Source organism: Mesoplodon densirostris, chromosome 2 (assembly GCF_025265405.1).
Source record: "Mesoplodon densirostris isolate mMesDen1 chromosome 2, mMesDen1 primary haplotype, whole genome shotgun sequence".
Classification (NCBI taxonomy): domain Eukaryota; kingdom Metazoa; phylum Chordata; class Mammalia; order Artiodactyla; family Ziphiidae; genus Mesoplodon; species Mesoplodon densirostris.
In genome coordinates, this window is record NC_082662.1 from 24905538 (window position 1) to 24977626 (window position 72089).

The window sequence follows — 72089 nt, forward strand, 5'->3', positions numbered from 1 at the left end:
CCCCAGCCCCGTCCATGGCTCCTCAGGCTGCCCTGGCCACCTCCACCTAAAGTACGACCACACCCCAACCCCTGCAGTATCACTGGTGGGGGAGCACGTGGGAATGCAGCTCTGTGTTCATGATGCTGCAACACTGATGAAGCCAGCGCTGGAGCCAGGCCAGCAGCCTTTAATGAGCAAACTGCAGTGGCCTGGGTGGGCCCCTCGCTGATCCACGGAGGCCCTGCGCCTCCCCCAGACCCGCAGCTTGTTTCAGCCCTGGTAGGTCTTGTAGGATTCTTGCAAATTCTCCAAATTTGCCATTGGCTCCAGGGCAGAGACAGTGGAGAGAGTGGAACCTCTCCTTGGGCAGCCCGTGTTGGTCCCTTCATTGGAAACAGAGTTTATTCAGCTCTGGTCATGGGTGGGACACTGTGCTGAGTGGCTTCTTCACATTATCCCATTAAAAGTCACAACAGCCTAGAAGGCAGTGACATTACTGCTGCCTTTTTTGCAGAGGAGGAAACCAAGCCTCATACATGGTTGCTGGTCACCCAAAGCAGAGTCAAGTTTCAATGACATTTTATTCCACTGGCCCAGTCTACAGCTGCTTTCTGGAAATGTGGCCCACGTGCAATATAAATGCTGCCATGTGCACCAGGTTCTTACCCTGGAAGTGGCTTTTAAAGGTCACCTGGTCCTACCCTCTTATTTTCTAGGCCAAGAAGCAGAGGCCCAAGGGGTTTACACTCACATCAGTTCCTGCAGCAGTTAGAGCTGGGCCGGGTCTGGGAGCTGGTCTGCTCGGCCCAGGCAGCCTCTGTGCTCTGTGCTCCTGTGACGTCAGCTCCTGCCAGGCAGTAAGGCTACCTCCACGGCCCAGGTGGCTGCCATCCAGCAGTTTGGCTAATGGGAGGGCACCGAGGGTCGGGGAGGTGCAGATGCCACAGTTACAGGAGGGCTGAGTTAGTGCCCAGAGAGGTGGCAGAGTAACAAAACCAGTAAATTATAACCGCAGCCACGGTTTGCTGACAAGTACTTACAGCACAGGCCGAGCACTTTACCTGTGTAATCTCATTGAATCTTCCCAAAAACCTGTGAGGTCATTTACCCAAGGTCACTTGAGGGAGAAGAGAATTAAACCAAAGCCCCAGTCACTCCAGAGCTCATGCTCACAACCACTGTGCTATGCAAGTAAACAAACAAGAGAACCCCACACGGCTCCACCTCTGCCATCAATGAAAACCAGCCCATCTGGTGCCATCAGAGCTGGGGGACCTTTGCAGAGCCACTAGCCCTAGGCTGTCCAGTGCATTAGCCCCTGGCCAGGTGCCACCACTGAGCACTTGAAGTGTGGCTGCTCTGAACTAAGCTGTGCTATTAGTGTCAAAGACACCCAGATTTTAGGATTTAGTATAGAAAAAAATGTATAATATCTCACTGTTAATATTTTAATGTTGATTACAGGTTGAAATGATATATTGGGCTAAACAAAATACATTCTTAAAGCAAAGTTCACTTGTTTCTTAACTTTTTTAACACGACTACTACAAACTTTAAAACTACATGCATGACTGCCATTATATTTCTATTGGACGGTGCTGATCTAGACCCAAGTTCAACTAGGCTGTTGATGTACCAGCTAGAGGGGAGGAAATGTTCCCTGGCCCTCTCTCAAGCCCTGTTGAAGCCCAGGACTGCGCTCCAGAGCAGAGACCACTGCCAGCATCCTGGGTGCAGGCCCTCACCCTCACGTCCACATTGCCCCTATAGCAACCAAGATATGGAACAGGCTTCTCATGAATGCTGTTGGTGGAAACACAGACACCTGCTGTCACCAACCTCATCACACAGAGGAAGAAAACGAGGTTCAGAGCACTGATGTTCACACAACTGCAGAGTGCTGGGGTCAGCTTCAAACCCATTCAGTATCCCAGGCTGCCAGGATTCAGACCTGGTGCCAAGTCAGTGCCAGGGGCATCTGATGGCACCTTGGTCCCCAACAATGCCTCTTACGATGTCAGACTCACCAAAGCATACACTTTAGAAACAGAGAGTAGACTGTAGCATCCAGAGTCCCACCCTCTCAGACTTCCTGAGTCACAGAACTAGAACAGCTTAGACTCCCAAATTCCCACAATCAGAGCATCAGGGGGTCTGCAAACCACAGGAGGCGTGCGTTTTAGACCCACAGACCCTGAGAAGCACAGACTCCAGGTATTACAGATGCCGGACCCCGGGCATGTGTTACACCCATGGGGGCTCATGTGAGGCCTGCTGGGAGCTCAGGGTATGGCAGGGGAGCAGGGGAGGGGTGAGGAGTAGGCACTGAGCCTGCCCAGGACTGGGCCAGCAGGTTGGACTTGGAGCTACAGCCCTGAGCTGTGTCCAAAAGGAGGTAGGGACCTCCCTCTCTATTTGGATGATAGAAGTCAAGCCCATAACTGTCTAAGAAAAAGATAGTTGCCTAAAGACAGGGGATGTCTAAGCTGGGGACACAGGCTTTACAGGAAGAAGATCTCTTGGCTGGGGCATCCTGGAAGGCTTCCTGGAGGGGGTGTGATTGGAGCTGGGCCCAGAGAGAAAGTGGGATCAGGTCCTGAGCTCATGGTCAGAGTGTAGGTCAGGGGTCAGCGAGGGAGATAACTCCATACAGAGGAGATGGCTTGAGTGCAGTGTGAGGCATGTCTGAGGAACAGTGCGTGTCTGCAGACCCTGCAGCTCAGAGAGTGGGGCAGGGAGTTGGGATTAAGAATGTGAAGCTGTAAAGACCTCTCTAGATGGATTAGCATGCTGGGCTCAAGTTTGGACTTTTGATGCTACCAAATAGTATCAAATACTGGAGTATCAGTAACCTCTGGGGGAAAGAGAAATGACACAAACTCAAGTCACCATTTATTGAGCATATACTATACATCAGGCACCAACCAAGCACTTTACATACATTTCTCATTTATTTTTGTAACAGCCCCTGTGAAGTGAGGTAGGTGTTAGGACCCCCGTTTGAGAGACAAGGAAACTGAAGCTTAAAAGGATTTAAAAAAAAAAAAAGAAAACCTCACTCTAGTTCACATGGCTGCTGAGAGGCAAGGTCAGTAAAGGCACTGGATCTCTCTGCCCCCAAAGCCTCCGCTCCCCAAGATAGCCCTGTGAGAGGTGTAGACTGGAAGGGGTGATCCTGGAGGCAGGGGTTCCCTGGGGAGCTACTAAGTGTCTTGGGAAAAGACCAAGAGCAAACAGGTGGAAGCTGGGGGAAGGGAGGTGGGGAAAGAGGTGGAGGGTAAATGGGGGTCTGGGAGCCTGAGGGCCTAGGGTATTCACAGGCACAGAGCTGAGGACCTAACAGACATCGGGGAAGGGTCGGTGGGGGGGGGGGGACATGGGGACGGCTGGGTCACATTGGTCGCCAGACTGAGCCTCTGATGGACAGGCTGGGAGTCCTGGTCTCCTTCTGCTGAGGCCCTGCCAGGTCCCAGAGAAAAGCCAAGGAGGAAACCTGAGCTGCGGTTGGCAAACTCTGCTCCTGATCAATGGCTGACCCTCAGGAGGGCTAATTAGCTGTTGCATAAGCTATCGCTACAGGTAATGACCGTCTGGATAAACACTCAGGGATGCTGAGAGGGCCCAGCGGGTCACAGGAGGAAACTGGAACCATCCCCAGACCCAAGGAGGACAGGGACTTCGGAGTCAGGCAGACCCGGGTCCCTGTCTTGGTTGCAGCCAGTCACCAGCTCTGGGACTTTGCGCTGAACCTGGCTGAGCTCAGCATCCACGTGTGTCAATCAGGACTAATAACAGTATCAGCCTGAAAAAATTAATAGGATGAAATGAGAGCGTTTATAGACAGTGCCTGCTTCCCGACACGGGGAGGGTTTAGAATGCCAGCCCCTCTTCTTCTCCCTCCCAGGCTCCCTCCTGCCCCCCACCCCTCTTCCCAGCACAGCACAGATGTCACACTCACCCCACACCCACTGGGCATCATTTCTGGGACCAGCACTCAGCTCACCATGAGCGCTCTCATACAAGCCTGTGAAGTGAGATTTTATTATTAGTCTCATTTCATAAATGAGAAAACAGACTCAGAGCAGTGACATCAAACCACACAGCTGGTGAGGGACAGTGTGGGACTGAAACCCAGGCCTGTGGGACTCCAGTGCCCTGCGACATTTTCTTTACCAGCTCAGGTGTGGCCCAGGCTGGCCCCTTCTCTCCCAGCAGGGCTGCCTGGGGCCTGGCAGAGCCGCCTGGCCGTCCTCAAGCAGGAGGCTGACGGCAGGGCTGGACAGCAAACTCCTCCCGCCTCCAGCTGTTCTGGACCAACCCCCCACTTTCCCAAGTAGACATGGCTTCAGGGTCTCCCCAGGTGCAGATGGCACCACGTGGGGTCACAGGCCCTTCAAACAGGCAATTTACAAGCCTGTCACATAGACCTGTACGAGCTACACCAGGATCAATGTCAATGCCTCCCTGACTAAGATTATGCTCTTGAGCAGCTCCTTCCCCTTGGAGAGACCTGGGGCTCTGTCCTGTCAGTTACCCAGAGGTGGTGTCAGCTCGCACGGGGGTCTGGGGGAGGCAGGACAGGACTGTGGGCTCTGCCAGGCTGGCCATGGACTCGCGTCTCCTTTAAGAGCCGGGTTCTAAAGTTCCGACTCTGCCACTTAACTTCTCTGCACCTCAGTTTCCTCATTTGAAAAATGGAAATAATAACAGCACTGGCTCATGTGGTTGTCGCGCGGACCAAGTTAACACATGTAAAGAGCTTAGGACAAGGCCCCCAGCACGTGCCTTAAACAATCAGTGTGTGGTAGTTACAGTTAGTACCTTAAATGCCCCTTCCCTCCCCCCCAGCCCAGCCCCCCTGCTCTCATCCCATCCCACCTCCACCACCCACACTTGCTCCTGGAACCCTGCCCCCAGTCCTCTCGGGACACTGGCTCAGAGGCCTCGGGGTGAGACCCCAGGGATGGTTGCATTTCTCAGGGGCCTCTGGAAATCTGAGCAGTTTTTGAGGCCCACAGGGACGCTTAGAGAAGCTAAGTTACTCACCAGCTACTGAAGATCAGGACCCCAGGATGCATTAACTGTTAGGTGACTGAATCCTTCTCCCAGGGGCCACAGGATCTCAGCTAGAGCCTACCACTGGGATTGCAGGCTATGGAAGGGAAGCCCTCCTCTGCTGCAAGTAGACCCCCAACCTATGGGTCTGCCCACCATCTACCTGCCTGACCACCTCCTGCCAGCCTGCAGAGAGACTGTGCATTCATTCATTCAGCAATTCTTAAGGGAGATACAAGATGAAAATAAATAAAGCACTCCTTGTCTTCTAGAATTTTATAGACTGTTTCTTCCACTAATGCATCCTGGGGTCATGATTTTCACTAGCTGGTCTGAAGGTCAGGGAGGAGAAACTAGGTTGGACCTCAAGAAACACTTCTTGTGGGGAAGGGCAGTGCGGTGCAGTGGTTACAGGCACAGACTCTGAGGGTGACAGACCTGGACTGCATCCCAGTTCCACGGCTCACCAGCTGTGTGTCCTCAGGCAAGTAACTTAACCTCCCTGAGCATCATGCTCCTCACCTGGAAAGTGAAGGTAACAGTATCTGCCTTGCAGGCCCTCGGGGTTGACTGAGATGTGGCGAGGGAGGGGCCTGGCACAAGGTGAGCGCTCACTTCAGAGCAGCCTTTATTCTCTTGGAGGGAGTCGCGCTTTGGGGAAGGAACCAGGCAAATCCCAGCTCCACTCCTTCTTCCTCATTTGACCTCTCTGAGCCTCGGTTTCCTCATCAGTGAAATGAGGAAAACACAGCGTGACCCTTGGGAGGGGATCGGGGGAGGAGCTGGAGGAGGGGGAGGCGAATCGATCTGGACCCTGAAGGTCCAAACCCAACACTACCCTCCGCCACGGGAGCTGTCAGCCCCTCCTCCCGCCTTCTTCGTCTCCACCTTGGTGCTGGGGTCGCATGAAGGGCGGGTGGGGGAGATGTGCAGAGATGAAGTCCCAGTCATGCCCTGATCCAGCGTTTGATGCCTCAGTTCCCTGCCAAGTGTTGCCCCAGCTCTGGGGACCCCTCCAGTGATGGGGAGCTCACCACCCCCTGGACTGGGCGGCAAGAATCCCAGGGCACCAGGGGGGATGCGACAAGGAGCCCTGAGCTGCTGCAGCCTCCAGGCACCAGCCCTCTGCAGGGCGCAGCCGGCCCAGGGCCACATCCTGAGAGGTGCCCCCAGCGTCACAGGAGCAGTTTTCCCCAGTAACTCCAGGTACTATGGGAGAGAGGGAATCTGTGTGTTAGAGAGACAGTCAAAAAAAAATTTTTTTTAGTGATAAGAAAAGGGAAATCTAAAGTCTCCTGGGAAAAAACAGGACCCATTTTTCAACCTCTCTTTGAATCATCTGAAAAAAATTACACCTTAACCACAGTGGCTCTTTATTGATTCAGGGAGTAACAGAGCTATTAGCCCAAGACCCGCAAGGCAGGACCTGCAGAGCAGAGACCTCGGGCCCCCGCTGTGATGTCCAGGGGGCAGCTGACACCACATGCAGGGGACACTCTGCTCTGGAAGCCACCTCCAAGCTCTGCCTGAACTCACTGTGTGGCCTTGGGAAACCCCACTCCCTCTCTGGGCCTCTTCTCCTCCTTGTTCCTGAAGGGTGGGACCAAGGGGTCTCTGTAATTTATCCAGATCTGAGCTGATGTTCAGGATCTAGAATGGCCAAGGGGGCGAGAAGGGGCAGACCAGAGATGGGACAGAAGGTTGTAGACAGGAAAGACCAGAGGAACAGCCTGGGTGACCATGAGCCTCCCCCAAACCTGGCTCCCAGGTCCTGACTGCACTGGAGGCTTCACCTTCCACCAGGAACCGTGGGGGCATCCTCGAGCCCTCCCGCTCCCTCCCTGCTGCCCACGTCAAATCCACCTCCATTTCCATCTCCCCAGACCGCTGCCATCACCCTCTCTCTCCACCTCCATGGCCTCTTGCCACCCCAACACCTGCCATCATCTCCCATCTAGACCTTTTCTCAGCCTCCTCCCAGCCTCCTGCCCACCGTCCTCTCCTGACCAGAGGCTGCAAAGAGCAATTCACCGCAGAAATCCACTCAGGCCTCCTGAGTTCTGGCCTTTCCCCCGTGCGCTCAGGAGGAGGACAGAGCTGCTCCCTGTGGCCGACCTGGTCCAGTGGGGCCCAGCCCAGCCCCCCACCTCCAGCCTCACTTGCTTCCTCCTTTCCCATCACACCTCCACTCAGGCCCCGAATTCACCCCCCTCCCACTGCAGGTTTTTTGCACGCACTGGAGCACATCTCCTCCCCATCTCTCCAGAGTTTCCTCTCCTTGCCCCTCAGAACTCCTCAGGGAAGTCCTCCTCGACCTTCCTGCCAAGGTCAAACCCCGGCACAGGCCCCTGAGCCCTGGGAACCTCGTCCTGGGCACACTGGTCACAGGGCAGGTTCCAGGTCATTTGGGGACTGTCTGTGCCCCCACTGGGCTGTGAGCTCAGGGCTGGGAAGTGTCATTGTTTCGTTCACTGCCGTAGCCCCCAGAACAGGGCCTGGCACATCATAGGTGCTCAGTAAATACTGGTGGGAGGAAGGCATGGAGGGAGAAGAATCGGTGGAGTTTGCTCTGTTCAGAGAAGGTGCCTGGAAAACAGAAGAGACACAGGACTAAAGGATGGAGGACTAGGGGCTCCCGAGCCACAGCCAGGGACTCAGGGGACATCGTCTCCAGCCAGGAGCCCCTGAGGCCGAGTCAGGGGACAGAGGATGAGAGTTACTCTGGGAAGCCCCAGATGGAGGCCCGAGAGGCAGGAGGGCCAGGAGGGACACGGTCTCCCCAGAGGAACATGGTCTCTGCCCAAGTCTCCCATCTGCAGGAGGACCCGCCACTCTGACCACTTCCCTTCCCTGCTCCCGAACCATCCATGGCTCCCAGCACTGCCTGCTCAACCCACCTTCCCCGCCTCACCTCCCTCCATTAATCTACCACTTTCTTCAGCTCAAGTGTCACCTCTTCCAAGAAGCCTTCTCTGATTCCCTGTGCTGCTTGTCCCTCCTCCATTCCCAGAAAACCCAGCTGATGTTCCTCCTACAGAGCTCGTGTCAGTCTCACCACTAGATCGTGAGCTATTGGAGGTGACAGGAGGTTTTATTCTTCTCTCCCTCACCCTGGCACACAGCCCAGCACGCAGTGGCTCTCAAACTGGGCAGGACAAATGAATGAATGAATGAATGAATGAATATTACTAGCCTCCATTTATTCAGGACCTGCTGTGTACCAGGCACTGTGCTAACATTTTACAAGCATCATTTCATTTAATCCTCCCTACAACCCCTTGTAGAGTGTACTGATATATGCCCATAGTACAGACGGGGAAACTGAGGCTCGGGGGGTTGGGTCACTCACCAAGGTCACACAGCGAGTAAGCTGAGGCAGTAGAACCTCCCTGCTCAGCTCCATCCAATGCCTCTCGCTCTCCTCCTGAGCTGAGCCCACAGTTCATGGTCACATCCGGGGCTTCCCTGCCAATCCCTCCACTTACTGGGACCCACGATGGCTGCTTTGGCTGAAAGTCATGATCACAAACACCCAGCCTCAGTTCAACAAAGAAGGACCTGCCTTTTCCCAGTGCGTGTGCAGGCATGAGTGTGTCGCTTAGGGACCCCTGCATAAGTGACAGGTATGTTCATAAGAGACCCCTCAGTCCTACCTACGGACTCTCTCCATGCTTACCCAGGTCCATGTGGGTGCTGGCACCTCCCTCTCCATTGTTCCGGGAACATCACCTATAGATCATGAAGTCTGAGGCTGTAATGTCAGGGTCATTTGTATATCTCCAACAAGCCAGAGGCCACAGGGCTGTTCAGATCCCAGAGATTCTGGAGAGGGGAGGAAAATGCGCAGATGAAAACAGAGGGAGCACAGAGGAAATAGGATGTGCCAGGGAGATTAATCCACTGCTCAGACATGAAAGAAATATGTTTACTTATATTTTATTGCATCTCATTGGAATGTACACGTCATACTTAGCTGCTTGCAAGTCTCGGATTACTCAGAGAGAAAGCGAAATGAAAGACAAGAGAATAAAAACATGGACAAAAAAGCTCCTGAAATTGAAATCATTAAGAGAGAGAGTAATAAAAGCCAGACTTGAGACAAAAGCAGTCACTTGGCGCCAGGGCCCTCTCAGCACTGACACCAGGTCCCCAAGGCCACAGAGCCCAGTGCAAGCTGCCCAACAGCCCTGCAGTCCTGATCACTGGCATCAGGGAAAGTCCCAGGCCAGATCAGGAAGCTCTGCTGTCCTAGAGCTGCTCCCTACTTGCTATGTGACCAGGGCAGGTCACTGCCCCTCTCTGAGCCTCATTCTCCAAGGATGAAATGAGAGGCCTGAACCAGACACCTTCAGAGGCAATGGGAGGAGGGGGGGAGTGGTTAAAATAAGAGCCCTTCCTGAGGCTCAGGGAACCCCATAGACAGCCCCTGTTATGAGCTGAATTATGTGACCCCCCCATTCATATATTGAAGCCCTATCTAATCCCCAATTTGACTATACTTGGAGATGGCCCTTTAAGGAGGTAATTAAGGTTAAATGAGGTCATAACGGTGGGGCCCTAATCCAATAAGATGAGTGTCCTTCTAAAAAGAAGAAGAGACACTGGGGTGCACACACAGAGAAAAGGCCACGTGAGGACCCAGAGAGAAGGCGGCCGTCTGTGACCCAGAGAGAGAGGCCTCAGGAGAAATGACCCTGCCAGCATCTTGATCTTGGACTTCCAACCTCCAGAACTATAAGAAAATAAAATTCTGTTGTCTAAGCCACCCAGTCTGGTAGCCTGTTATGGCAGCCCTAGCTGACTAATACACCCCAATAAGACCCACTGATAGATCTGAACCAACGGTACCCAGCAATCAGGATGACATGCTGAGGACAGGTGGAGAGAGGTGGATGTTAGTACATTTGCCCGACCCTTATGCACCTTCTGTCTCCACCAGCGTCCCAGCCCCTGTGCCATCTGTGCCTCCCCCGCCAAAATTGCACCCAGGAAAGGCCCTGAAATCCCCTCTCACTGCAGAGTGATTGGCTGAGGAGGAGGAAGGAGGAGGGGCCTGGTCCCCCAGGGCAACAACTTCCATTTTCTAACAAATGGGCACTAAGAATCTCAGGCATCAGAGAGGGAAGACCTTGGTGGAAGGGAACCCTCCAGCTTCCTGGCCACTGATTCTGTCCACCCTCAAGGCCAGAAAATCATGGGGGATGCAAGGAGCTCAAGAGGGCCTGTTAGTGGAATGTCCAGGTGCTGCTGCTGGTGTACGTGTATGTGTGTTTTGAGAGAGACAGAGACAGAGACAGGGGGAGGGACAAGTACCGCAGTAATAGCACAGAGTGGGAGGCGACTCAGACACCTTTTTATCCCTGGTACCAATGATGAAGCCTCCTTAGCTGCCCAGAGCAAGAATGAGGCTCCCAGGCAGGCTGTGGAGACACAGTCAAGAACCAGACACAGCCCTGGCCTAGAAGAGCCAACAGCCTGGCTGAGGCCCCACTATGTCAGAACATGGTGACCACTGGGGACACAGGAATACAGACATGAACAAAACACAAAGATCTCTGCCTTCATGGCAAACCGTAGCCAACGTTTATTGAACAATTACTGCATTCTGAGCACCATACTAAGCCCTTTGCAGGACTGATCTACAAATTAGGTACTATCACTGTCCTCATTTTACAGATGAGGAAATTAAAGTTAAGTATCTTGTCCCATGTCCCACTCTATAAGTAAGTGCTGGCATCAGGATTCAGATCCAGGTTGGTCTGATCCAGTTGGGTTTCTAAACACAACATTATTAGTACTAATAGAAGCACCATTATTATCTCATTAGCACTATGAAGACAGACATCCCCATTAGCCTGGAATCACCAGATCATGATGAGAGTTGCTGGTGCTAACTGAGCTGGGTCAACCAGGTGCCCCTTTTGCTTGCTCAGCCTTTTACATCAGCAGCACGTAGAGAGCCTGGGAGGTGGGACCTTCCTTACTCCTGTCGCGTAGATGAGGAAACTGAGACCCAGAGACACTAAGGTATGTGAATATCCCAGCAACTAGTGAGTGGTTGAGCAGGGATTTGCATCTAAGAGTAGCTCCAAAGCCCTTAATTGAGGTCGAGAGAGGTTAAGCAACTAAAGTAATTAAACCCACGCTATCGACACTTGCACAGCCAGATGTCTTACGGTGGCCAATTAGACAATGTTCTGATGTCAGCATGTACAATCCTTGCTTCTTGCTGCCAAGTACCATGCCCTTGACACCCTTGTATCAGTTCCTCCCTGGGAGTTAGCACGTGCTGATACGTTCTCAAAAATGGAGCGAGGGTGTCTGTTGCAAACATCACTGAGTTATTTGAAATGGCTAGAAGTGTAAAGCTTTATTTTTGAAAGTCATGTCAAAACATTCCTAGGGTTGGGGTGGGCGAGCAGAATCAGAAAAAGGGACTCGGTCACAAGCATGCCGGTTCAGGAAGCCTCTGTGTGCCCACGAGCCTGAGACTCCACTCTCCTAGCAGAGACACCAGGGCAGCCAGAAAGCACCAGCACAAGGACCTGCCAAAGTCCAGCTCCCCACAGCAGGCACTGGGAAGCCCCTGACACCCTATCAGGCAGCCACAGAAGGAACTAGTGGGAACCATGGCAGCACCAGATAAACCAAGCAGACCACAATGACTCTGATAACTAAACTGCCACGGGACCACAGCCCACAGTTGTAGGTCAAGAACCCATGTGCCAAACCCAGACAGGGTGTTTGCCTGCTCAAATAAAAGATTTAGATAGGGAGGGCCTAGACTCCTCTGGATGATATAGCCACTGCAATAAGGCAACAAAAATAAATATAAGGCACATGGATTTGAAAGAAAGAAAGAAAACTGTCTCTATTCGGAGATGGTATGAGTCTCTTCGTAGAAAATCACAAGGAATCCACTAAAACCAACAAAATAACAACAACAAAAAACCTTCCCAGAACTGAGTTCAGCAAGCTCACAGTATAAAAGATCAACACACAAAAGTTAACTGTCTTTATTAGCAATGTATTTACTAACTGTATATACTAACAATGAACATGTGGAAACGGAAATTTAAAACACAATGACATTTACAGTCTCCAAAGGAAATAACATATTTAGCTTACACTTAACAAAGCATGTATGAGATCTGCATGCTGCAAATTACTGGAAAGAGCTTGGAAGTTATCATTCCCATCCTCACAATAAGAAAAAAAAGCCGGGCAAACTGAAAATCATCAATCATCTTCTGAGATCCATCAGAGAATTGAGGTCACAGACACACTGGTGCCCTGAAACCTGGAAAGGCAAGAGGATACCTAGAATCACAGCTTACCAAGGACGGAAGCCCTTAACTGGAGCCAGCAACTGTAGGAACACTTTAAAGTCAACATGATGAATTGCTGAGGTCTCATAGTCGACTAGCTGGGGAGCTAAAAACTCCAAGAAGGCAAGTCGTAAGGGGGACTCCCACACTTCTGTGAGTTTAACCTCCAGGAATCCCATAAGGTTTTCAATGTGAAGACAGGAGAATTCAGATGCACTGAAAGACTGAGACATAATTCTAGGACTGTAGAATGTTCCCCCTCCCCACACAACGCCACTTCAATAAGCCTTCTGTATAATAACGTAGCTAAAAGAATTGCAAGCCCCAGACGCTATTTAAGGAGACTCTAGGAAAAGTCAAGACAACAAGGACACAGGAGGAAATTTTAGCCTCTGATACTGGGACTACAGCAAATGTAAACACAGCCTAACTCCTAGCCAGATAAACATAAAACCTCCCATTAAACGCTGATTTACCTGGGTCCCTTTGACCTGACACATCATGTCTGGCTATCAACAATAAATTTCACTCAAAGGCAAAAAACACAGTCTGAAGAGATAAAGTAAGTATCCCAAGGAGGAGGGTATACAGGCATCCCCAGTGAGGTATTGTTGTTGTTTTTACAATAAAATAAGTCCAAATGCTCTCACCCTGATGTGAGGACAAGTGATACAGGATTCTCATTAGAAAGGGCATCAAGAAATATTTCAATATGGAAATCAATGGACGCTTGTGAAAAGAATTACCAGCTGAATAACGAGGATGGGCAAGTCAATAGAACTGAGAAAATATGGAGGAGAGAAGCCACAACTCACTCCCTGGTTACGGGGTCAGAGACACCAAATTGATTAAACAATGACACTGAATTATGAGGAAACATGCAACTTCTTAACAAAGACAGAAACCAACTAATGGGATAACGAATGATCCTCAAGGAGCATCAGAGCCTGCAGTCATCTGAGCACTTTCTAACCACATAAATGATTCCTAAAGGCCCCACCTCTGTCCTGATCGAGTACTAGGGCTAGGCCCTCAGCCAGGTCCCACCCTCACCATGTTCTCTGAGCTCAGTCTCCCCAGTGCCTTCTCTGGACCAGAGACCAGTCCGTCCTGCCCACCTGTCCACCCTCAATGTGTAGTCCACCCCTTCCAGGAAGTCTCCCCTGATTACTCCAGGCCCCAGTCACTCAACCTCTGACCTCAGTCCAAACAGCAGTACGCCCTGAACCATGTGCTGATATTTAGTAAGAGTTTGGGTAGTGGCTCTTTCTTGCAGGTAAGAACTTGGACTCTGGAGTCAGGAAGACCTGGGTTTACATCCCAGTTTTCTGAATGACCTTGACCAAGCTGTTACCAGCTCAGCCTCAGTTATCTCATCTGTCAGGTGAGGGTTATGATTTCCACCTCTCAGCAGATGTAATGAAATGCGGAATGTAAAGTGTTGTCATGATGCCTGACACTTAGGCAGTGCCCAAGAAATATTGGTCATGGTTATAACCGCACCTAACAGTGTACAGAGCACAGCCAGATCTGTTAGGGTCAAGTTCTCTCTCACATAGAAGGTGACCACATCTGGCATTTCTACAGCACTTTAAAGTTGGCAGAGCCCATTCACATCTTTTGTCTGTGGGGAACCTCAGATCCCCAGAGAGCAGGGAAGAGTGTGAGTCTGGGGCCAGAATCTCTGGGTTCAAATCCTGCCTCCACCACCTCCTAGTTACCCTGCGCAAGTTCTTTCCCCTGTTTGACCTTCAGTTTCCTCACCTGTAAACTGGGGCTAACAATGCTATCTCTTTGTAGGATTGTTATAAGGTCTATACATGTAAAGCATGTAGGACAGTGCCTGGCCTGTAAAAGTCCCTCCATCATGTCTGAGATCTTTATCATCCTCCCCATTTTACAGATGAGCAAACTGAGGCTCAGAGAGGCTAAGGCACATGTCCAGGACCACAAAGACGATGGCTGTCAGAGCCAGCTCTTTAACTCAGATCCATAGTGTCTGGACCCGCATCCCACCTACCATGTGTCAAGGGCTGTGCTGCTCCCTTTACGCCTCATCTCGTCCCACAGCCGTCCTCAGAGCAAAGTCTCCTCATCTCCCACTTCACAGGTGAGGGAACTGAGGGCCAGGGTGCACATGGAACTGGCCCAAGGTCCCACAGCCAGTAAGGGAAGAATCCTTCAGAATTCAGACCCAGGGCTCCCTGTTCCCAAACCCGCAATGAAGGCAGTTTCCTCCTCCCTTCCTTGTTCCCAGGCTGCAGGGAGACCAATGGGCCCCAGCTGAGGGGAGGGGGCTGCAGGCACAGGGGACCAGCTGGGGCCTGTAGGGAGGGCAGGCTGGGCAGCCACCCCCAGGGCTCCAGAGATCGCCTGAGTTCCGAACTTTGTCTGCCGGAAACTCTGCAGACTTCAATCCTTTGCAAAGCCAGAGCCTCCTCTGAGAGCGGGAAGGAGAGGGGAGAAGAACCCACTTTCTCTCCATCCTCTCCCTTTGGCATCTGCAGAGCTGTGCACGTGCATGAGAAGAAGAAGGTACATCTTCAAGGGCTCCAGCATAAACCCCACACAGATGGATTTTTCTGAACCTCATTATCTTTCCCTCCCAAGGTCAGAGGTGATGTCAATAACTTCCTGCCCACTGCCTGGTGCAGATCTGCGGCGAGGCCGCACGCCTGTTTTAGGAGCTGTAAATCCATCCTCTCTTCCCCTAGAAATCAATTGGAAACCCGGTTGCTAAATCCATCTAAATCCAGTAGTTCATGAGTCAAAGGCCCCTTCTGGGCTCATACTCAGCTGTCCGAGGCTCCATCTCCCCAGACCAGGTTCTATCCAGGGTCAGGGGAGCCGTGGGACCCACCGAGGCCAGGCCCAGAGAAAACCCCCCAAACCAGGTGGCAGTTGCTGCCCCAGCCTGCATCGGCCCTCACCAAGCCACCCAGGAGTGGGTGCTCTCACCAACCAGGCCGAGAAAAATTCCCAGCAAGTCTGCAGGGAGAGAAGCTGCCTGGTGCCAGAGTTTCACCCTCAGGCATATAACAAGCCCTTGTCAAGCACCTGCTCCAGAGAACACCCTGGTTCTGAAGTGGCCCAAGCATTTGACTTGGAGTCCCATCACTTTACAAAGCCAGAGGGCTTAAGGCAGCATCTCCTCCAGGTGGGGAGGCAGGAAGTGGAGCCTACTTCCAGCCCCTCTTCCCTGCGGCTCTAGAGAGCTGTGTGGTGCTGCGAGCAGCAGGGGCTGAAGACAGGGAGCCCTCCTGTGTGCAGGGCACATGCACGACATGCCTGAGGTCACACACGAGTGAGGCGCGGAGCTGGACTGAACCCAGGTCCACCGGGTTCCAGCGCTAATGCTCTTAACACTTAGGCGGCAGTCTGCAGATTCCCAGAAGAGGGTGGGATGTGCGGAGGATTGGGAGGGCCAGGCCTGAGAGCCCCAAGGTCCCGAAACACTCCTTGCTCCCCCCAAGTGGTGGGGGCACGTCTCGAAGCTTCTACTCCTCGCAGCGGCAGCTAGCGCCAGTAAACTACTCCCGGTAATGGAGATGTTTGCTTGGGGAATTAGGGAAGCAGTAAACAGAAGCCGGAGTAATTAACCATGGACTGTGGATGTGCTCAGCCTTTCAATGCTGCCACCCCTGCAGTGGCTTCCCCTGCAGTGAGGTGATACCACTGGGTGGCGTTTGTCTGCCGAGATGAGCAAATGAGAATCAGAGTCAGAGCCATGGAGAGTCAGGGGATGCTTGGGAGACCACTTAGTAGCATTCCCTCATTGGCCAGATAGGGAAAGCAAGGCCCTAAGAGGGAGAGACAGCTGCCCAAGGACACACAGCTGTCCTTGAGGGAATAGATGGAGCTCATGCCCTGCTCACTCTGAGTGCAGCTGGATCATCAACCCAACTTTGTGGTGTCCCTTTGCCCTGACCTCACCTTTGTAAATAGTCCATTTATTAAACTCTCCTCAGAAGCAGCTCGAGCCATCAACCGGTAGGAACACTTCATGGTGATTTTGAGGAACTGGAGGCTGAGTGAGGACTAGCTGGAGAGTGAGAAACTCAAGAAAGCCACAGAATGAGGAGCCAACACACTTACTAGAAAAGATAACATCCAAAAAACTGACCATACCGAATGCTAGCAAGGATGCTTGAGCGACAGGAATGCTCACTTATTGCTGATGGGAATGCAAAATGCACAGCCACCTTGGAAGACAGTTTGGCAGTTACTTACAAAGCTAAACATAGTCTTCACCTTATGATCCAGCAATCATGCTCCTAAGTGTTTACCCAATGATTTGAAAATTTATGTTCACACAAAAATCTGTACATGAATATTTATAGCAGCTTTATTCACAATCACCAAAACCTGGAAACAATCAAGGTATCCTTAAATAGATAAATGAGTAAATAAAATGTGGCATATCCACATAATGGAATATTATCCAGTGATAAAAAGAAATGAGCTATCAAGCTATAAAAAGATATAGATGAAACTTAAATTCATGTCACTAAGTGAAAGAAACCTGTCTTGAAAGGCTATATAATGTGATTCTAATTATATGACATTCTAGAAAAGACAAAACTATTAAGACAGTAAAAAGATCATCTAGTGGTTGCACAGGTTGGATAGATGAAGGACAGGGTATATTTCAGGATGTTGACATTATTCTGTATGATACTGTAATGGTGGATACATGCCATTATGCATTTATCAGAACCCATAGAACTTTACAGCATGGAGAGTAAGTCTTAGTGTATACAAATCTTTAAAACATCGTGTAGGTGGTCAGAGAATCTAACTGTATTGCAAATGTGGGAAACAACCTGAGTAAAGAGAGTGGAGGGGAAAAGTGCTGACCTAAGTAGCTTTGGAAATGAGTGGATTCTGAAAGACTAAGATAAAAGGAACTGTACATAAGAACTGTGTGCTGGTGGATAAAGTTGTTTCCCAAGGAGATACCAATTAACAATTCTGATACTGCCATGCATGTATGTATACTCTGGAATTGAACAATTAAGTAGATGAATGAGGGACTGTGGGAGCCAGATTTCTCACTGATAGAGTGGGATTTTGTATATAAGCAAGGGGAGGAGGCTGGAATGATTCATGAGGTTATGGATTAGAGTTGGAAACATCAGCACGAACTCTGTGTTGCTTAATATCAATACTGACAGCCTTAGGGGCTTCCCTGGTGGCGCAGTGGTTGGGAGTCCACCTGCCGATGCAGGGGACACGGGTTCGTGCCCCGGTCCAGGAAGATCCCACATGCCGCAGAGTGGCTGGGCCCGTGAGCCATGGCCGCTGAGCCTGTGCGTCCGGAGCCTGTGCTCCACAACGGGAGAGGCCACAACACTGAGAGGCCCGTGTACCGCAAAAAAAAAAAAAAAGAAAAATACTGACAGCTGTGTATAGAAATATTTTTGGACATGTGTATATAAATCAGTTAGCATACATCCGTATAGCTCTTTGCTCTATTAGTTGAGAGGGCCTAAAAGAAATGACACCCCAGTCACAACAAGCACAATTAATGGCCAGATCTTGGTCCCTCATGTCATTCTCCAATGAAACAAACCAGGATTCCTTAAAGAAATGGCTGATTCTAGGACGGGGGCAGGAAATATACAAAACAATCCTGGAGCAGATTGTAGGGCCAGAAAATAAGGAAGTGCCCCACAAAACTACAACAATAACAAAAAGCCACATTGATGGCGGTATGACAAAGGGACACAGGAGCCAACTGAAAGAGTTCCCAATGGTCAAAGTTAGAACAATTTGAACAGCAAAATAAAGTAATATTGGAATAAAACCCAAAGACTACAATAAATATCCATGAGCCCAGGCTGATATAAATGATTGAATAAGTTAATAAATAAATTAATTTATTTATTTATTTTGTTTTATTAATTTAATAAATTAATAAATTATTCATAGGAGACAAATCTGCCATGAAGAATTCCAAGTAATTTATGTAGATATTCTGCCCTCTTGGAGGGGCAGCATGGCTCTTACTCGTGTGTGGGCTGCACATAATGAGTTTCTTGCAAAGAGCACAGCATGGAAATGCATGTGGCGGGGAAGAATAACTTCACAGAAAAACCTGGCAAGCATCACCTTAGCCAGATGATCAGGGTCAACACCAAGAGTGATAGATCATGTTGATAATAGGTACCTTGGCAAAGCGTGATGAAAATGAGACTTTGTGGTCATCCTTCCAAAAATTCACAGCCCCAGTCGAGTCATGAGGAAAACATTAGGCAAATTCCAATAAAAGGACATCCAAAAATAAATTTGCCCAGTATTCCTCAAAAATGTCAAGGTCATCAAAACCAAGGAAAGTCTGAGAAACTGTCACAGCTAAGCCTTAAGGAGGCATGATGATTAAACACAATGTGGCATCCTGGACGGGATTCTGGACCAGAAAAAGGACATTAGGTAAAAACTATGGAAATCTGAAAAAAGTAAAGTTTAGTTGATCATGCTGTCCTAATGTTGGTTTATTAATTGGAACAAATATCCCAAAGTGATATAAGGTGTTAATGGTAGGGGAAATTGGGATATTTAATGAGTCTCTATACTACCTTCTCAATTTTTCAGCAAATCTAAAACTGTTCTAAACAGTAAATTCTATTTTAAAAGAAAAAATAGTTAAAGCTAAAGAAAAAATGAAGATTCTCAACACTCCACAAAGAACTATTTTTGACATTTCCATTTCCTTGCTTCCAGTACTCTGTTTTGAGCTTATAATTAAGTGTCCTGGCGTGTCCTTGGTTATGGTTTTGTCTTTTAACGTTATGGTTTTGAGCAATCACTGTGTTGTTACGAGTGTAACCTCATAGCTTATCTCACAGCTGCTTTTGTTCACGGTGGAACATTCTGCCAAGTGGATCATCTTGAGTTTAGTAACTGAAGTCCTCGTGTTGGGTTGATCTCAAATATTTGCTATTATAAGTAAGCCTAGAGACACAAGCTTCCAGAAAGGGATAGATGGGAGTCCTCAAGCCTCATTTTTCTTTCAAAAAATACCTAATGCATATGCTACCAGTTCACTGAACAGGCAGAATCTGATGGGGCACAAACAAGAATAGCATCAATTCCCCCAGCCCTGCCTTCAAACAGGCTCCCTCTGAGCCCCCTACTCACACCCAACGGGCACCATAGTTGCTTCAACCTTGAGCTCACCTTCAGCTGTAACAGCATCTTGTGGAATTAAGGCCTGCCCACTTATGAGCATGAAAAGATCCAGTCAGCCCCCCCCTCCCCAGCTCAGGACCCACCAGGGTTCAGAGACCCCAGCTGGGGAAGTGTGGAGGTGGAGTACAGGCTCTGCTCGTTCCCTCCCCTTTCCCCTCTAGGATCCTGGCAGAGGACGGGAAGACTTTAGGGAAAAGGGGAGCCATTTTACTCTTGGCTGATGCTGTCTGTGGTCCTCCTCCAGCTGTGGAGGTCCCGGGCACAGTGGGTGTGCACATGCCAGTTCTCTCCTGTGGCACAGATAGATGTGGTCATTGGAGCTACACTGTTCCGTGACAAAGGGCATGCTGATCTTTTGTGTGCCACCCCGAACCCAAAGGTCTTCCTTGTTCAGTCCACCCACTGCTGGGATCCCCTTCCCCCCCACCCCCACCCAAGAAGGGCTCCCAATGAGTTTGTTCAAGGCTCAGTGAAAGTCTGTGTCTTCCATGTGTGTCTTACTCCACTTGGGGCTGCTATAACAAAAGTATCATAGACTAAGTGGCTTATAAACAACAGAAGCTTACTCATTACTGTTCAAGAGGCTGGGAGGTCCAAGCTCAAGGTGCCGGCAGATTTGGTGTCTGGTAAGAGCCCTCTTCCAGGTTTATAACAGTCGTCTTCTCTTTGTGAGCTCACATGGCAGAAGGGGCAAGGGATCTCTCTGTATCTCTTTTAGAAGGACACTAATCCCATTCATGAGGCTCCACTCCCATCACCTAATCACCTCACAAAGCCCCACCTCCTAATACCATCACACTAGGGAGTTGGTATCAACACATGAGTTTTGAGAGGTGGGGGACACAAACATTCAATCCATAGCAACACGGACCACAGAAAATTCCCCTCCCCTCCACTCCCCACCTGGGAGCACAGCGGCCCTTCCCTGCCTCCTCATCCATCCCTGCCCTGTTGAACAGCCCTGGCCAACTTCCAACCAACCTCAGACCTTCCGAATTCTCCAAACATGTTGATGTAGGTGACTGTATCTCCCAGCAGTCGTCACATGAGGAAACGGAGGCACAGAGAGGTTAAATCCCACATATAACACAGAGGATCAACAGAGCCAAAAGTTTGCTCCCTGAAAAAATTTAAAAACAGAGAAGACTCTGACAAAATTGAACAAAAATAGAGAGAGAGTGACAGCACAGATAAGCTATATAAGCAACAGAAAAGGGAAATCACCACAGAAATTACAGAGATAATGCATGGAAATTTGCATGAACAACTGTATAATAAATTTAAAATTTTAGATTAGTAGAATATATTCCTAGAAAAATATAACCACCAAAACTGACCCACAGAGAAATTTTTTAATCTCCATAATTTTGTAATCATTAAATTGAATCAATAGTAGAAATCTTCCCACAAAGCACTTTATCCACATGGCTTTATAAGTGAGTTCTCCCAAACATTTAAGACAGAAATCATTCCCATTTTGTGCTAATACTTTCATTTATGAGACCAAAAAAACCTTAAATCCAAAGTCAGATCAAAAATGGGAATTTATGGAGCACACTCACTCAAAAGTGTGCATGCAAAATTGGCAAGAAAATTCCAGCAATGAATAAATTAGATAATATATTATGACCAGGTTTGGTTTTTCCTAGGAATGTGATGCTAGTTTAGCATTAGTTGATGAATTAATGTAATTGATCACCTTAGCAGATCTTTTAAAAGCATACAGTCATCTAAATAGATGCAGAAAGGGCATTTGATAAAAGTTGGCATTCATTCACAATAAAACTCTTAGCAAACTAGGAATGAAAGGAATAAAAGGGCTTCTGCCAAAAAGCCTGCAGCAAGCATCATATTTTGTGGTGAAATGTTGAAAGCTTTCCCTTTAAAATTAAGATCAGGAGCAAGACAAGGATGGCTGCCAACATTATTAATATTCAACATGGGAGGTCTTTTCTAGAGCACTTAAAAACAAAAAGAAATGAAAAGTATACAGGTTGGAAAGGAAAAGCAAAAACTGTCATATTTGCCTATGTTGTCATGTTTGCGTCTCTGGAAAACCCAAAAGAGCCCACAGATGATAAGAGAGTTTAACATATTTGCTGGATTCAAAATCAATATACAGAGATAAAGATGCCATTTCCAAGAGAAGAGAAATTTTACAAACTTTCTGAGGTCAATAAGAAACCTAACAAAAGTTGTAAAAAATTCATATTTGCATATGCCTGATATGAGCTTGGCATATTGTAGCACTTCACTGAATGTGTGTTTCTGTTTCCCCCCTGCCCTATACCTGAGATGTTTGCATTTTCGTCTTAAAGAAACATTATCGGATTTGGCAGAACAATTTGTGCAATGTTGAGCCTTACTGACCCCGTGTTCCATTAAAGATTAATATTTGCATAATGCATTTGCCAAACACCTTCACATTCATTATCTTGTGCCCCAGAGAAGGGGGTAATAATGATCGCATTTGCACTGGAGGAAAGTGACCGGCAGGATCTAGTCAGTTTGGCGTCAGATTTTGGTCCCAGGTCTGTCCTTGTTTCTATGGCCGTGGTGTTTCATCTGCCCTGCACCTGTTTACCTGGCTTATTCACTGAGTAACTACATGGGGACTTACTGGGCCCTGTGCCAGGTGCAAGAGGCACAGCAATGTGCCCGGTGGGCACGAAGCTTGTCTTCCTGGGGTTCCAGCTACTGGAAGGTCCATATCATCACACAACTGGATGGCACTGTGCTACATAAGATGCTGAACGCAGAGGAGGGGAGCAAGGCGGTTTCCTGGGGGAAGGGGCACTTAAATCCAAGCTTGAAAGACAAATCATCCAGAAATCAGGAGTGGGGAGGAAGTAGAAAGAGGAAAACAGGTATCCAGGCCGAGTAGACAGCATGTGCTTGGAGGAGAGAGAGCTGTTAAGGAACAGGTAGAAGTTGGTCCAGCCAGAATGTAAGGTACGCAGGCGAGGGGAGTGAGCAAGGAGATGCTCAGAAGCCAGCCATTCCAGGGCCCCGCACACTGGGCCGAAGAGTATGACCTTGACCTTAAGAGCAAGGGGCAGCCACTGAGGAGTAAACAAGGTTATGACAAAGCCAGACCTGTGCTTTAGAGGACAGAGTGGGCAGACTGGAGGGTGGGAGAGAGGAGGAGACCCTGAAGTCAGGAAGTTGGGTTGGGTCAGAGGAGAGCCTTGTAGGAACTGAGAGGACCCACTCTCTGCCATTCCAGAGACCTCATAACCTCATGAGCCCACTCCCAGCATCCATCCAGACTCTGGGCTGCAGCAACAGACACTAGTCCAGCAGCTGAGGCTTTAGAGGGGGAAGGTTGGCCCCAGAGCTGGAGAAGAGGCTCAGAAGTTCTCAGGACCAAAGAAAGAACAGCCAGAGCCAGGGCTCAGGCCACCATACTCTCTCCTATACTATCTTCTATCTCTGCTTGTCTCTTCCTCTTTCTGCAAAGTGGCCACCATTACTCCTACTGTACCCAGGGCATGCCCCAGGAGCCAGAAAAGTAGCCCCAAGCTGTTGCCAACCCCATGATCCCAAAGGCAATAGAGAACTTCCTCCAAAACTTACAGGAGAAAATCCCAGGGAGGAAGCCACACAGCATATGGGAGGCATTCTGTCCGATGGCTACACTACCTCACGCATAAAAACAAACCTTCCCCACAGGCACTGGCAATGTCCCTAGGAGCTGTCCGAGAACATGGCCTCAGACAGTGGACTATTAGGTAAAAGGCAGACCCCTTCCATCATTTCATGCTGCCTACAGCAAACAGTCCCCTGGCACCCACGACCCAGATCTTCCCCAGCCTCCTGTGGTCTCAGACAAGACCTTGCCTGGTAAACCCTCAACCCAGCAATGCCACGCCTAGGTTTCGATACTAGAGACAAATTCCCATGAGAACACAGCAAGGCTCGCACAGGATGTTCATTGCAGTGTAAGGACGTTCATGCAGAGGCCAAAATGGAAACAGCCTTAATATCCATTATAGGGAAATGGGGAAAGAAAAGGAGAAAGCAAAGGAAAGAGGGAGAGAGAGAGGGAGGGAGAGGGACAGAGAGGGAGAGGAGGGAAGGGAGAAAAGAGAAATAGCCAAGTATTTGAGATAAATTACTTCATTAAAACCAGTGAAGTCCCTCTCTGTATACTGACATAGAAAGATGTCTACGATATTGGTAAATTATTAAAAAGCTAGATGCACAAATACATATAATATGATAACTTTTATCTGTGATGTCCATTGCAGCACTATTTACAACAGCCAGGACATGGAAGCAACCTAAATGTCCATTGACAGAGGAATGGATAAAGAAGAAGTGGTACATATATACAATGGAATATTATTCAGCCATAAAAAGAACAAACTAATGCCATTTGCAGTGACATGGATGGACCTAGAGATTATCATACAGAGTGAAGTAGGTCAGAAAGAGAAAGACAAATATCATGTACTATCGCTGATATATGGAATCTAGAAAAAAAGGGTACAGATGAACTTATTTGCATAGCAGAAATAGAGACGGATGCAGAAAACAAACTTATGGTTACAAAGAGGGGAGAGAGGGTGGGATGAATTGGGAGATTGGGATTGACATAATACACTACTATATATAATACAGATAACTAATGAGAACCTACTTATAGCAAAGGGAAACCTACTCAGTGCTCTGTGATGACCTAAATGGGAAGGAAATCTAAAACATAGTGTATATATGTATACGTATAACTGATTCACTTTGCTGTACAGCAGAAACTAACAAAACATTGTAAAGCAACTATACTCTAATAAAAATTAATTAAAAAAATAAAATTAAATTAAGGCTGCATATGTGTGTGGTGTATCAATGCAAAGATAAGGGTCTGTGAGGGTTCCATATCACACCCATGTCAGTGGTATGAGGCAGATGGGCTTTGGAGGGGCACGCAGCACAGAGGTAGTTTTTCTCTGTATGACCTGCTTGAATATATAACAATAAGCAGGATTGCTTTAAGGCTTTGGATAATTAGAAATAATTTTAAATAAATGAGAGAAAACAAAATGGCAGGCAATGTTGCTTGTAAAGGCAAATTAGAAAAAAAGTCACCTAAATACAAAAATACATCTAGAGGGAACTAAAATAAATGATGGTGCCTGTTACAACAGAACACCAGGCAGCCAGTGAAAGAGATGATCTACATGGGGAGATATTCGCAAATGAAAAGCAAATTACAAATTAGTGTGTACCAAGTATTCTTATGTTGTAAAAGAAATAAAGTTTAGAATATGCACAGAAAAATATAAGCCATAGTGGAAAGAGTAGGACTTAGAAACCCACGGACCTGGGTTTCAGTCTCACTAATAGTTATCAGTGGAGTATTGTGGGGTTCACTCCACTGCTCTGAGTGTCAGTTTACCCATCCTGAAAATGAGAATAACAACAGTGTCTACCTCATGGGGTTGATGTGAGGATTAACTGAGCTAATGTAGCCAAAAGGCTTATCATGGAGAACACAAGACAGCAAGATGATGATGATGATGATGATGATGGTGGTGGTGGTGATGGTGATGATTTTCTAGTGTTTCATCCAGGAAGTAGTTTGAGACTAAGGGAAGGGAACAGGGCAATTTTTTTTCTTAAACATCTTTATTGGAGTATGGTTGCTTTACAATGTTGTGTTAGTTTCTGCTGTATAACAAAGTGAATCAGCTATTTTACTCTTTATACACTCTTACAATATTTGAATGTTTAACAGTGAGATTGTGTTACTCTCTACTCTGGACTGAATTGTGTCCCTTCCCCCAATTCTCACATGGAAGCCCTAACCCCACCCCACACTGTGATTGTATTTGGAAATGGGGCCTTTGGGAGGTAATTAGGGTTAGATGAGGTCATGAGGGTGGCACCCTCAAAATGAGGTTGGTGCCCTTATAAGAAGAGACACCAGACTGCTCACTCTTCTCTCTGTCTCTCTCTCTCTTTCTCTCACCATATGAAGGCATGGTGAGTAGGAGGCCGTTTACCAGCCAGAAAGAGATCCCTCAGCAGAACCCGACCATGCTGGCACCCTGATCTCAGACTTCCAGCCTCCTGAACTAAAGAGACAAATTGTTGTTTAAGTTACCCAATATATGCTATTTGTTATGGCAGCCCAAGCTGACTAAGACACTCTCAAAATTTAAAAATACATACGCTAATAAAGACTAAAGGGGGAAAATAACCTTGGCTCAGCAGCCGACTGCAATGTGTCTGTTCTGCTGGACTCTACACCCTGGCACTGCCCTCAGAGGAGACTGCTGGACCACCTTGTGGGTGAGTACACCTGACCACGTCCCCTCTCATCCTGAGAAAATCATATCCGCACAGTGATTATGGAGGAGGACCAGGAGATGTGCCAGGCTCTCAGAACACAGTGAGACAGAAAAAAATGATACCTCCCCCCCTGGGGGGGCTTGGGAGCCAGAGGACCGGCAAAGGTAGGTGGCAAGTGTTCTCCTGTCTCCTGCCAGCATCCTGTGATTTAATACAGTTTGGACATTTTTCCAGCTGAGTAACAGCCAGGGCTCCAGCCACATGAAATCAGGCAGATAAAAGCCGGAGCAAAGGGCACCGAGACCTTGGCTCCCTGTCATTCTGCCCCCAGCTCTGCCAGAGCCCAGCTGGCATATTAAATCGCTGAATCAATAAGGAAATGGATCAGGGCTGAAGGGAAAATAGAGGCTGAGAATTCCACAAAATTTCTCCTTCTTTGAGAGTCACATGGTTATGCTGTTGTACCTTCCGGCATCAGGGAGGCCCATCCAGCAACACAGAGGAGATCCCCAGCCACTGGCAGTGGATTCTGAGCACCTACTGTGTGCCAGGCCAACACAAGGCCCCAGGGATGCAGCAGCGACAAGACAGGCGAGGCCCTGTCCATGGATACCATCAGGATGACGATAATAAATCACAGTCCTTCATGCTCTCTGCTCTGTGCTCACTGCTCTCACCCATTTCTCTTAACCCTTGCAGCCGCTCTATGAAGGAGGATTACTGTCATCCTATTTTACAGAAAATGAAACTGAGTTTCAAAAAGACGTCACCCACTGGGATATGACCTATGTAACAGCAGAGTCAGAACGAGAGCCCAGGTCCATCTGTGCCGAGGGTATGCCCTGGCTCACCACACAGTGTGGCCTCCGTGGCATACACTAGAATATTCTAGAAGTGAGATCCAGGCCCAAGGTCTCCCCATAGTCAGGGACAGACCCCAAGTGCAATTCCTTGCACACACCCGGATAGGGGCTGGACAGGCCTTAAAGTGGTGTCTTAAATATAATGTCAATCCTGACCCCATGCCTCCTCCCTGCAGCCACTGTCTCCTTTATCTGTTCAACCCCACCCTCTTGGCTTTAACTCTTTATGCATCTGTGTTGCTGATTCACCATGGGGTCCGGGAGGGAGTACCCAGCACAGGGCCTGCACACAGTAGGGCAGATGGTGTGCGGTTCTGAAAGGGGCCTGGAGTCCCATGGGAAGGGGGGAGACAGGGTCTCAAGTCCCATCTTTGCTCTTCACCAACGACATGCCCCAGGCACTTTGCACCCAAGGGTCTCCTGCCCTCCCATGTAAGACCTGAGAGCATCCTCACCTCCTCCAAGGCTGTGGTTGGAGTTCAAAAGAGAAAACGGGTGTAAAGCTCTCAGCACAGAGACCAGTACTTACCAAGTTCATGATGAGATTCGTGGTTATTAAGGATGATGATATTTATAACAACTGCTTGAAAAAAACATAAAACCAGAGGTTGCTATTTCCTTCTCTTTTGAGACTTCTGCTCCCTCTTAGCATTCATTCATTGATTCACTCATTCAATCCACTCACATGACTTGGGTACCTTCCACGGCCCAGCAGGGCTCCTCCTGGGACTACAGGGGTGAAGGGGACAGGCAGGGTCCTGCCCTCCTGGGACTGATAGTCCTGTGGGGAAGAGTAACGACCATCAAGGAACCAGACGAATGAATTAAACCATTGCAGGGAGTTCCCTGGTGGTCCAGTGGTTAGGACTCAGCGCTCTCACCACTGAGGGCCCGGGTTCAATCCCTGGTCAGGGAATTAAAATCTCACAAGCCTCGTGGCCAAAACAAAAACACTGCAGCCTGGGACAAGGAAAGCAAGGAAAAAATAGGATGCTGTAAAGGAGAATGATGCTTTTTTCTGCCAGGATCATTCTCCTTAGTGTGAGAAAGAAAACTCATGACCCATCACCCCACCAGCGTTGGCAGGGCACTGAGCTCCTCGATGACCCTTGAGCTGTCCCCTCTGTGTCCCGCAAGACCCATGCCCTGCTTGGCACACCCCCGCCCGCCGTGCAGCCCCCAAGCTCCTGATGGTTCCACAGCACCTGCTTGGTGGTGCCCCCTGCTGCCCACCGTGCCTTCTGTAGCCGACCATCCTGGGGCCCCTGCCCAGCTCTCAGCACCTCCCCGTCTCGCACACTGCCCGCTCTCAGCCCTGGGAGGGGAGGGCCCCTCAGGGATGTGACCATCTTTGCCCCTGGCCTTAGCCAATTGGACCAGGGCTGGACACTTGACCCAGGCCAGGCCAACCAGGCTTGGATGCAGCCTGAGAGACCCTGGCCAGTCTCTGTGGGAGGAGAGAGGGCCCCTTGGCTAGAGCCCCACGTCACCTTGTGGACTACAGAGGGAGAGGATGGGGAAGGGATGAGGGAGGAGAAGGGCCCAGTGCTTCCTTTCCCACAGCCCAGCTGCCCCTCCCCTGGGGTCTGTGCCCCCTCCCTGCCCCCACCAGTCCATGTATTGAGCTCCTAGTTCATCACTTAAGCCAGAGAGCCTTGATTCAGCTCCCCTCCCCTGCCCCTCATGGCCAAGTCAGTGGCTTCCCTCCCACAGCCCCTCAGAGCCCCTCTGGGCTCTGTGACTTCTCTGTTACTTCCCAAGGGCCAGACTCCTGGTGTTTGCTGAAGGAGTGAGAGAATGAGTGAGTGGGTGACAAAACCTCCGAGCACCCTCCCTGTGGGAGGAGCCGGGGCCCAGGGATGCACAGACTGGGTTTGATTCAGGCTCTGTTGCTTCCTGGCCCCGTGGTCTTGACCTGATGTTTGCCCTCCGTGGGCGTCCACCTCCTCAGCGGGGAGGGTGGGTTGGGCACCCGGGTGATGTGGGGAACATGCTGGCATATGGCAGCACCCAGTCAGTGTCATAAGGAATGACAGATGCCAGATGTAGCCCCAGCATCCTTCTCCCCGATGCCTATTCCTAGAGTCCTCCCCAGGAGGTGAGGGGGGCTCAGGATCTGCAGGGACGCTAGAGGCAAACGCCAGGTCAGGTGGCCTAATGGCTTTTTCACTGGGAGGGGGGTAGGGCAGGGATCCCAACCCCACCTGAGCAACCTCAGCTCTGTCCTCCCCTGGCCCCGATGTCCTCCTCCAGGCCCATCAGCACCTGTCCCAAGTGTCACTGTGGCCATGGGAATGTGCAGGCGGAAGGTGACCTGCCATAGTGCCAGCTGAGGGCTGAGCAGGGCCCCAGCTGCTCAGCTCTGTGGTCAGATGGCAATAGGACTGCAGGCCATGGTTGGGGGAGGGGCAGGGAGAGGAAGGGAAGAGATGCGCATGGGGGTGGGGGAGGAGAGGAAGCAGAGAAAGAGAATCATGGTTTTAGATTCAGAGAGGAGAGCTTAGCCCTTTAATTCAGTGTGTGTTTTCAACGGGATAGATTTCTTTTAAAATTATTATTATTTTTAAACCCTAAGTGTCTAAATCTGTCTTTTGCCAGTGTTCAGATTCAGGCCCACACCATTCGCCTCCCCCTGACTCTTGCTTGGGGGGCCTGACTCACCTGTGCAGCTTTCTAGGCTGGTCCAGGTACGGGTGGGGCTGCCCAAGACAGGCAGGATGGCCAGACCATGTCCGCTGGGCCTCGTCCTCTGACACCCCAGGGACTGAGCCCTCAGAGGGAATGGGAAAGTGGCTGGACAGCTCGCAGTCTGGGTACTTGGGGAAATCACCCCATGTCCGTGGGCTTCAGTGTGTCCTCGTGTGTAAAAGAAGATCAATTCTAAGGGCCGTGGCGGAAAGGGGAAGTGCTGTGATAATGTGGGAAGAAACATGGACGCCCCTCCCCATTTTTTTTTTATTAGTTTCTGCTTTATAACAAAGTGAATCAGTCATACATATACATCTGTTCCCATATCCCTTCCCTCTTGCGTCTCCCTCCCTCCCACCCTCCCTATCCCACCCCTCCAGGCGGTCACAAAGCACCGATCTGATCTCCCTGTGCTATGCGGCTGATTCCCACTAGCTATTTACCTTATGTTTGGTAGTGTATATATGTCCATGCCTCTCTCTCGCTTTGTCACAGCTTACCCTTCCCCATTTCTGATGTGAGAAGTCTCGCGGGAAATGTTGGGCTCCTATGCCTCACACCCACGGCTCCTCCCTGCAAAGACACAGCAACTGGGAGGATTGTGCAAATAATATAAAACCAACCCAAATTGACTTAAAATGGGAACTTAATGGCTGCAGTAGCTGAAAACTCCACAGGGAGTTCCAGTTCTGACCTGGTTTCACCAGGGGTCCCCACAATCTCCCGGGACCTGGTTCCTCTGGCCTCCATCTCTCACGTCTCTCACTCCTGATGCCTCCGGGCTGGCTGTCTCAGCAGCACTGCTGCTCTGGGTGCAGGAGTCTGTTCCTAGGAGCCCAGCTCCAGCTCACACAGTTAGGCCACATTACCCCTCAGAGCCAATCACTGTGTTCATGGCAAAAGGCATGTCCAGATCAGCGTGGGCCCAGGTCTCCCCATCCTGATCTCGAAGACTGACACTGGGGGCAGGGAGTCCCTCCAAAAGAAAACCAGGAGCTTTTTAGCAAAAGAAGGGGATTGGAAGCTTAGTGACCTCACACATCACTTGAGTGCTGTGAGACTCATTTACGTCACAAAAGAGCAGTGGACAGTGGTAAAGACCTACAGAGTTCCTATTAAGGTGTCAACATCACTACCTGATCAGGCAGTTCTGTTCCACCTGTTCTTATCCCCATTTTACAGATGAAGAAACTGAGGTTCAGAGAGGTTAAGTGACTTGGCCTGGGGTCACACAACCAGTCCATGGAGGAAGCAGGGTGCTATCTCAAGACCTGCCCTTAACCACCATGCAGCACTGCCACCCTAAAGGGAATAAGGACAGCCAGCACAGTGATACTAATGACGGCAGTTTGGGTCTGGCTGAGGATTCGGTGGTGACAGCCCAGCGAGGGCAGGCTGAGCGATGGATTCTGGGAAGTTGTAGGTTCCCTATCTCCCTGCTGTTCCAGCCCCCTAGCTCCACCCCCTCCAAGTGCTCAAGGGGATGCGCCCCACCCATCAGGGCTGCAGTGCTTCCTTCAGCTAGAAGCCTTGCATTTCTATAAAAATCAAGGGGAAATGTGGCTCCAAATCCCCCCCTCCTCTCTCCTTTCCCCTCCCTGCTTCTCACCTCTGGCCCCTGCTGTACCAACAAGAGGGGAAAGGAAAGTCGAGCCTCCCAGCATTTATCACTGTGGGACTAGAAGCCCAGTAACAACCTTTATACTTTGGCGAGGGGAGGGGAGGATGCATGGGTCACAGTGGTGCTGAGCTGAGGTAGGAACACATGTTTCCCTGGGCAGATGTGTGTCTCCGGGTGGGAGGCAGGACCTGCAGAGATGCTCACAGCCAGCGCTGGCCTGAGGTCAAGGCAGCCTCCTCACAGGGCCTCTAGAGAGGGCAGTGCTGACCGCAAGGGGGATATGCACTGATGGGGATTTCAGGCACAGAGGGAGGCTGTTCTGATGCCAGGAGCCTTCACGGTGCTTGCGGGTGAGCTTGACCTGCAGGGAGAGCTGATCCTACAGCTCAGAGTGGCAGAGCCAGAAAGGCCCTTGGAGAAGGGGTTGTCCCTGCCTTGGGGGGCAGAGGCCACCCAAGATGGACTGAGGGCCAGGCTGCCTGCTCCTCAGCGCCACCCTCAGGCTGTATCCGTCCCTGGGCTCAGGGACCACCACTGTGGCTGGAGGAACTGGTCTGAGCCCGAGGCCTCCATCCCTACTCTGAGAACCTGAGCTTGACCATCTCTGCACCGGCCCTGGCCTGCTCTCTAATGAGGCCTCTGCCTGGGATCCAGTCCTGCTGGTCTGAGGCCCAGCTCTGCTCCTACAGGCCCTCACCCCCACCACCCACCCCCAGCCCAGGCTCCCATCTACCCACCAGTTAACGGGCTGGCATTATGATCCTCAAATTACAGATGAGAAAACTAGGCTTAGAGGAGGGAGGCGGGGAGGAAAGTGCATCTCAAACCCAGGTCTCTATGGCTCCAAAGGTCAGTTCTGCGCAGGCTTCTCTGCCTCAGCTCTCCAGGGCTGAGAGCCTGGGCCAGGGGGCGGGGGTGGGCCAGGAATGGCCTGCAAACAGACCAAACCTGTGGACAGAGGGGGTCTAGGAGAGAGTGCAAGAGGGCTGGTGGAACCAGCCGGGCCTCACCCTGGATTTGCTTCTACCCCTGAACTCTGCAGGGCTTGCTGGACATTCCATGTTGTTTCTTGCCTCTGCCATTTGGCTTTGACTGCTCATTCTGTTCTTCTTAAGATGCCCTTCTCTCTATTGTGTCCGCTTGACAAGCTCCTATTCATCCATCAAAACCCAGGTTAGAGGACTCCTCCCTGCCATTTCCCAATCCCTATAAATTCTCATCTTTACTCTATTGCTTCTGAACTAACATCCCGTGTATAAGTCCTTATCCACTAAATTGTGATTTATTTATTGCCTACTCATTCACACAGCTGGATATGAATGTTGGCAGGAGACTGGCCATCAACTGACCAGGACTGGACCCATGAATGCCCTCTGAGGCATGGCCACTCCCATCCCTGTGCCCCTGTGCCCCTGACTTTCCCTTGGCTCACGGCCCATCCCCTTACGAGATGTGGCAGTTCCAAAGGGCAGGCTGAGAACCTTGACTTCTTTCGCATCGTTGTCAGCAGGGGCTGGCACAGAAAGTGCATCACGGATCAAGGAGGGGGCAACCTTCTCTGCTTCTGGGTGGATCCTGGCCCGCCTCTGGTGACCAGGCAGCCCAGGGAGCATGAGGACCCAGCCCGCTTGACCACAGGGGCACAGCCCACAGGACAGCCTCCAGGTACCTCCACAAGCTTCCTGGGTAGATATCAGTGACAGCAGGAGGGGGCACAGAGGAGCCTCCACCTGTGACCATAGCTGTTAGTGGGCTGGGTTTTGAGCCCACATGAGACACCCGAGGGACCCTCAAATTGAGGGAGAGGCTTTCAAGGGACCACAGTTCACTCAGGTACAGGAGGGGTCAGAACTGACAAGATCAAGTTTACCTGTTAGATTCTCCCTTTTTCCACCCGTAGCTGGTGAGACCCAGGGACATTCAGAGACTGTGGCCACCTAGCCTGGGGTCAGTCCCCCCACCTCACACCTGCCTCCCATCAAGTGGCCTAACACAGAGTCGGGATCTCCAATGGCTCCTGTTGGTTGAAAGGCTCCAGAGCTCCCAGCCCCGGTGACACAACGATATATCCAGCCCTAGAGCTCTCTGCAGTGGGCACGAGAGTGCCTGGGTGACCCCACGCACACACTCCACCTACCAGATTTGTATGCAACGCGAGGAGGAGAGCGTGGCAGCTTATCTTATTTTCTTTGAACAAATCAACTTTCTGCCATAGCCAAGCAGCGTGGAGATTTCGGTGTGTACAGACATCAGAGAGAGGAAAACGAATATCCAGTTCTGCGGGTTTTATTGGTCTCACCCACGCTCACTTGCCATCCCTCCTGGGTCTCCCCTGAGGCCTGGCTGTGTTCTCAGAGCCCCATGCTGCCACCCGGGCATAAGCGCCCCATGGCAGCCTTGCCTCCTGTCTCCCTGTCTCTCCTGCCCTGCACCCCCTTCTCTCTCCTCTCCCTCCTCCTCCTCCCTTGCTGCTTGCCCTCTCTGAGCACAGGGAAATGTGAGCTCAGAAGTGTCGCCTTCCTTTAATCAGGACCTAATTCCTTATCACAGAGCTCAGAGATGGAAGTTTCCAAGAAGACAAGGAAGGCGCTAGTAGTGATTAACGCTTCCCTGCTCTCTGGAAAATAGGACTTAGTCCAGGATGTGGGGTTTTTTTTAAGGTGCTTTACCATAGGAGATTCTGGGAGGCCAGCCCCTGGCTTAGCAGATACCCCACAAGGCAAAGCAAGAATTTGGAGGAATGGAGGGTTGCCAAACTGAGAGACAAGAGAGAGGGTGAACCTTGAGGCAGGGTTAGGGAGACCCCAAGCCAGGGGCAGGAGTCAGCTTGGCCCCCACTCCAGGATGCCTGAAGGTTGGGAGGGCCCTTCCTGGTTGTGTAGCTCTCCTGTCTTCCTGTCCTTCCCACATTCCTTAACCAAGCCTCCTTTGATTAAATATCTCTTCCGTCCTGGAGGTGATGAGTGGATCCTAGTGGCTGGAGTAGGGGGGCACTTTGGGGGCACATGTCCTTGTGGATGGAGGAGAAGTTGAGGGTAGCTCAGAGGGAGATCACATACCAAGTAGAGGAGCTCAGGTTTTGACCCAAGGCTAGAGGAGCCACGGAGGGCTGGGGGTCATGTGTGTGTGTGTGTTGCAGTGGAGGACAAGGTGCTTACGTGCTATAGGGAGGCTGCTCAGTAGGGATGGATGGGAGGGGAACCTGAGGCAGGGGGACCAGGTACGAGGATGTCGCAGTGGTCCGGTGGGAGGTGGCAGTGACCTGGACCCAACCGGCACCCAGGGCTGCAGAGAAGGAGACAGATGCCATAATGGGGCAGCAGGTAGAGTGCATGCGACGTGGTGACTGCAGCAGGGGAAGGGGAGCAGAGAACTGAACACGTGCTGTGTGCTCACACCCCCTCCTTAGCCGAACTCTCCAGCGCCCTCTATGGTCAGTCTGGGCATCAACGATTCTCAGATGCACACCAGATATGTTCAAGGTCACCAGATACTGTGAGGCAGTGCCATGTCCAAACCTAGAATAGGTCAAAGGACGTTTCAGAGGCGGAGATGACAGAGGTGGAGGGGGTGGGAGCTGAGGGCAGAGATGCCTGCACGTTCCAGTCCGGGTCCTCTTCCCCATCTCCCACTCATGGTTCACCTTGTCTTCTAAGGGCCGACTTGCAGCTCAGGACCCGGCCCATCAGCCCCTCCCTAGCTGGTGGCCTTTTCTCTGGGCCTCAGTTTCCTCCTCTGTCAAGTGGGTTAATGCCCACCCTGTTGGGCTGCAGTGAAATCGTGCCGGGATAGGAAACCGGGGGCGGCCCAGCACCGAGGTGACAGGGACCAGCGTCTGTGTCCTCCTGTGCGACTGGTCCCTTCTAGGACCGAATAGTGAGAGTTTTACTCCATTAGGTGACATTAAGCTTCACCACATCTGGTGACTTCCAGGATTTGGCACAGAATAGGACCACAATGTATGTTGGCCCCATGAACGAACCAATTAGTTCATAGATTTGAATTCTGGCTCTGACACTGATCAGCTGTGTGCCCTCCAGCTGGGACCTCCCCTCTGGGGCCTCAGTTCCCTATCTTGGAATCTGTATGGTGGAGAGTCATTTGCCCCCTGGGTTCCAAGTAAACATCACAATAACACAGCACCGGATGCAGGGACCCAGAACACCTGGAGGCAGAACTAGGAAGACAGACTGTGGGCATGAAGTCAGCTGCCTCCGTGTTCACTCTTCTCCAGGGCAGGGAGACGGGTCCCCAGCCACGATGCGGGCTGTGCTAACCAACCACAGAGCTTCAGCAAATGTCAGGGCTGCCTGCAGGAAGCTTCCTGTTTACATTAGTCGGAAGGTCAGGAGGAGGTGATGTGGAGGGGAGCTCTGTGTGGACAGAGGGTGGGCAGGCCTCCAGGGAGGTCTCAAAGGGACAGGCCCCCAGCAGGTCCGGGAGGCCCCAGCTGGGCTGCTTCCCGGACCTTTGACCAGTGTAGTCACACAGGGGCCTGTCCTCAGGACGTCGGACTTGGAGTTTAATGCCTTGCAGTCACTGTCCTGAAATTCACAAAGGTTTTTGAACAAGAGGCCCCAGTTTCATTTTGTGCTGGGCTCTGCAGATCATGCAGCGTGTCCTGAACCAGGGTCACTTCCATATCACAGCGATCGTGGGAGATGTGACTTCATCCCCCTTCACAGAGGAGGACGCTGAGGCTCTGAGTAGGCAGGAGACTTACCCAAGGTCTCACAGCTATTGAGGGGCAGATCCATCACTTCATGAGTGCTGAGGGAGGCTGGCCCTGTGCCATCCACGGGGATGGAGACAATCACTGCCCTCCAGGCCCCCAGTCCCGTGGGAGACAGAGAATGAGGATGCAGTGGGATCTCAGGAGGAAGCACAGGCAGTGTGAAAGCAGAGGGAAACCCCAACCAGCCTGGGATGTTAGGGGGCTCCTCAAGGAGGGGCTGTCTGCTCTGGGGCCTGAGGGTGAGCAGGGGGTAATCCTGCCAGGAGGAGGAGGAAGAGGAGGGAACAATCAGTTCAAAGGCTTCCCTTGCTGAGCCTTTTTCATTCCCTCCCTGGGGAGGAAGCATCTTAACTTCACTGTCCTGTTTTCACACAGATGCCCCAAAACCACCCAGACCCGTGCCCCCTTCCCTGGGATGCCCCTCCTTCTCCTCCCTCTTTCCCCCTTTCCCAAGGCAAAGGCAGCCCCTGGGGTCTCAGTACAAGACCTGCTGTGTGTCCCTGGGGGAGTCACTTGCCCTCTTTGAGCCTCAGTTTCCCCATCAGTGAAGTGAGGGGCTTGGACAATGGAAGAGAATTCACCTCAATGAGACCTTATGTGTGCTGGGCCCTGACCTCCCGCCCTCTCCAGAGCCCTGGGCACCAGGATGAATGATGCACTGTCATGAGCCCTGAAACACAGACTCCACCCCGACTCCTCCCCTCCCCCTGCCTGACATGGGGGTCACCAGGCAGAACAGCTGTCCTCCACATCACCTGCATCACTGCTCCAGGACCTGTTGTGGCTCCTGCTGTTGGCTGCCTCAGGCCATCATGCCTCCCTACTCAGCAGTTTTACCACCCACCACCTCTCCCATCCCTCCCTCCCAGGAAACTCCAGGCAAAGTGGAGTTTTGTATGCCAAACACCCTAATTCCACCCTCACCCTACCAGGGCTCCTGATGTATTCTCCTCTTCCTCTCCTCCCTCTGAGGAACTCCTATGCATCCTTCAAAGCCCAGAATTCATCCCTTTGGTGAAGCCCTTTCCAGGCAGACTAATTGCCCCTTCAACTCAACCCCAGAGCAGCTGGTAGAGAACGTCCTGAGCCTGTAACATGTGCCAGGCTCTGTCCTCACCTGTCACCTGTATCATCTCACTTAATCCTCACCTCACACTGTGAGTCAGGATCATTATTGTCTCTGCTGTGTGGATGAGGAAACTGAGGTCCAGAGAACTGTGTAAGTTGCCTGAGACCACACAGCCAAGAAGCAGTGGTGCCCCCACCTCTTCGTGTTTTGTTGGCAGCTTGTGACATGGCCCCCAATGACCCTCACCTCCTATATTCACACCCTGTGTAATCCTCTCCCTTGAGTTAAGCAGAACCTAGTGACTTGCTTCTAATGAATAGGATGTAGCAAGAGCAATGAGGCATCACTTCTGAAATTAGGTTACAATGGACTCTAACTCCTGTCTGGCTGGGATTCTGTTTATATTGTCTTCTTGACTCTCAGGCTTTGATGAGGCTGACTGTCACACTGGAGAGGCCCACATGGCAGAAACAGAAGGCAGCCTCTGGCCAACAGACAGCAAGGAAATGAGGCCCTGAGGCCCTCAATCTCACAGCCCAAAAGAAATCGAATCCTGCCAACAATCACATGAGCTTAGAGCCAGATCCCTCCCCAGTCAAGCCTTCAGATGAGACCACCGTCCTGGATGATACTTTTTTTTTTTTTTTTTTTTGCGGCATGCGGGACTCTCACTGCTGTGGTCTCTACCATTGTGGAGTACAGGCTCCGGACGTGCAGGCTCAGCAGCCATGGCTCACGGGCCTAGCCGCTCTGCGGCATGTGGGATCTTCCCGGACCAGGGCACAAACCCGTGTCCCCTGCATCGGCAGGCGGACTCTCAACCACTGCACCACCAGGGAAGCCCTAGATGATACTTTTTTTGAAGTATAACTGACCTACAACACTGTTAGTTCCTGAGGCATAACATAGTGATTTGATATTTCCACACATTATAAAATGATCACCACCTGAATGACACTTTGATTGCAGCCTGCATGAGACCATCCTGAGGACCCAGTTAGGCCAAGACTGGATTTCTGACCCACAGAGACTGTGAGATCATCAATTGGTCACTTTAAGTATCTAAGTTTGGGGTTACACACTGCAACACAAGAGATAATGAATACAATCTGTTTTCTACTCTGGCTTACCAGCTAGGCCTCTAGGTACTCAGGGCAGGAGTCATTTCTGAGTCATCTGTACTGTGAAGACCTAAAACAGTGTCTGGAAATATGACTAAACATGTGGCATTAAAGGAATGTGCCAGTCGAGTCCCACGTTTGTGACTTTGTTCATGCTCGTTCCCCTGCCAGGTGTACCTTTCCCACTCCTCTGCTGAGTATCTTCGCATCCACAGCCTGCCTCTTCCTGGAAATCTTCCTCAGCATGTGTGTGCCTCGGCTTACTGCTGGCCTCCGTGGAGTCCCTCCGCACTGCCCTTCATATATACATGAGATGTACCTCCCCAGAGGGCCTCCCTTGGCCTCCTCCCAAAGTGTCTGGTCCTGTGCTTCTCAAGAAAATGCTCAGCCAACTTAAAATTTGATCCTCCTTACTTGGCCCCATTTGGGTCAATGGCAAGTCCCACCACTAACATTCTGGGTCCCAGCGCTCCTGATGCACAAGTCCCCGTGTCCCTCCTCCATGCGGCCAGGGAAAGAGCTGGGAACCTAGGGTCATCCAGGCCTGGGCTCACATCCCCTCCTGCCACTGGTGAGCCGAGTGACCTGGGACCAGTCAGCTCACCCCTCAGAGCCCAGACTCCTCTGCAGAAAAGTGGGAGCAGCAGTGCCCCCGGTGGACAGTGTGAGGGCTAATGGGGTTCAGCATGTGCCCCTCCCCGCACACAGTAGGCCCCACCCCCGTCCCCTGCAAAGGCAGCAAACTGTAAGCTGCATCCAGTTCAGAGCTTCCGAATGAATCCTTTATCCAGCAGCCTCCGAACCCTCCCAGTCCCCCCGCTCCCTCCCAGGCCCCAGCCCAGCTTCCAGCCCACCTCAGCCCTGCTGCTCCGAACATAATTTGTGTGGTATTTGTTCCATCCATTACATAGAATAAATCGTTCAGGATGTTTAAATTCCAGTCTTTCAAAAAAAAATTCTTCCCACCTAAGTGTCCATCATTGATGAATGGATAAAGAAGATGTGGCACATATATACAATGGAATATTACTCAGCCATAAAAAGAAACGAAATTGAGCTATTTGTAATGAGGTGGATAGACCTAGAGTCTGTCATACAGAGTGAAGTAAGTCAGAAAGAGAAAGACAAATACCATATGCTAATGCATATATATGGAATTTAAGAAATAAAAATGTCATGAAGAACCTAGGGGTAAGACAGGAATAAAGACACAGACCTACTTGAGAATGGACTTGAGGATATGGGGAGGGGGAAGGGTAAGCTGTGACAAAGCGAGAGAGAAGCATGGACATATATACACTACCAAACGTAAGGTAGATAGCTAGTGGGAAGCAGCCGCATAGCACAGGGAGATCAGCTCGGTGGTTTGTGACCACCTAGAGCGGTGGGATAGGGAGGGAGGGAGGGAGGGAGATGCAAGAGGGAAGAGATATGGGAACATATGTATATGTATGACTGATTCACTTTGTTATAAAGCAGAAACTAACACACCATTGTAAAGCAATTATACTCCCATAAAGATGTAAAAAAAATAAAATAAAAAATAAAATAAAAGAACTAAAAAAAAAAAAAATGCTTCCCATACCCAAAGAGGAATCGCTGTGTTTGGCAAAGGTCACACATAAAGCACAGGGTACAGGACAGGAAGAGAATGCCAGGACTCGATCAGGGAGCAGGTGCCATTCATTAGGGAAATCGCAGCTCTCCTTCCAAGGAGCACGCGCTCTTCCAGGGCTGCAAACCCAGAGAGAAGGCACTTTGCTCCCCGAAGCCTCAGAAATGCGCGATGTGGGAGCTCCGAGCTGGGCGGCTGCTACAGCAATACCGTGAGCTCTGGGTGTTGAGCGCCTGCTTCCTTGGGCCCCGAGCCCCGCACAGCCCGGAGGTTATCCCGCCTGCACGGTGGGGGCCACGGACACTGAGAGGAAGGGACTCGCCCAGGATGGCGCAGGGCACTAAGAGTGGGGCTGGGATTGGAACCCAGGTCTGCTGGCTCTCGGGTCCCTGCTCCTCTCCGGATTCTCTGCTCCCTGGGAACGCGGGAGGATCGCGATGGGAAGGTGAGCAGAGAAGTCAGCCCAGTCCAGGCGGACGCCCACCAGGCTTTGGGTTCCATCTTGGTACCAGAAACCTTAAGTACAGGCCAAAAAAACACAGAAACAAAAAAATCATTGATTAATTAGTGCAGCCAACTGTGTGTCTAGCTGCAGGATGTGCGCGGAGTGCAGTCACAGAATGGATTCTGAAATGATCCCCCTCTTCACCTCCAGGGGCAGCAGAGCCCACCTGATCTGAGACCAGCCCCGTGACCCCCTCCCCTCCTCCTGCCCAGCTATCTCTCTCCGGGTCAGAGGAGGAACGAAGGGGACGGGAAGCCAGGTCTTTCTTTATCCTTGGGATGTCTGTGCCTTTCCATAGGACGTGAGTAACAGGATGACGGCAGCCTCTGTTCACGGCAAACGCCCGAGAGGCAGAACCTTCTCCCGGCCAGACGTGGGTGCTCGCACACCCTCCCCAGAGGTGAAAGGACTTCCTGGGGCAGAGAGAGGGCAGGTGGTCTGGCCCAGGTCACCCAGAAACCCAGAGGGGCAGCAGGGACCCCTCCAGATGGGCTGGAGGGACCAGCCTGGAGGGACCAATGAATAAATGCTCTAAAGAGGGGCTCATGACCAGATGGGAGAGTAAATCCGTGCCTCACTGCTTAGGTGCATGGATCCTGTGCAGACAGTGGCGGGAGGAGGGAGCAAGATTGGATGGACCCCCGAGAGCAGACAGAGGGAAGCCTTGGGGCGTGGGGAAGCAGAGGTCTTCCTCGCGCTGTCTCCTTCGGTCTGGCTGTCGCGCTATGGAGGAGCTCCATCACTATCACGACCCTCAACCTGACCTCATGAGGGTAGGACACGAAGCACAGAGAGGTTAGGTAACTTGCCCCATATCACACAGCTCATGGGGCCAGAACTGAATCCCAGACACTCCTCAGGCTGCTTCCCCAAATCTGCTGTGGGCCGCCAGGCTCACCAGGAGGCTTGGCCTCCTTTATAAACTTAATAAAATCCAGCTCTTTATGTCAGAATAAAACCTTGCCAGATCTTTCTAAATTGCTCCAGTGTTCGGCGCTGGGTTCACCATCAAATCGTTCCATGTGCTTAGGGCTGGGTATTGGCTGGGAGCTCTTGTCTCTTCTGATGATTGTTTCTGCCATGTTTTAGTTTGTTCAGCTTTCCTGTCCCTGCTGTGCATTGGGGTCCCAGGAGGCTGGGTGGCTGCATTCTGTCCCCAGGCTTAGGATAAAAGGAAGGTGGGGCATCTTTGCAGGCGGGCACCTCCCCCTGCCAAGGCTCCCAGCGCCCTCACTCCACCCTCCGGGACAGGGGCATCCAAGGCCCCCGTGCCCCCAGACCGTGCCTGCAGCTTCCCCTCCCCATACCCTGACTCTTCAAGAACATGTGCTGCTCCCCAAATACTCCTGACAGGCTCGTGGCTCCCAGGTCCTTGCACAGGCTGTTCCCTCTCCCGGGAATGCCATTCCACATCTTCTTCATGTGCAGAAATCCTGCTCATCCCCCAAGACCCAGGCACGAATAGAGGGTGGGGAGGAGCTAACAAATTTACCCTCCTGCCCTGGGCCTCAGCGAGTCCACTGCTACCCGGGCACAGATCACAGGGTGGGTTTCATTAGCCCATTTTACAGATGGAGAAACTGAGGCTCTGAGACACTGAGTAACCTATTCAAAGTCACCCAGTGGTCAGTGGCAGGGCTGGGATAACTCTGACAGGGTGGGCTGACCCACAGACCAGCCTTGCCCACCACCCCTGGCTCTGGGCATCCTCCCGGCCCCGGGAAGGGGCATCCCCCCTTCTTCCACACCCTCACAGGGCCTGTGAGCCTCCCCACTCCTCCTTTTTTCTCAGTTGTTCTCTTCACCTTGCTGTCTGCCTTGGTGAATGAATGTGGGTTGAATGTCCCCAAGTCCTGGTGCCAGGCTCTGCCCTGGAGAAAGAGAGGCCTCTCTAGCCTGAGGGGCAAGCTGGACCATGTGTTTTTCCATGAAAAGGAGCTTCTTCCATGGTTTGTGGTCCACAGACTTTCACACTTAGCTCCTCATGGGGGCAGGATGATGGGGGGAGTGGGTGGGAGGCACAAAGTGTGGACAGAGGGGTGGGTGGGTGAAGTGGGAGCAGATTTAGGCTCAACAGTAGCAGCTTGATGTGCCTAATCTTGGGACAGGTTCCCCTGTCAGGTGATGAGCTCCCCATCCCTGCAAGAGTTCAAGTTATTACAGGACAGTGAAGAGAGGTCTTACTCCTTTACCAGGGGGAGCTGGACTAAGGTCACTTCCTGTGCTATGATTCTGACTTCAGGGTATGTATTTCAATGCCAAGTTTATCACAATTGATTCTGTGATTCCAAGGGTCCGATAAGCTGTAGGTGAGGTTCCAGGTCTTCGCCAGAGATTCCTTAATTCTGCAGCTCTGGGGCCTGTGAGTCCTTGAACACTCCTGTGATTCTAGAATTCTAGGATTCTGTGAAAGGGACCAGATGCTCGGGTTCTGTGATTCAAAGACCGTGTGAAAATGTGAGTCTGTGAAAGATGCTCTGATTCCAAGATCCCGTGCATTGCAGATGCCATGAAAGGGGCTGACAGATCTGAAAATCCTGGACTGGGAGAGAAGGAAGGTTCCCGGATCCTCCCCTCCCCGGTTTCAGCGTCTGCAGGGGGAGGACACTGGGAGCTCCTCTCAGCCCTAACATGCGGGGTCCCCGGGAGCCCTCATCTCCACACTCCCCCTCCTCACCTGTCTCGCCCCCCCCCAGGTCCCCCCATGCTGAGGGGGTGACACGGGTCCTGAAGCCCCAGGGACAGAGCCATCGTAACCATTACATTGATGGATGTGCCCCAGATGAACCCTTTGCTGTTCTGTCCGTGTTTTCCTGTTGCATTAATTATGAGGAACAGCCTGTGCTGAGTGGAATTTTCTGGTGCATCTCCCTCTGTATAAGCAGCTTGGGGACAGGAAGCCAGGAGCCCACTTTCAATCTGTTCTGTTTGTGTTTCCTGGTCCTCTCGGCCTGCTCCACGGAGCTCTTCTCCTATGTTCACTGTTTAACCTCGGAGCCCTCAGTGGGCTCTGAGCACCGGCTGTCCTGCCGGGTTCACTCTGGCTTGTCTGGAAGGAACTGGATCCCAGGGAGGGAGAGATGGGAGACAGGTAGGGAGGGGCCGGAATTCTGGAGGCTGGGTCCACAGTCAGTCCTCCAGGACATCCCAGGGCGGCCCCCTCCCATTCACCCCGACCTCAGCGGGCAGGTGGGTGTCCCGGGCACCTGTGGCAGAGAGGGAACCCGGAGCCGAGAGCCTGCAGTCTTAGCCCTGGGGATTGGGACAAGCCAATCCCCTCCCTGCATCTCAGGAGACTTTCTGGAAATTTCCCCAGAGTTGGCCTGGCCTGAGCCCCCCAGGAGCTGGCAGAGGAGGCCTGACCTCACCCGGGGGAGGCGGACAGAGGCTGCCATGGCCGCAGACCCAGGCTCTCGGCTCAGGCATCCCAGCCTTTCCCAGGCTGAGGCTCAGGGGTTCCATCTCCAGGACCAGAGGGCCGCTGCCCCCCTCTCCCACCCGTTAGATGCTGGTCTCACTTCTGGGACCTTGGCTGCCTTGTTCGCTGCTGAGTTCCCACCACAGGGGCCTAACAGGGTGTTGATGTGGGGCGGAGGGAGAGCAGAAGCCCTGGGGGGGATTCTGTATATCCAGGCCCTCCAGGAACAGCACACACATCCCACCTCCCCCTCCCCCTCCTCCTCCACCAGCCTCGCACTCAGTGCATGTGTCTCCTCCTCCAGGAAGCCCTCCCCTCCCCACCCACACCCTGTGTCCCATCAGTGTCTCTCCCCCAGGCTGCTCTCTCCCATCTCACCTGCCTGTCAACATCTCCCCTCAGTCACCCCACTTAGACTGTGAGCTCCTATGAGGCATGAGCCTTCCGGGGTCCTGTACCCCCTGTATCAGTGAGTAACAGCTTATTAGTCCCAGTGGAATTTCATCAACCCTCCTGCCTCAGTGGTATCATTGAGGGGGGATGGTACCATGATACCATGAGTGGGGTCAAGTGATATTTGTGGCAGCTACTCAGAAAGTGCTGGCTGAATAAATAAAGGTGCAGCAGATGGGCAGAGGGAGGGAAGGACACCAGTAATCACGGATACGTAAACATGTGTGCTCCTGTGTGGGAAATGGGCAGCTGTGCCCGCTCTGTGCCCTGTACTGGGCAGGCAGGACGTGTGGCTGAGAGACAGGCCCTCCTTCCCCCAAATCTGCTGCTGGGTGGGAAGGTGTGCCAGGTGTGCACAGAGTAGGGAGAGAGAACCAGAAAGAAAACAGTGGTGGTCACTGATGGAGCCACCCTGTCCAGGGACCATGTATATTCTTTCAACAAGCATCTGTCCACTGCATGCAGGGCACTGTTCTAGTACTTGGGGTACATCGGAAAACAAAACAAGACAAAACAAAACAAAACACGAGAGCCCTGCTCTCGTGCTAGAGGGGCTGACATTCCAGTGATGCAGACAATAAACAGTAAACATAATGCATAAAGAAACTATATAGATTGTTGGGGGTGGGGGAGTGGGGGCAGGGCTCAGTGGCTGGAGAAACTTCCTGAGAAGACGAGGTTTGAGCAAAGACTTGTCCTCTTGTTTCTTCATCCATGAGGAAACGGAGGCTCAGAGAGGGTGAACATGTGCCTGAGGTCACACAGCCTGAGAGGGAGGCAGGACTTGTGTCTGCTCTGCCACACTCTGAGCCCTCACAGGTATCACCTCGCGGGTCTTTGCACCAGCATTGAGACAAGGACATTTTCATCCCCACTTGGCCATCAAAGGAAAGGAGCCAGGGGACCAGAGCCCCACGTGGACCCACAGAGCCAAACCCGGCTTTGCCAGATGAAAAGCCTCTTGCCGTCCATGAGCTGCCGCTTGAAAGGAAGCCACACAGGCTCCAAGGTGGGGAGGGGGTCTCAGCCCCCTGGGAGCTGTCTGAGGCACGAGCCCTTCTCGGGACCTCTGCTCACCGTGGGTCCGGGCAGCAAGTGACACCCTCAGGACACAGGTGGGGGCTGATGCCAGGGACAGCATGACTCACTGTGGGAGGATCAAGGGGGGGACCTTCTGAGGCCTGAGCCAGGCCCCATGTCTGGGCTCAGAGACAGCTGGCCTTTGATCCAGGGCCCAGACACTGGGCTGCCTCTGATGTGAGAAGAAGCCTTGTGAAGTCAGGTCCCACCAGGGGACAGATCAGAGCTGTGCAGCCTCATTACTGCTCTGGCCTGCTTTCCACTTCCCCTCCCAAGGCCAAGGTGGCTGCCATAGTAACCACACAGACAGGCAGCTCCGGGGACACCGTTTTTTCACCTAACAGGGAAAAAGCATGTGGGCCATGCTGGACAAACAGGCCTGTGTTTGCGGCCCAGCCCTTCCACTCCCACGGCAGGTCCCTCCTGCTCTCTGATCCTCACGGGTCTATTCTGTCAAATGGACCAGAATGGTGCCCGTGTCCCGAACTTGTGAGGAATGCAACACTTAGCATGGGTAGCACTTGGTGTGTCAGCTAACACGATTGTTGTGTTTCTTTTTCTTTTTTTTAACAACTTTATTGGAGTATAATTGCTTTACAATGGTGTGTTAGTTTCTGCTTTATAACAAAGTGAATCAGTTATACATATACATATGTTCCCATATCTCTTCCCTCTTGCGTCTCCCTCCCTCCCTCCCTCCCTATCCCACCCCTCTAGGTGGTCACAGACCACCGAGCTGATCTCCCTGTGCTATGTGGCTGCTTCCCACTAGCTATCTATTTTACGTTTGGTAGTGTACGTATGTCCATGCCACTCTCTCACTTTGTCACAGCTTACCCTTCCCCCTCCCCATATCCTCAAGTCCATGCTCTAGTAGGTCTGTGTCTTTATTCCCGTCTTACCCCTAGGTTCTTCATGACCTTTTTTTTTTTAATTTTTTTTTCTTAGATTCCATATATATGTGTTAGCATACGGTATTTGTTTTTCTCTTTCTGACTTCACTCTGTATGACAGACTCTAAGTCCTGTTGTGTTTCTTGGTACGTGCTGATGCTGGAGTTTCAGGGACGGTCACACTGACAAAATACCTACCGTGTGCTGAGCACAGGTTACAGCACATTCCACGGCAGCATCTCAGCAAGCCTTTGGTAGAAGCAGCCAAGGAAGCAGGAGGTGCTAATCCCCCTCAGAGGGGCGGGGAGCCTCAGAGAAGGGGAGGGACTCGTCCTGCATCCCCTGTGCCGGGGCCCAGAGCAGGTCTCCCACCCAGGCCTGGGCAGAGGCAGGGTCTCCTTGAAATGCAGGTTCCAGGGCCCCCACTCATTTGAAGATCTGTCTGCCCAGGAAACAGCCCTCTCTGATCAGGCCTGCACCCTCCTCCCAGTGCCAGGAACTGGAGGCCTCTCCTTCCTGGTCCTTGGAGCCCCTCCCCACGCCTGCCATTCCAGGCTCCCCTTCCTTCTTCAGAACACAGCACACAACAATCCAAGAGAGCCTTCAAATTCATCTCACCCAGTCTCCAGAGCCCATTTCACAGATGGGGAAACTGAGTCAAGTTCACTTGAGGGCAGCAAAGACGGAGTAGAAATGGCAGAAACTTAGAGCCAACAGGCCTGGCTTCCAATTCCAGCTCCAACTCGAGTGCTCTGGGCAAATCCTACCTGTGTCTGAATCTTCTTTAATACTTATAAAAAGTCCATCACCCACCCTCTCTGCACCTCATCAGTCCCTGCGCACATCTGCCTGCCTTAGTTCCTCTATCTATATAATGGGTCTGTAAAACAATACCTGTGAAGTTAGAAAATACACGTAAAGCCCCCAGCACATGGTGCCCAAGAAACAGTAGCTCAATAGAGGACCATGGCTGCCCGGACCCAAACCCCCAGAGACTGCATCCCCGTGAACAAGTGGCCCCTCCCCAGGCCAACATGCCTTATGCCAGTCAGGCTCCTGTGGCCGAGCCTCCCGGCCACGAGGCAGCTCTCAAGAGGGGGTGAAGCACGTCAGCCGGTGGGACACCCCTGAGCAACTCCCGCCTCCTCCCGTATTAACTGTATTCATATCTGGAACAGATGGGGCAACTGGGTCTCTTTTTCCCCATTTTTCACAGAGCATCATGTAATTAAAGAGGAGAAAGGCTAAACAATCTTCTTACTGGGACTCTAGACCTCCCCATCCTCCTTCCCTTGTAAATCCATTGAAGAACTGTAATGGTGAAGACAAATCCCTTATTGAAACCTGGTAACCAATTCACTGTGGGACCAAGAGACTCCCACTCATCTAAGACCTCAGGATTGAAAGAAAACATTTTAATTAATTTAGTCCTGTTTATCTATACATACATAAAAACAAAAAATATTGGATGCAGAGCAGTTTGCCATCTGCCAATAGACAGTGGCTGCCCTGAGGAGATGCTGATTTTCCTTTTTTTTCTGGGACTTGTTTATAACCTTCTGTTAATCAAACCTGGATCCGAGAGAACGTGGGAATTACGTGGAGAGGGTGGATCGAATGAGGCCCTGGAGCAGACGTGGGGAGAATTGGGATGAGATCGCAGCAGGAGTTTGGGTTTGAAAGACCGCAAGGTGCCAGCCCCCCTCTTTCTCAGAGTCTGACAAGATGGTCCTTTTACACTCATCCCCTCTCAGGAAAGAATGTGGTCCTCAGGAGGGTGGCCGTGTAGGTGAGGCTGTGCCAGTCAGGGATCCAGTGTAGGCTGGGTTCCTAGAAGCAGAGTAGGATGGGGACCTGTGGGCAAGTGGCTTGTGGAGGGGGCTCTCAGGAGGGGGGCGAGGGAAACAGGGGAGGAAGGAGAGGAGCCGGGCAAGGCTGAGGGCTCAGCTCGAGTCTGGCCCCAGCCTGAGCCCACAGGGAGCCCTGGAGCGTGGTGCCCCTCCAGCAATGAGCTGGGCCTTTTGTACCTGTGTCAGGTGGTCATTAGCTGCAGGTTGCCCCCAGTGGGAGGGTAACATTCTAAGCATTTCCAGCTAGTCAGCGGTCAGCTCCCTTCAGCAGAGGGCAATTCTCTGAAAAGAGTCCTGCTGTGAGCTGTTAGCTACCAACACCATAACAGCTGGAGGACAGGTGTGTTGACCTAGCGAAGGGCACTTGGGTAGGGCCAAAATCCCACAACTCCCATCTCTGGCTCCACCCATGGTGGACAGCTGATGGCTCTGCTCGCCCAGCATCTGGACCCGGCCTTGGTAACAGCCGTCTTTATTTTCCTTGGGGAAGCGCCGATCAGTCTTGGGGTCCTGCAGAAGTCACTCCACTCCCAGACAGAGGGGTGAGCTGAGTCACAGGTCTGGCCAATCAGAATCTCAAATGCTCCTCACACAGTGAGGGACTCATGGAAGACCCAATCAGAGCCAAGGGGACCGAATTGTGGGAATGTCCACACATTTGGAGTTGGCAGGGTGTCAGCGTGGAGTTGTAGGGCCATATCGAGGAGAGGACCTGCCTGGGAATGAGGCCGTCGTGATGGAGACCAGAATCAAGAGTGGAGAGAGACGGAGGCCTGACAATATCGCTGAGCCCAGCCCCCTCCCCCAGCACCTGCCGTTACCAGATCCCATCAACTCCCTTCTTGAGCTGAAGCTGGTTTGTGGGGGGTTTCTGTCACTAGCAACCAAGACCCCTAACTCACCTGGTTCTGACCCACGGTGCCTGCGGTCCAATCTCCTGTGCCATTTCTCATGCCAGCTGCATCTTACACTCTCCTCGGTGTCATAGGATTCCTGGGGCAGGACATCCCCCTCCTTCCCCTCCACACCCTCAAATGGCTGAGTCCCAGGCATATGCACCCCCCACCCCCATGTTTGTTGCTTTCATGGAAGATCCTGAGGCTTGGCCCCCTAGACCCCCAACCCTGCACAGCTCAGGCCAGTCTGGGGACACAATACCAGTTCTAGCTTCTGAAGGCCTCCCCCAGCCTTTGGCCCAAGGGCTCCTCCCTGACACTGGGCTCTGATCCGTTCCTCCTTCCAGACACCCTCTTGCCTCCACCACGCCCTCCTCGCCCTCCCCTGATCCCAGGCCTCAGTGCCTGCCTGGCCCCCCCAACTAGCCCCTTCTGTAGGGTCCCATCTTATCCTTCTGCCCTCAGGACTGGCCTAGACCCGCTGGAAGCTAGATGTTGCCCCATGCTCAGGATCTCTACCAATCCCTGAGCCTGCTTGGCCCCTGGAAGAGGGTGGGGGAAGAGAGACACTGCTAGGAGCCCAGGGCTTGGCATTCACTGTCCCAGGCACAGGTCCGCTGCACTTGTCAGGAAAGGCCTGGCACACGGTCAACTCAGTAATCAGACTCCACTTTTCAAGGCTAGCTGATTCCACAGGTGCGTTGTTCCACACTCAGAAGGGGATTCCCACTTCCATGGCCACCTTTCTGCCGGGGGCTCCTGCAGGACGGGCAGCAGGGACCCATCTCCCCCTCTTACTGAGCACTGCGGACTGGAGGGGATTCTGTGGGTGAGCTAGTCTGCCTCCCTCCTCCCCCCACCCCATCCCCTCTCCCTCCAAGGCTGTTCCAGCGCATTAAATGGTGAAGCAGCCTCATTACTGAAGGCTCTGGCTCATTAGCAGGCAGCTAGAGGGGCTGGGAGACCACCGAGGAGAGCCCCGACGGGGTGGGGAGGGGAAGCAGCAGAGCCCGGGCAGTAATAACCATCTGCACCGCGCCTTCTGCTGAGGTCCGTGTGTTCCGATCAGCACACAGGCATCCTGGGCTTTTTTTAAATCACTGACAATCCCATTTGATCTTCACCACCTGTGTCTCTGTGCTGTTATTACAATGGGCCCCATTTCAGGCTGGGCTGGAGACACAGAGAGGGGAGATGACTTCCTCAAGGTCAGACAGCTGCAGGTGGCAAACCCGGCCCCAATACCAGCAGCCCACATGGTGCCAGGCTGTTACCTGCAGTACAGGAGAGATGCTTACAACCCTACCACGGAGGTAGCATTATTATCCCATTTTACAGACAAAGAAACTGAGGCACAGAGAGGTCAAGGTACTTGCCCAAAGTCACACAGCTCCATCTTTCTTACCTTCAGACCCCACTCCTTCCACACTGAGATGGACTTCGGAACCTCTAGGCAAAAGTCCAAGCCTTACAGGAGTGTATCCATGGCCCCGCAGAAGCTGACCTCCCCCTCCCCTCACCCCAATAGCTGTGGGGTCAGTGTGGGGCTGAGGGTAGGGTTGATGGTGTGGTGGAGACAGGTTTCTGGCCACGAGGAACAGGCCAGTGAGATGAAGGCCCAGCTCAGTCTGACTTCTAGCCTTGGATCTGCCACCTGTTTGCTGGGTGACCTGGGAAAACCACTTCCCCTCTCTGGGTCCTCATTTTAAAGGTTTCTAGAACTTGGGGGACTGCACAGATGCCTCTGAGTCCACCTTTCTACCATGGCTCTGACTGTGCTCATGGTGGGGGAGGAGTAGGGGCCAGCCTCTCCTCCTCTCCTGTCCCTGGCTGGACACACCTTCGTGCATGATCCTTCCTCCCACCTCCAAAGCCCTTCTCCAGCCTCCTTCTAGCTGGAGAGGAATTGAATTGGGAACTCACTGTGCACCTGCTATATGCTGGGCACTGAGGACACCTCACCCCCATTTGATGCTCCCACCCCCTGGTGAGGGAGGGATTAATATCATCCCCATTTCACAGATGTGGAAGCTGAGGCTCAGAGAGGCTGAGTGGTGCAAGCATCCCAGCTAGGAAATAGGAAGGCTGGAATTTGAACCCAAGCATCTGCCTCCAAAGCCTGGTTTCCCTTGCCCTGGGTCGCCTTTCCCTTGCAGCGCCCAGCAGAACTGAGGCCCAGTCTCTGACCTTCATTTTGCTGGAAGACATGATCTTCCTCAAGTGGGAGGAGCCCTAGGAACCCAACAGGCAGGTCGCTCATGATAGTTGTGTGTGCGGGGAAGGGGAGGGTAAGATGTGTGAGCATGTATGTGCCAGCCTGGGCACGCCCACACCATGATCCCAGGGGACATTAAAGGGTCTTATCACCCCTCTGGGTCACGGCAAAGGCCATTTGTTGAGGGCCTCTGTGGCCCAGCATCATGCCTGGACTTCACAAGCATGAAGTCATTTGACCCTCTTGGAGCCTTCTGGAGGGTCCGTAATTACCCTTATCTTCCACCTCAGGAAACTGGGACCTGGAGAGGTGACTTGTTCCCAGCACATAGCTAGTACCGGCAGGGGCTAAGATCATCCACGGGGCCCCCTGGTGCATGCACAGGTCAGGGGTGACAGCCCTTGTGTATAGGCAGGGGGAGGGAGCCCAGGTGACCACCCAGGAAGGAAACATGTTGCCCTGGTACCCTCGACAGTCCCTGACTCCCTCACACCTTTCCCTCCACTTCTCTGAGCCTCAGTTTCCTTATCTGCAGAATGGGATCATCCTGCCTACCTCACAGGGTGGCTGTGAGAGTGCAGATTCCCCAGATCAAGATACATTCTCTTCATACCATTTGAATGTAACTGACAGATGAAGTTACTATGAGAGGGAGGTTTCCCCGTGTTGAAGGAAGGAAGATACCCAAGGGAGATTGTTGGAAATGACCAGGGGCCGGCGTGGAGGCCATTCAGATGGCCCACCTGCTCTGCCCACGTGGACGATGTCATCCTCCTGTGTGGACGTCAGGAGCACTGGCTTTGAGGTCAGAGTCTCAGGTTCAGACCTGGCTCTGCTGAGCCACCCCAGGCAAGTCACTCGACTCCCCTGAGCCTCTATGTTCTCTCACCCCCAAGGCAGCCCCTTGTGTCTTGAGCCACTCCTGCTGGGTGGGACCTCCTGACATCAGACTGCAGTCCGCATCTAGGAAGGTCCTCACTCGGGTCCCACTCTGGATCCACAGCTCTGGGTGCGTGTGTGGGGGGCAGACATGTGGCAGCTCTCCATACGGTGCACATGGCTCCCAGGGTGCCACCAGCCCTTCTCCAGCTGGTGACGCCCCTCCTCAGACCCACCATTTCCTGGGCACCTCCCCTGGGCTCAGTTCTTCATAAAGAATTCGCACAACAACCCTGAGAAAAGGCACTGTGATCACCCCATTTTACTGATAAGGAAACTGAGGCTCAGGGAGGTTAAGGGACTCCTCAGAGGCCACAGGACGGGCAGAGCTGGGGTTACAACCCAGGCCCCGTCAGACTCCACGGTCTGTCCATGATGCTCTGATTCTTGCCTCTGTGATCGCTGACCCTGCAAGCCTTCCAGAACATTCCCCTTACCTGTGCTTGTCCCCTCCTTGCACAGAAGGCTCAGGTGGCCCCGGGCCAGCCCAGAGGATGGTGGTCTCTCACTTCCTCTCTGGACCCTCCTCTTGCATCAAAGTCACCCACCGTCACACTGGCTTTTCCAGCAACCACACCCCCGTCAACTCACGTGGAGCCTCCAGCTCGGCTTTTCCAGGAGCTGCTGACAAGGCAGCTCGCCCTCCTTCTCTACTTTGCAGCCAATTTTGAACCTAAATGCAGAACTTTTCCAAGTGTCCATGTTACGTGGCATTTGCTTGATCTCACCCTGAGATCAGCTGGAGGCCTCAGTGTGAGGTGTCCCTCCTGGCTGTGTCTGTGGATCTGGATGGTTGGTGTTTCAGGTTCTTCTTCCAAGTGGACCAGGAGGGCTGGGTGGGAACAGAGCCCTGGGGTACACCACTGCAGACCTTCTAGGCCAGTATCCATGGTGACAGGTCCTCCTTGGGCACCATTGTTCAGCCAGCTTGACGGGCTGTCCTCTGTCTTCCCTGTGGTTGCTGGTGTCTGACCTGTCCCTCCCTCCCTCTCTCTCTCTCCCTGTCATTGTCCTTTTACTCTCCTCCTCCTGTGTCAGTCCTCTTGCCCCTCCTCACCTCCCTTCCTCCTCCACCTTCTTTCTTATGTTGATGGTCAAGGTCATAGCCAAGAAGGCGTCTCACCTGCACCCAGAGGGGTTTTTGGCTCTGCCCTGGCATGATTTTTATGACTTTGGGTAGAAAATGAGATATTTACCAAAATATGAAATGTGCCAAGCATAAAAGAAATGAAAGATACATTTGATTCAATTTAAATAGTTTCTGTTCATCCAATGTCGCTATCAATAAACTGGAAAAATAAGCCACCGCATAGGACCAGACATTAGAACACATAAGCAGTCCATGATTCTAGCCTAAATATATAAAGACTTCCTAAAAAGACTAAGAAAGCAATTTAAAAAATCCAATAGAAAATTAGGTAAAAAATATAAACAGGAATTTCAAGAAGAAACCTGAAGAGCTAATAATCATTTGAAAATATGTGTCATCTCATTAGCTATCGGAGAAATGCAAATTGTAGAACACTGAGGATTCCCATCTCACACCTGCTAGTGGGGCAGAACTGGAGTTGCTGTCTAGATAGAGAGCAATGGGAACTCTGCAGACCGCTGCTGGGAGCAGAAACAATACAGGCTCTTTGAAAATCAATTTGGCGCCGTCTTGTAAAGTGGAACATGCACGGACCTTCTAATTCAGCAGTTCTACCCAGAGACCATGCCCTAGAGAATCTCCTGTACATGTGCCCTGGGGACTTGAACAAGAGTGCTCATGGCAGCTGCGTTTGTAATAACAAAAACCTAGAAACAACCCAATCGATATTTTTGAGCAAGTGAAGGAATCTTTCCAGCCGTTCCAACTCCAAGACAGGCATGTCTGAGACCCCACATCATGCTTCATGACCAGTGAGGGGCGCGGAACCTGCTCCCCCTCCTAGGCAATCAACGGGCCCCCTGCACACTTGATCACTCAGAACGGCCCCCAGCTGGCCCCTCACTGAGGAGTTCAGTGCAGTCTGAGAATCAGGGCCTCCTGGCTCCTGTACCAACAGGACCCCACGTGGCTGGGATCAGGTATCAAGGACCCCAAGAAGGGGCAGGGCTGCCCCACAGGCTTCTCCATCTGCTGGCCCATTCCCACTGAGGGTTAAGGAGCCCCAACATGACTCTCCCCAGCTTAGAGTCTCAAAGGACCCTCAGAGAGCCTCCTCTTCAGCAGCCCAGTCTGCAGATGGGCACCCTGAGGCTGCAGGTGGGCTGGGAGGGAGGTCACAGATCTCCTAAGTTGCAGTCCAGTGGTTTTCCCAGCACCCCATGCCACCCCTCCAGGACCCCTGACTCCCTCAGCAGACCCAGATGCCCCCAGGCGAGAATGCACCCCCAAGCCCACTCCCACACACTCATACATCCTCCCTGTCTCTCTCTCTCCCTCCCTCCCTCCCTCTCTCGTCTCTCTCTCTCTCTCTCTCTCTCTCTCTCTCTCTCTCTCTCTCTCTCGTCTCTCTCTCACATACACACACAGCCCCCACCATCTGGCTGAATTTCGGGCCCCTTTCACCTCTGCAGTACCTCCTCTCCTTTCTCTTCAGCACCAGGCGCTGCTCCTCCCTCCCCCTACCTCCAGCTCGTGTCAGGAAACCCCTGGCAAACAGCAGTTGGAGGTCTTCATCTTTGAGGGACCACCTTGTTCCTCCACCTGCACCTCCAAAGAGCCAGGCCAACACCCGCTCTGCTTGCAACAGAGTAAAGGAGGTAGAGCCTCCTGGGCTGGGGATAGGGGGAGGAGCTTCTAAATGACTCCTCAGCCCTCAGACCACGGCCAGGTTGGGGCCAGGTCCTGGGCAAGCTCAAGTTCATTCACCCCAAGACAAGCTCCTCTGGCTCCAGGCATCAGGTCTCAAGTCCCAGGGCCCTCTCTTCATTCTGGCCTCACCAGGCAAAATCCTGAATCACTCATCCTATCCCAGCCTCTACTGGGCCTGGTCCTGGAGACAGCCCTGCCTGAACTCCACCACCCAGATCCCAACTCAAGCCAAGGGTAATACCTAAGAGGGAGCACTGGCTCTGATGATACTGGGAGACAGATCACCCCACAGGCCAAGTCAGGGAGGACACCCAGCAGAGTCCCCAGGCCTTCCCAGATGCACATGCTCTGGCAGGGAGCTTTATCTTGAGACCTCTGAAGACCACAAAGCTGCCTCTCACCCCCTGGGGACCTGGATCTCAGTTGGGCTCTTTGGGGGGCAGCATGGGAGGCTCAGGCTTTGGTGTCAGAAAAACAGGTCCCCACCAGCTGCAAGACCCTGGGCAAGTCAGCTGCCCTCTCATTTGCCATCTGTAAAATGGGGACGATTATTTTAGGATCAGATGAGGTGGTGATTAAGTGCCTGTGTGGTGCCAGGTGTGCTGAAAGAGCTCTGGTTACAAACACAAGGCAGAAAGGCGACACACCTCCTGCTGGGGATGATCCTCCAGCCGCCAGAGCCCAGCCCTTCTTGCCACAGTCTTCCTCAGGGGGTGGAGCCAGAGGCGGAGTGGCTGGCTGGCAGGGACTCCTGGCTCTGTCACAGACTTGCTGTGTGGCCCTGGATAAGACATTTCCTGCTTCTGAGAGTCAGGTTCCACATCTGAAATTGGTTTGGTGAGGCTCTTCCGGTTCTATGATGTTCTGATTCTATTCACACTGGCTGACTCTCTGCCTTGTGTCTCCTTTGGCCAGAGGTTACAACAAGTTCTAAAATATCTCATGAGCCTACATCACTTAACCTGAATTAAGAATTTATTCAACTGTCTGAACCCACAGGCCAGGCCACAGGCTACTCCTCCCCCAACTAGCTGGCCTCTAAGGCTCACGCATGCATCACAGACATGGGCCAGGCAAAAGTGCAGAGGGTCTGGTCAGATCTGTCCCCATATAGGAAACCGCCGAGTGTGCAGGTCATCCTGGCAGTGCTGAGTGAGTCCTGGGCCCGTGTCCTGGGTGGGTTGGGCAGGGTGATGGGGGCCATGACCTCAGCAGAGAAGCTGCAGGAAACTGGAAAGAGGGGGAGGGATGCCCAGAACTTGATCCACTGAGTCAAGGTGCCCTTCCTGCTCAGGAAGCAAGTGCCTATCCCGGCTCCACAGAGTTCAATGTCTGGGACCAGGCCTGGGGGTGCCTGTCAGCACCAGCCGGGCCCCAGAGCCGCCACCTCTCGGTTAGGAAGGCGGACCACCCTGGGGCTCCGTGCACACGTGTGCACCTGGGCACGTCCCTGCTGCCCCCTCTGCTCTCTGGCCTCCCCGTCCAGGCTGCCCCATCAGGGACGTGCTCCCAGGTGGGACCCTCACTGGGACGGGGGCGGGAGGGGGCAGCTGACAGCGATGGAGCGTCTAGCAGGACTGGCAAGCTGAAGTCATAAAGTGATGCTTCCTCCCAGCCACCCTCTGGCAGGGAGATGATGACACAGAGGAGGAAGCAGAGGCCCAGAGAGGGTGAGAAGTTTGCCTCTGTCACAGAGCCGGAGGTAGCAGAGGCAGGATTCAAACCCAAGTCTACTCCTACCCACTGCTCCACATAGCAGCGTGACCTCAAGGCCACCCGGACCTTACCTGTGATATCACCTGCGACATCACCTGCCTTGCAGATGGTGAGTGTGCCAGGCCCTCCATAGCACATCCACACGCACGGTCTCCTTTATTGCCCGCAGCATCATCTGGGGTGGGAGCTATCATCTCACAGAGTCTCAGAGAGGAGAGGAGACTCACCCTAAGTCATCAGCTGGCTGTAAACAGCAGAGCTGGGATTTGACCCAGGTCTGGGTTACGTAGGCTGGGATGATGGGGGTTCATCCTCAGCCAGCCCTGCCACTCCCTGCTCTGTCAGACCCCCAGGTCCTCCTGTTGACACCACCACTTCCCACCAGCCCACGACCCTGGTGAGTCCTCTGTGTTGGGCTCTCTTCAGCCCTGGGAGAGGGTCTACTGAATGTCAGCTACAGCTCCTGCCACTAGGGGAAACTGTAGTCGGGGCGGGTTCAGGGCAGGGTGGGACCCTCAGCATGATAAGTGTGAGCTTTGCTTCAGATCTCAGATGACAGGGTCTTGGAGGAAGAGAAAGCACTTCGGATGGCAGAACCGGGGTAGGAAGGAAATCCCCACAGGCTAGAGCCACTGAGGGAGACTCACAGGGAGGGACTCCATATGTAAATGTGAGTTCAGCATGCAGTGCGAAGCTCTGAGCTGAGATGAGAAAAACAAATCAATGGTTCAGGTACAGAAGAAAGAGACAGGTTTTGATGGGAGCTGACAGGGAGCTCAGTGTGAACCCACGAGATGATGTGTCTCTTATGTCACCGGTCCCTTCACTCCTCCCCCACCCCCAGTCCAATCTGGTCCCAACCAAGGCTCTTCTGATGAGATGGAGGGTCCCCAAACCTGGCTAGCTTAATAAGAGCAACAATAATAATATAGGTAACAATGAAAATAATTTTATTAAGAGATAAAATTATCTTTGCTTCTGAACATTTACTGAATGCTTACTCTGCACTGTGTACTCACATAATCTGTATCTTCACAAGAAGCTTGCAAGGTTGGTATGATTGGTGCCATTTTACACAAGAAGAAATTGAAGCTTAGAAAAGCTAAATAATACAGAACTAAATGGCAGAGCTGAGATTTGAACTTCAATCTTTCTGATTCCAAAGCAAACACTCTTCTGTACACATCTTCTGTCTTTTAGACCATGTTAATAGAGGTATGGAATCTATCAAAAGGTGGGTGAGAGTCCTGTTCCGCTGGGAGGCTCAGACTCTTCTGCCATTCTGAGGAACAAATGTAGAAGGTCATGGATAAGCTGAACTTTGTCTAAAAGAAGGGTCTCCAGTCTGAAAAGGGCACAGGAACCAGGTCATATGGATTCATTCATTCAGTTAATAGTTTAATAAGGATCCTAGTATGTTCTGGGCCCTCTTCTAGACCCTGGAGATAGAGGGGTGAAGAAAATTGACAATATCCTTGCTTTCATGGAATTTGTATTCCCGTAGGGAAGACAGATATTAAATAAGTATGTATCAAGCAGTGATACATTGTATGAAGAAAAATAGTGAATGGAAAGGGACTAGGGATGAGAAGGCTGTATTAGAGAGGGTGATCAGGGAAGGCTTCTTGGAGGAGGTGGCAGTTGAGCAAAGACTTGAATAAATTGAAGGAGTGAAGCTTGCTGATAACGGTCAAAAGAATGCTCTCCTGAAGCAGGAATGAGCATGATGTGCTCAAGGAAGAGCAGAGAGACCAGTGTGGCTGGAACAGAGCAGCAGTGGGTAGGAGATGAGGTGTGAGGAGTCAGCCGGAGGAAGATCATTTGGGGTCTATAGACCACGGGAGACTTTGGATTTTATTTTTAATGTTGAGGGGATTAATTGCAGAGTTTTAAATATGAGAGTGACATGATCTGATTATCCTAAAAGATCACTTGGCTTCTGGGTGGAGAAGAGGAATAGGGAGCAAGAGTGGAAGCAGGGAGGGCTTCCCTGGTGGCGCAGTGGTTGAGAGTCCGCCTGCCGATGCAGGGGACACAGGTTCGTGCCCCGCTCCAGGAAGATCCCACATGCCGCGGAGTGGCTGGGCCCATGAGCCATGGCCGCTGAGCCTGCGTGTCCGGAGCCTGTGCTCCACGGCGGGAAAGGCCACAACAGTGAGAGGCCCGCCTACCGCAAAAAAAAAAAAAAAAAAAAAAAAAAAAAAGAGTGTAAGCAGGGAGACCATGGAGAAGGGCTTGTACAAGTTCAGGTGGACCAGGGAGCCAGAGAAGTGTGTAAAGGGTGCCCTCACTGAGGAGTTATTGAAGGAATCAGGTGCTTATTCTAAAAAAGAAGAGGTGAAAGTAAGGACGAAAGCTGTCCTCAAACATCAGGAGGGCTATCACATGAATCAGAGGTCAGACCCTTTCTGCATAGCTCAGAAGGTCAGAACCAGGACCAATGGGTAAGGCCACGGGAAAGCTGATTTCCCTCTGTTAAGGGATGCTGACTCAAGATGGAGCATCCTTCCTGGTGGGGACAGTGACCTCTTTACCACTGGAGGCACATAGCAGAGGCCAGCTCTCAGGGCTGCAAGGTACAGGGGACAGAGATTAGCCTTTGTGATCAGATAGACCTGGATCCAAATCCTCTCTCCTCTGCTTATTATCTGCGTTGTCTTGGGCACTTCACCTTTCTGAGCTTGATTTCTTCATCTCTAAATTCCTACCTAATTGGATTATCATGAAAATTTGGTGCAATCAAGTACATAAAGCCCCCAGTATCTTGCCTGGCACAAAAAAAGGTACTCAATAAATGTCAGTGATAATGATGATGGTGATGATAGTGATGATGATGAGATAGTGGTAATGATGGTGACGGTGATGATGGGTCTGGTGATGACGATTGTTTTGGTGATAAAGATGAAGATGTTATCAATGACGATGGTACTATTGTGCAAGTTGGTGATGGTTGTTGAAAAAGGAATTTAAGCATCAAGGAAGGGGATGGACTAGAGACCACTAAGGTATCTTCCAATTCTAAAATGTGATGAGAAAAAGCCCTATAAGGTGGCTATGACTGTCAGGCAGGGCAATGTCTGTCTGTTGACATCATCGCACTCTCTACTGACTTCCTCCCCGGGAATTCATTAGCCCAGAAGGAGCAGTAGAAACAGCAACAGGCTCAGATTCTGAGCCAGGAAACCCCGACCCAATTTGTGCTTGACCTTGTGCCTCCCACATTCTGGGCAGCTCTGGGAACCAGAGAGGAGGCTGAAGGTAAGTGGGGGTGAGGTGTATATGGGGAGGGGCAAAGACTCTCTCCTCTGCTGACATTTCCTACTCATCCACATTATAATCATCCAGCCTAGGTTATGGTCAGAGATCCTTGGAGTCATGAAAAACCTTAGGTGCTCTGGTCTGACCACCTTCCCCATTAACAGATGAGAAACAGCCCAGAAAGGGAGGATGACTTTCTTAAGGTCACAAGAAAAGTCCAGGTCTCCCGACTTCCAGTTTCATTCTCAACTTCACCATACTTTATCTATTGGCTCAATGTTCTCATAAGTAATCAACACCAGCCCTCTTGGCCCCATTGTCCTAACAGCAAAACCCCTTCTTGCTACATGAGGCTGATGCACATTTGCAGGTACATAGTCCAGTAACCAAGACCAGCTTGATCCCACTAAGTATTATTTTATAAGTATTATTTCTATTTACAGATTTCACTGCTCAGTTAGCCCAGGCTTATTAGCCCAGGCTTATTGTGCCTTGTTCCAAGAGAAGCTGCTATTTTCTTAACAATTTCATTGAGATCTCTGTGGATTAGCTAGAGTTTTGCCATATCTCTGCCATCCTTGACTGTCCCCAGTGTATTTTTTAGGAATTCAGCTGCCAGTAACAAGGATCTGAACAACAGTCACTTAAACAAATTGAAAATTATTACTTTTCTCTTGTTTAAGAGAATTTGGGGCATAGGAATTCCCAGTATGCTTTGTTAGCTCCGCATATTTTGTCAGTGTCCCTGTCTCCTTCTTTGTCTTCTTTGTCTTTCCTTTACCAGTGCATGACCTCATATCTAAATATTGCCTATTGGTTATAAGATGGCTGCTGAAGCTCCAGAAATTACTGTAGCATTCCAGATAGGAAGACAAAGGAAGGGAGAGGACGAAGGAGCCAAAAGTGTTTCTCCAACTGCTAAGCTCCCATCAAACAGCTTTCCTAGAAATCACACTTAACACTTCTATTCATATTCCACTGGCCATTCCAATGAAAGGGGAGGGGTGGGAACTAGTAAATACAGCTTTTAAGCAGAAGACCTATTCATTCCCAGAAGCACTGGTATTCTGTTACTAAAGAAGAGGAAACCGGATTCTGAGTGACAATCTAAAACCTGGGTCCCACCCTTCAGCTAGAAGATTTAAATAAGGACTTAGAGATGCAGAGATTAGAACCCTAGCCCCAGAGCTGAATCCAGGAAGTCTCCTTGTGGGAAAGGGAGCTGTAAAGATCCATGTATGACTACCTCCATTCTAAAACAAATTAAAAGTAATATTTTAGCAATAGAGGCTCATGGCCGAAATTTTTCAAACATAAAAAAATGAAGAAAATCAAAATCTTTTATAATCCCCCATGCAGAGATAACATCTGTTGGTATTTTTGCATATGTCCTTCTGGGTATTATTTTTCCTTTGCTTATATTAGCAAAATTAGGAATTTACTTTATGTCCAGTTTTATATGCAGTTTTTATTTCCTGCCTTTATTTTTATAAGCATTTTCCCAGCATGAACTATTTTTTGAAGGTCTCATTTTTAGCAGCCAGTAGAGTCCAGTCCAGTACATGGGCTATTCTGTAACTGACGTAGTTAATTCCCCATTGGGAGGCATTTAGATGGTTTCCAGCTAAATTTGGCTGTTCTAAATGATGCTGGGATGACTAGTCTTGCAGATAGATCTTTGTCTCCATCTCTGATTATTTCGTTATGACAGATTTATGGTCTCACCAGGTCAAAGGGTATGGATTTTTTAAGGCTTTGGATACATATTATGAAGTTGCCTTCATGGAGAGCTGGCCTGGATTCCACTCCCTACAAGGGGTCTGAACATATCCTCAGATGGGTTTCTGAGGCCTCCTGCCCCCGTTCTTCAACATTGTATCTCTGATTCTCCTGCCTCAGCTTCCTCTCTCTTGTCTCCCTCGGAAAAAAACCGGAAAAGTTTATATTCAAAAATATCTAATGATGTGTTTGTTTATCTTTAAGTACTTTAAAAAGTCAACATAATTATTCTAGTCCCATTAAGTTTAATTTGCAGCAAATTATGCATTTAGCATGAAGTTGGGGTTGCTTTGCTGGTTGGAGCTGAGATAGAGTTAGGCGGTTAACAGTTAACCCAGAGGAGTCAGTGACAGCAACACAGCTGGGTGAGCAGCCTCAGGTCCGTCCTTAGGAAGGTGTTATTCCCAGGTGGGGGCCTCAGTGCCCTGGAGCTCTGCAATTGCACCGATGCTCCAGCCAGGAGTCCCAGGGGACTAGGAGAGGAAGGGAGGGAGGGAGGGAGGAGCGCAGAGGCTGTCTGGCTTACTGGATACACCAGGATTCAATTCCTGGGGTGTCTGTGGAGTTGAAGGTCTCCCTGTTGGCTGCTTTGCAGGTGAGCTTGGGACATGAGTCACACCAGATCCAATACCTGAAGCAGGAGTGAGGATTTGGGTTCTTTTCCCAAAAGCCAAGAGGAAAGGTTAAAGGGATTTAGGCAGGAGTTACCTGTTGGGAGGCCCTCCAACTGCCTTAGGGGATGGATGGGAGGGACAAGACTGATAGCCGAGAAATGGGGGGAGGCTAAGGTAGTCCCCCAGGTGAGGGCTGATGGCTGTGGCAGAGGGTCTGGATATCCTTCCCCGTGTCCCCTGGGCCAGCTCTGGGCTCACCTGCACCTGTAGTGGGCGGTTCCCAGTGCAATGACCGCTCCCCCGTCAGGCCCTGCTTCCCTCTGCTTCTCCACCTGGGGGTTCTCCAGTGTCCTGGGGGTTTGACCAACCATGGCAAGGGCAGCCTGAAGTGCCAGGGGATTAATACCCTAGGGGAAACTATCAACCAGGGAGAGATGGAAGTGAGTAGGTAAATACCCAGCTTCCCTCTGAGGGACAAGTCTGAGGCACTTCCTCCAAGGGCCTCCAGCAGGGCTGAGCCCACAGTATGACCCGCTGTCTGATTCAGCCTTTAGGGCTTTCCTCCCTCCCGCCCCTGTCCCCTCCTCACTGTGCCTCCTGGGATCACCTCCCACATATACCAGCTGCTGTTTTGGAGGAACCCAAACTCAGCACTGATTACTCAAGAGCAGCAGCAGAGGGATGAATAGAATGGAGGATCTGAGAGATATTCGGGGAGAGCAGGGCTGTGATGGGCAAAGGAGGGTGAGGAGGAGAGAGCGGTAGACGGATGGGTCAGCAAGTAAATGGTGCCCCTTTCCCTAATTTGTATGTATGTGTACAGAAATTTTGCATACATCCATCTAAACAACATCCTATGAAGATATCTCATTTCCACTACCTCAATAATATTGTTTGTGCTCAATTACAGTCAGTCTCTACCCCAGCCCCTTTCTGCCAAGGAGATTAATTTTGTATGCTCTACAATTTCATATGAATGGAATCCCAAGGAAGGTATCTAGGGTCTTTTGCTCAACGTAATGTTTTTGAAATTAATCTATGTTTGTGTTGACCAACAGGTTATTCTTGATTATTGCTCATTGTTAGTCCATTATGTGGATATACCACAATTTGTTTATCCATTAACCTGTTGATGAACAACTGAGTTCATTCCAGTCTGGGACTATTATGAATAAAGTTGCTGTTAAAATTCTTATATAGTCTATTTATAGACCAAAGTTTTCATTTCTTAAAAGGGTCCTTAAAAGTGGAATTTCTAGGACATAGAGTGGGTATATATTTTACATTACAACAAACTGACAAGCTGTTTTCATTCTAGTGACAGTATTATTTTGCATTCCCTCCAGAAATGTATACCATTTCCATTTACTCCATATTCCTCACCCACACTTGATATTGTCAGTCTTTTTAATTTTACCCATAATGCAGATCCCTGATAACTAGTAATTTCAAGCATTTTCCTTGTGTGTTTTGGCCATTGGTTTCTCTTCTAATGTGAAGTGTGTGTTTAAGTTTTTGACGATTTTTATGGAGTTTTTCTTTTCATGATTGATTTGTGAAACTTCTTTATATATTCTGGGTATAAGTCCTTTGTCAGATATAGGTATTGTGATTATTTTTCCCAATCTGTGACTTGCTTTTTTTTTATTCTTAATGATATATTTTGAAGGCCAAAGGTTCTTATGCTGATGAACTTCAATTTACCATTTTTATGGTTATTATGGGTGATGCTTTTTTGTTTGTGTCTTAAGAAATCTTGGTCTACACCCAAGATCACAAAGATATTTTCCTAAGATTTTCTCTTATCTTGTTTTTTTTTTACTCTAAGTTTACATCTATATTTCATCTCAAATTCATTTCTATATAAGGTGTAAGTTAAGGGGCTAGGTTAATCATTTTTAATGTATAGAAACAGTTATTACAGCACCATTTGTTGAAAAGTTGGTCCTTCTCCCACTGAAATATCTCTCAGTCTTAGATAACATATATGTGTGTGGGTTTATTTTGGGTCTTTCTATTCTTGCTTTTTCTTGATTATTATGTTCATGGTTTTTAAATCAGATATTATATGTCCGTCAAATTCTTTTTAAATATTATTTTGGCTAGTCTAGTTTTATTGCACCTGTGCATGATTTTAGAAACATCTTGTTGCTTTCTACCAAAAAAAAAAAAAAACACAACAAACAAATTTGTGTGTGTGTGTGTGTGTGTGTGTGTGTTAAATCAAAGTTTCAATCTGAGGGTAGTTAACATCTTAACAGTATTATTTTCTAATTCATTAACAGTGTATGTCTTTCTGTTTATTTTTCTTTAATTTTCCTGTGAAATAATTTATAGACTTCAGTATAAAGGTCTTGCATATTAAAAAATCCTTAAATATTGTGTGTTTGATGCTATTGAATCAAACAGTACTGTATTTTAACTTTTTTTTTTTTTTTTTTTTTTTTTTTTTTTGCGGTACGCGGGCCTCTCACTGCTGTGGCCTCTCCCGTTGCAGAGCACAGGCTCCGGACACGCAGGTTCAGCGGCCATGGCTCACGGGCCCAGCCGCTCCGCGGCAAGTGGGATCCTCCCAGACCGGGGCACGAACCTGTGTCCCCTGCATCGGCAGGAGGACTCTCAACCACTGTGCCACCAGGGAAGCCCCTTAACTTTTTAAACAATTGTTTGGTTTTAGTAGGGAGCAGGATTCAGCAAACTCTTTCTGTAAAGGGCCAGAACGTAAGTATTTTAGGCTTTGCAGATCATACACTTTCTGTCACAGCTACTTAACTCTGCCATTGTAGCATGTTAGTAGCCATAGACAATACATAAGCAAATGAGCTTTGGCTGTGTTCCAAACAAAATTTTACTTATAGACACTGAAATTTTATTTTTGTATAATTTTACATGTCACAAATATTTTTATTTTTTTGGATGGTTTTCAACTATTTTAAAAAACTTTAAAGCATTCTTGGCTCACAGACTCAAGAATTAAAAACACAAAAAACAGGTGGCAGGCCAGATTTGGCTCACAGGCCATAGTCTGCCAACCTCTGACATGGAGAAAGCAATTGAGTCTGATGCTTTCATACCTGCAACTTGTTAAATTCACTTATAGTTCTATGGTTTTCCTTATAGTTGCATCCTGCTTTTGTCAAAATCACTAGCAGTTTTTGTAGATCCTTAGGATTTTCTATAAAACATGTGTGTCACCTATAAGTAATAAGAGTTTTAACTTATCCTTTCCAAACTTCAAGCCTTTTATTTCTTTTTCTTGCCTTATTGAACTAACCAGAACCTCAATACAATGTTGCATAAAAGTGATGATAATATACATCATGACTTGTTCCTGATGGGGGAATGTGTTCAGCCTTTCACCACTATCCTTCACTATATGTCAGCTGTAGATCTTATATAGAGGCCCTTTATAAGACTGTGGAAATTTCCTGCTATTTCTTGTTTGCTGACAGTTTTTGTTATGAATGAGAGTTGATTTTTTCAGATAGTTTCTTGGCATTTACTGAGATGATCATATGGCTTTTCTCCTTTGTTATACTAATGTGGTGAATTACTTTAATTTTCTGATGTTGAACCAATCTTACATTCTTGTAATAAATTCTACTTGGCCATAATGTACTATCCTTTTTATGTACTTCTAGATTTTATGTGTTGATATTTTTAGTCATTTTGCATTCATGTGCTTGAGTTAATTTTCTTTTTTTTAATGTCCTCATTGGAGTTTGATGATGAGGTTACACTGGCCTCAAAATGAATTGTGAAATGTCCCCTCCTCTTCTATTATCTGAAAGAATTGGTGGAAAATTAATATTATTCATGTCTTAAAAGTTGGGTAGAATTGACCACTGGGCCAGAAGTTTTTGTGGAAAAGACTTTAAATTATTAATTCAATTAAATATTAGATATAGGGCTATTCAGAGCTTCTATTTCTTCTCCTGTCAGTTTTGGTAAGTTTTATATCTAAAGAAATTTTTTGAGTTTGTCTAAGTACATGAATTTGTTGGCATAAAACTGTTCATACTATTCCCTATTACCATTTTAATGTTCATATAATCTGTAGTGATATCTCCTCTACCATTCTTGATACTAGTAATTTATATTTCCCTATAAATATATTTATATTTTTCTCATATTGCCTTAGTCAGTTCAGGTTGCTATAACAAAATATAGAGTGGATGACTTAGACAACAGAGGTTGGGGAGTCCTAGATTAAGGTGCCAGCCAATTCACTTCCTGGTGAGGGCTCTCTTCATTGCTTGCAGATGGCTACCTTTTTACTGTGTCCTCCCATGGTGGAGAGAGAGAATGAGCTCTCTGGTACCTCTTCTCATAAGACACTAATCCTATTGAATCAAGGCCCAACCCTTTTGACCTCATTTAACCCTAATTACCTCCCTATAGGTCCTATCTTCAATGCAGTCACATTGGGGGTTAGGGCTTCAACAGGGCTTATATTTGGGGGAGAATGCAGTTCAGTCCATAGCACATTTCTTCTTGATAAATTGAAATCTTTGGATATGATCCTCTTTGTCTCTTACATGCTCTTTGTCTTGAAGTCTACTTTCTCTGATGTTATTATTTATTCATATATGCTTTCTTATGCTTAGCATATCGCTTTCCATCTTCTTTGTTATCAGCCTGTCTGTGCCTTTATATTTAACGTGTATGTTTTGTATTCATCATATAGTTGGGTCTTGCTTTTTTAAGTAATCTGAGAATCTCTGATGTTTATCTTAAGTATTGTGTCTGTGCTGGCTGTATCACCTGTTTTTGTTTGTTTGTTTTCTATTGGACTTATTTGTTCTTGGATTCTCTGTTTCTCCTTTCCTGTCTCCTTTTGAGTTAACTGAGTATGTTTTAGAATTCTAATCTATTTCCTTTAATGGTGTTTTAATTATGCTTCTTCATGTAATTCTTGGTATTTGCTTTAATGATTACAATATATTGTTTTCCCTTTGGGCTCACTTGCACATGTCAGTTCAGTGGTCAGTATGCATCCTTAACTTCTCTCAGTCTAACTTAACACTATACTACTTTGTTTATATAAGAACCTTATAACAATGCAATTCCATTTATACACTCTCATTCACTAGCTATTATTGTCATATATTTTATTTCTTCCTGCGTTGTAAACTCCACAATACATTGTTATTATTGATTCTCTAGACCATTTACTAACTGAAAGAATTGAAGAGAAAAACGTATTTATATTTCCAGTGCTTTTCCCTTATTTTGGGTAGATCTGAAATTTCATCTGATATTATTTCCCTTTAGACTGAAGAACTTCATTTAGGATATTTTGTAGTGTGGGTCTGCTAACAATAAATATTATCATCTTTCATTTATCTGAAAATGTTTTGAATTCACCTTCTGTTTTTTGAGTTTTTGCTAGATAAAAAAAAATAATCTTAGATTAAACGTTTTTTGGTTTTTTTTTCCTTCCAGAACTTTAAAAATGTTACATTGTCTTGAGGCCTCCATTTATCTGAAATAAAATCAGCTTTTGTTATTATTCTTGTTCCCCAGTATTAATATGTTTCCTGCCCTCTAACTATCCTTACAATCTTTTCTTAATCTTGGGATTGCAGCAGTTTGGCTGTGATGGGTCTAGCTATGACTTTCTTTATAATTACCCTGCTTGGGATTTACTGAGATTCCCAATCTCAAGAGTTACTTTTATTAACTTTTGAAATTATTTTTCTAATATTTTCTCAAATGTTTTCTTTTTTCTTCCATTCTTTCATTCATCTCACAGTTTGCTGAGGGTCTGTTTATTTTCAATATTTTTTACACATACACAGCTTTCCCTGTTAACATCTTACATTAGTCTTGTAAACTTGTTTTAACTAATGGACTAATATTGATGCATAATTATTAACTAAAGTCCATAGTTTATTCAGATTTTATTAGTTTTTACCTAATGTTCTTTTCTGTTTCATGATCCCACCCAGGATGCCACACTACATTTGCTGTCATGTCTCCTTAGACTCCTCTTGCCTGTGACAGTTTCTCAAGACTTTCCTTGTTTTTGATGACCTTGAAAATTTTGAGGAGTACTGATCAAGTATATTGTTGGATGGCCTTCTATTAGAATTTGTCTGATGTTTTTCTAATGATTAGCTGGGGTGGGGTGGGGTAATGGATTTGCAGGAGAAAGAGCACAGGGGTAAGGGACCACTCATATCATAACAAGGGTACAAGTATCAACGTGATTTATGACTGTTGAAGTTAGCTGTTACCTCCTGGCTGAGGTAGTGTTTGTCAGGTTTCTCTACTATAAAGTTATTCCCCTCACCCTTTCCATACTATACTCTTTGGAAGGAAGTCACTATGTGCAGCCCATACTTGAGTGGGAAGTTATGCTCCACTTCTTGAAGTCGAAGAGATCTACCTAAAGTATGGGAATTCTTCTGCCCAAGAGATTTGCATCTTTTCCACAATTTATTAATTAATTCAATCTTTTTTATTATGTAAGTTTCAAGTGCACAGCATTGTAATTTGACATCTGTATACACTACAAAGTGATCTCCACCACAAGTCTAGTTATCATCCATCACCATACAGTTGACCCCCTTCACTCATTTTGCCCACCCCCAACCCCCTTTCCCTCTTATAACCACTAATTTGGTCTCTGAGTTTGCTTTTATTTTATTTTGTTTGTGCATTTGTTTTGTCTTTTAGAATCCACATATGAGTGAAATCATATGGTATTTGTTTTTCTCCATCTGACTTATTTCACTTGGCATAATACCTTCAAGGTCCATCCATGTTTTCACAAATGGCAGGATTTCATTCTTTTGTATTGCTGAGTTGTACTCCATTGTGTATATACCACATCATTTTTATACATTCATCCATTAATGGACACTTGGATTGTTTCCATATTTTGGCTATTGTAAATAATACTGCAATGAACATATGGGTGCATATATCATTTTGAATTAGTGTTTTCTATTCTTCAGATAAATATCCCAAAGGGGAATTTCTGGGTCATATGGTAGTTTTATTATTAATTTATTTTCTTTGCGGTACGCGGGCCTCTCACTGTTTTGGCCTCTCCCGTTGCAGAGCACAGGCTCCAGACGCGCAGGCTCAGCGGCCATGGCTCACGGGCCTAGTTGCTCCACGGCATGTGGGATCTTCCCGGACTGAGGCACGAACCCGTGTCCCCTGCACCAGCAGGCGGACTCTCAACCACTGCGCCACCAGGGAAGCCCTATTATTAATTTTTTGAGGAGTCTCAAAAAATTTCATAGTGGCTGCACCAGTTTACAGTGCCACCAACAGTGAATGAGGGTTCCCTTTTCTCCACATCCTCTCTAACATTTGTTATTTCTTATCTTTTTGATAATGGCCATTCTAGCAGGTGTGAAGTGATATCTCATTATGGTTTTGATTTGCATTTGCTTGATGTTGAACAGCTTTTCATGTACGTGTTGGCCATCTGTATATTTTCTTTGGAAAAATGTCTATTCAGATCCTCTTCCTACTTTTTTTTTTGAAGTTTCTTTTTTTTTTAAATTGGAGTATAATTGCTTTAAAATGTTGCATTCGTTTCTGTGGTACAATGAAGTAAATCAGCTATATGTATAAATATATCCCCTCCCTCTTTTTTTTTAATCAGGTTGTTTGTTTTTGAATTGTATGAATTCTTTATATATTTGGGATAATAACCCTTTGTCAGACATATTATTTGCAAATATCTTCTCCCACTCAGCTTTCTTTCATGGACAGTGGAGTACCCTCAGGGGGGAATAAAATCTAACCAAGAATCTCACCCAGCACGCTTCGCTGCTAGTAAGGGTCATAGCCCCTCCAGTCTCTGCCAAATTTTGGTTGCTCTTTATTCTCTTCAAATAGTAGTCCTTTCATTTTTATGAACATTTTGTCTAGAGTTTATCATTGGCCCAATACAAGCTACTCTTCCAGGGTCAACATTCATAAGCATAATATATAACTTTGATAGCCACCTTAAACCTACCTGAATCAAAACAAGGTAAAAGCAAATCAGTGTGATTGTATAACCAAGAGGTTGTCTGACTATTATCTTGCTTTGTCTCTCTGAGCCTTTATTTACTCAGCTGTAGAAAGGCTAATAATTCCCACCTTCTAGGGTTGTGGTGAAGGCTAAGGAATGTGAAACACAATAGGTGCTCACCAAATGTGAGTCCCCTCTCTTCTCCCTCAGTAGAGATACCCATGTGTTATTGCCTACAGACCAACCCCTAAACCAGGAATGCAATGCTGCTCCCACCTTTTTCCTGCCAGCTTCTCCCAGCAATGTCTGGCTTTTACTGGCTTCTGGTCTTTACACCCAGCCTATCCTATCCCCAGGTAACCTCTTTAGGAATAAAGCCTGCTTGTAGGTCTGCAACCACCTTAGCTGTATATTTCTAGCTCTTTATAAAGGAAGATAACTATTTGGGGCATTCATACATTCTTTCAACCAACACTATCGGGTACCTACTATGTTCTGAACTCTGTCCTATGTGCTGGGGAGTCAGCAGTGAACAAAAAGAGAATATCTCTGCTCTTATTATATTCAGTGGAGGGAGCAGGCTCTAGACCAGTAGGTCAAATACATAGTATATAAAATGGTGTAAATGGAGTACAGGAATGAAGATACTGCAGGGTTTTCTTAAGGATGTTTCTTTTTATCTTTATTTTATTTCTATAAATATATTATCTTTAAAAACCATTAAATATAGTACAAAAAGAGTACAGAAATGGACTTCCTGACAAAATGTTTAATAAAATATGTAACAATAAGATAAAGTTACCATGAGAGAAAAGATTGCCAGTCATCATGTTGCTGACTATAGCAGTCCATGCTGTCAGCTGGAAAGCTCAGAAGGACCTTAAGAAACCTTTAAAAATATTTTGTGTAAGAAGGAGTCTGCATTTTTTAAATAGTAAGGTCAGGAAAGGTGACATTGTGAACAAAAGCTGAAAAGAGCGAACCGCACAGATATTAGGGGAAGAGGGAACAGCAAGCGCAAAGGCCCTGAGGTGAGAGTGTTTCTGGCTGTTGGAGGAACAGTGAGAGCACAGTGTGGCCAGAGCAGAGGCATTAACCTGAGAGCAGGAGAAGAGGGTTATGAGCATTCAGACTGCTTAGAAATTTGCAGATCATTTAAAAACCCACCCTCACCCCATCTCCCAACATTTAGGGAGTGGGAGAAGAGGAGATATCAGCAGAAGAGACAGAGTCGAGGCCAGCAAGGTGGGAGGAAAACTGAAAGGGTGTGGTGTCCTGGAAGGAAAGGAGGCAGGAGTGATTATGTCACCGAGTCCGAGGTCATACTGCTCACCACACGACAGGACAACAAATCAAGAGACGAAGTGTTGGGGCAACGAATAGCAACTTTACTTGGAAAGCCAGCAGATCGAGAAGAGAGTGGACTAGTGTTCCAAAGAACCATCTTACCCAAGTTAGAATTCAGGCTTCTTTTATACTAAAAGGGGAGGGAGTGTGGTTGGTTGCTGTGAACTTCTTGGTGCTGGAGTTCTTTGTTCCTTCAGCTGTCCACATAGGTCCAGTCACAATGTTCCTATAAACCTCCAACAAGACAAATGTTATTCTCTGTTCTGCAACTTTTTCTTTTTCTTTTTCTTTTTTTTTTACCATTTTTTAATTGAAGTATAGTTAATTTACAATGCTGTGTTAGTCTCAGGTGTACAGCAAAGTGATTCAGTTATACATATATGTTCTGCCACTTTTTATCTCTATATGAATGGAAAAGGTCAGAGCCTTGAGAATGGGCTGTCCTGTATATGTCAGATTATAGGCAACATTCTTGGAGCAAAAGCAACAGAATACAAAAGTTAAAGTAAAAGAAACAGATCCAGTATGGGGTCAGATTTGTTCATCCCTATTACAATTATGTGTGCAAGATGAGGACTGAGACTTGTCCACTGGATCCAACAAGGAGGTCACTTGGAGCCATGACAAGAGCTGCTTAAGTGAATGGGTATGGACACAACCCAGTCAAGTTCAAGAGAGGAGGAGAGCAAAGGGTCAAGGGAGGTTTATTTCTCTCTTAAGTGGGAGAAATGTTTGCACTCTGTATGCTAATGGGAATGATTGGAGGAAGAAGGGAACATTTAATGA

General features: G+C 49.5%; 1 non-coding gene across 1 annotated transcript; it reads left to right on the forward strand.

Moving 5' to 3' along the window:
• Window positions 1-27556: 27556 nt before the first annotated feature.
• Window positions 27557-27629, forward strand: TRNAE-CUC (transfer RNA glutamic acid (anticodon CUC)). The gene has a single exon. It is a non-coding gene; the product is annotated as a tRNA-Glu (tRNA).
• Window positions 27630-72089: the final 44460 nt, after the last annotated feature.